The following is a 72089-nucleotide window of genomic DNA, read 5'->3' as shown; positions in this document are numbered from 1 at the left end:
AGCCACAAATATGCCAGACTTTCTATGTGATTCCAACAAGATTACAACAGATGGAAATTTTGTCAATTCTGGGGGAAATGAATGCTGGCATCTGAAGGTATTGTCTACTTGGGAGATCCAAGTTGTGTTACACCCAACATTAAGCAAACGGGAAAAATAACAGAGTTGGAAGGGACCTTGGAGGTCTTCTAGCCCAACCCACTGGCAGGAAACCCTACAGGCAGGAAACCCTGTACCATTTCAGATCAATCTCTTCTTAAAAACTCTCAGCGTTGGAGCACCAGGAGCACCAACAACTTCTGGAGGCTCACCAATTAATTATTCTAACTCTCAGGAAATTTCTTGATTAGCTTCCATCCTTTGCTTCTTCTCCTGCCTTCAGATGCTTTGGAGAATAGGTTGACCCCTTCTTCTTTCTAGATGTTGGGAAACTGCTATCATGTCATCCCTAGTCTTTCTTTTCATTAAACTAGACATACCCAATTCCTGAAACTGTTCTTTACATGTTTTAGCTTGTTATTTTCCCCTTGAAATCTTCCACAAATCCTCAAGAAACCAAAAAAAAAAAATACAGATCATGTGAAACAAACCAGGAAAGGTTTTTGTAAGCTAGTTCAAAAAATTTTCTTTGAATACTTATATAAAAATAGAAAGTTTTTTTTTTTACTGTAGTCAAAGTTTAGCAGTAGCAGAATGACCTCATTTTCAGCACAACTGAAGGCTGAGGCTCAAAAGAAGTTGTTCACCAAATATTTGGCCAGTTTCCCAAATGTGACAGATGACTAACAAGCTGTCTGCTTAGATCAGTGTTTTAGAGGCTAATTTTCTATCATTAAGAACCAGAAAAACCACACTGGGTATACTCCTAATTTATGAGCTATGCTACAATTTAACTGAAAAGAATCATATAGACATGAGGGCAAAATTATTGAGTTAACAAAATGGATTCAAAAGCAAAACAAAAGTTTTAAAAGTGGGATGCAGTTCAACGTTCTCTAATTTATTGCCATTCAGGTGTGTTCAGTTATGACTCTTGTCATTCCCAACAATGTCTAACTTTCTACTCATAAAACTAAGCAGACACCAGTGACTGTGCAAAGCCTTTAAAAGATGTGAAGTACCTACAGGCACAACCGCTTTGCTAGCCTTTGATATACAGAAGACACTTCTGCTGTCACTTTTGACTGGGAGAAGTACAAAGTCCCATTTAGATGCTCCCTGCTGAAAGATTTTTAAAAAAGAAACATCTCAACTTTTTGAGAGGAGACGCTGCCTCAGAAGAGATTGCTGTAGCAATGAATGACTAGAGAGCTTGGCACCGTAGTGCCTCTTCATATAAGTAGATGATTAACCTTTCTTTTGCCATCTTTATCATTTATTTATTACATTTATATGCCACCACTACCTGCTTTCTTCTTTTTGCTGTTTCCCATTAAGTTGTTGAAAGGTTGGGGAAAAGAGTCAAGGGTTATTAAAATATAATACAATAAAATATTATTTATTGGCCAAGTGTGATAGGACACACAAGGAATTTGTCTACTTGAAAAGAGCATCTTTGCATGAACATTTCATTTATTTATTCGCTTATTTACTAAATATCAAAACTGGGGACTTATTTTCAGGCTATGCATGTTGTTTTAAGCCATATCTTCAATGCCACTTCTGTTAAAATAGGATACATCCACATCTATATTGAACTGTGAAAGTCAGGTTATTTTTGGAAACAAACTGAAAAGCTTTATTCTCCCCTTACCCTCAGCATAAATTGCTTTGTCAGGATGAGACAGCCAACTGCCCATGACTTCACAGCCAGCTGCATAGTTAATGCAGCATTGCAACAAAATGCAAACCAGTGTAGAAACTTCTGTGGCCAAGAAAATGTGTTGTTTTTTTTAATGCAAAAGGGCCAAGATTCATAATGAAACTTGCCTTTAGGGCATTTGATCCCACACAACTGAGACTGGTCTAAAGGACAAAAATTAAATATGCCACCAACTGATATAACTTTGTCTCAGTTAATGAAACTGGATGCTCAGATAAAAACCCTCCTAGGTTTTATTTTATTTTAAAAAAGGTTTTCTTGAGGTGTTTCCTTGCCTGGCTTTTTTGACAGATAGCAATAGCATTTAGACTTATACACCGCTTCACAGTGTTTTACAGCCCTCTCTAAGTGATTTACAGAGTCAGCATATTACCCCCAACAATCTGGGTCCTCATTTTACTGACCTCAGAGGATGGAAGGCTGACTCAATCTTGAGCCTGGTGGGATTCCAAATTGCAAGATTTGAACTGCCAAATTGCAGGCAGCCAGCAGTCAGCAGAAGTAGCCTGCAGTACTGCATTCTAACCACTGCACCACCATCCCTTAAGCAGTACATAAAGACAATTACACCCTCCTGCTGGTTACCTCCTCCCTCCCCCAATCATTCACAAACTGGTATTTGCTGTTTCATAAAAGTACAGGAGACAAACACTTTTGTTTTTTTTGTGATCTTGTGATTTAAAGGCAGTCCTTGAAGTCTGTTTCTCTACAAATCTGAAGGAACTTGCTACGGTAACAGCAGAAAAATGGGAGAACTGGAACTATGCATAAATAATATATAATATGTAACATGACAAAATCTAGCGATATGAGTCCTACCCTTTTTTTACAGCAAAATGTTAGTAAAATTTTGGAAGACTAACTTACTTTTTTCCTCTGGGTAAGAAAGCCTCACCCTACATGTTCCAGTGACAACTTGCCAGTCAGTTGCCAGCTGGTAGAATGTTGTGATAGGTATTGATTCCACTACATGTAGAAGCAAAGTCTGTCTCTCCTTTGATAGACAGACAAACAGACAGACAGAAAGACAGACCGACAGACAGACAGACGATCTTTTTTTTTTTTATATAAATTTTTATTATTTTTTTAACATAAAAAACACAACAACAAAACATAAAAGTATCAGCTCCCCCATATTTTTGTACACACCGTAAGTCGGTTGGTCCATCGGTTTTGTGCATTCACCTCATAGTCACAATTACAGTTACTTTATATAATACTCTTATCAATACAAATTTATAAATCCTAGTATCTCTATTAAAGAAAAAAAAAAAAATTTGACTAAACTTTTATTCGGTCATGCCTTTATGAGATAACTATATTTTAAATATTTTATTCTAAAACAAATCTTATAATCATACCAATTCTATCCCAAATATGAAAAAAAAAGAAACAAAGAAAACTATTATATAAATATAGTATCAAAAACCAATAAAAGGAAAGGAAAATAAAGTCATTATTATTCCTTATTATCTAACTTTTATATTTTAATATTTCATCATTCAACCATTGATAGAAAAGATCCCAAACTAAATAAAATTGTTTATCTTCTTGCTCTCTAATTTCAAAAGTCAATCTACTCATCTCAGCACATTCCAAAATTTTCTTTACAACTTCTTCTTGCAATGGAATTTTCTCATTTTTCCAATTTTTGCAAATACAATCCTAGCAGCAGTCAATACATTTACAATCAAATATTTCAACTCTTTACTATAAGTATCTGGTAGTATTCCCAATAGAAAAAACTCCGGTTTCAAGTCTATATGCTTCTTTGTCATTTTTCCAGCCACATGTGGATTTTGGTCCAATATTTTCTAGCATCCTCACAAGTCCACCACATGTGATAGTATGAACCAGGTTTCTGATGACATTTCCAGCATTTTTCGGATTTGTTCTTAAACATTCTTGCTATCCTTGTCGGGGAAAATGCCACCTGTAAAACATCTTATACAAGTTTTCTTTATAGGCTGTAGACATTGTCATTTTATAATTTTCGACCATAATTTCTGCCATTTCTCTAAATCAATCCCATATCCAAAATTCCTCCCCACGCAATCATAGTTTCTTTAACTTGTTCTTCCTCAAGCTTAATTTGCAATAAATAACCATACAATTTTTTAATCACTTTTTCATCAGTACCCATCAAAATCTTATCCAAGTCAGTTTGCTTATCATAAAATCCCTCTGCTTTGGAATCCTCATAGTACTTTGAATATATTTGCAAATATGAAAACCAATTCATCCGTATACCTTGTTCTTCCAATTTTGCATCGATTTAAGTTCACCCTTTTCATCTAATAATTCCCCATAGTTAACTGTTTGTTCCTTTTTATAGATTATAGGATAAAGAAAACGCTTCTATCGTCGATAACCAAACTGGAATTTTCAAATAACACTGTTTTTATCTTCTCCCAATTCAACCACAGAGACTCCCGTATATAATGCCTTCTAAAATACCCCTGTGTTTTAGTTCCCTTGTACCATAAAAAAGCATGCCAGCCCAACAACAAATCATGACCTTCTAATGTCAACAATCTGGTTTTCCTTAATGTTATCCATTCTTTAACCCACGTCAAGTTTGCAGCTTGGTAGTACAACTCCCAATTAGGCAGTCCAAACCCTCCTCTAAATCTAGCATCCTGTAAAAGCTTTAACTTTATTCTTGCTTTCTTACCTTGCCATATATACTTCAAAACAATTTTATTTAAATCCTCAAAATATTCTTTTCCAAGCCTAATTGGTATTGTTTGAAACAAAAATAAGACTCTGGGTAAAATGTTCATCTTAATTGTTGAAATCCTTCCTATTAATGACAATTGTAAGTTCTCCCATTTTTTCAAGTCTTGAGCTATCTGTTGTTTAAGTTTAATATAATTATTCTCCTTCAATGTACTACATCTTGATGTCAAATATATCCCCAGATACTTAACCTTGTTTGTAACTTGAATTTTTAACATTTCTGCCAACTCTTCCCTTTGTTTCAGCAACATATTCTTTGACAAAATCTTTGTTTTATCTCTATTTATTTTCAAACCAGCCACCTCCCCATAGACCTCTATCTTTTCCAACAGTTTCGAGGCTGTTTCTATAGGGTCTTCAAGATAAAGACTAGGTCATCTGCAAAGGCTTGTAGTTTAAATTCTTCCTTTTTAATTTTCATTCCTTTTATAGTTTTATCTTCTCTGATATTTCTATTCAACACTTCCAAAGTCAATACAAATATCAAGGGAGAAAGAGGACAACCTTGTCTTGTGCCTTTTCTTATATTAATAGGATCTGTAAATTCTCCCTCCATCATTACCTTAGCTGTTTGTTCATTATAAATTGCTTCTATTGCCTGAATAAATCTTCTAGCAAAGCCCATCTGTTCCATTAAAAGTAACATAAATCTCCAATTCACGTTATCAAATGCCTTTTGAGCATCTAAAAATATCAAAGCCATTTGCTTTTCAGGATGTGCCTCATAGTATTCCAGGGTGTCCAGAATTACTCTCATATTGTCTCTGATTTGTCGCTTTGGCAAAAACCCATTTTGGTCTGGGTGGATAAAGTTATTCAAGTACTTTTAAGTCTTTCTGCTAATATTGAAGCAAAAATTTTATAATCTGCATTTAGTAAAGAAATCGGTCTATAATTCTTGATTTGCAGTAGGTCCGCCTCCTCTTTTGGAATAAGTGTAATGTAAGCCTCTGACCATGTTTTAGGTATCATCTTTTTAACATAACTTCATTCATAACTTCTAACAATGGAATACACAGTGATTCTTGAAAGATTTTATAAAATTCTACAGAAACCCGTCTGGACCTGGTGCCTTTCCATTATTTTGTTTCTTAAGTGCTTGACTTAACTCCATCATTGTTATATTACTTTCTAGCATTTCTTCAATCTCTTTAGGTATCTTAGGTAGATTTGCATTCTGTAGGTATTGTTTAACTTTCTCCTCGTCAATGTCTTCTTTCTTATACAAATGCTTATAAAAATCATAAATAATCTCTTTTTTTTTCTTTGCTGCCATAACAAATTTTACCTTGAGTCGTCTATTAACTGCGGTTATTTTCCTCGAGCTCTTTCTCCTTTCTCAATTTGTATGCTAGCCATCTACCTGGCTTATTTGCATCCTCAAAATAATTCTGTTTAGCATTCCTAATTTTCTGTGCCAGTTCTTCTTTCTCTATTAAATCCATTTTATGTTTAGTTATATCCAGTTTCATTTTAACATCTTTTTCTGTGTGGCATTTTCTGTAATTCTTTTTCAAGTCCCTTATATTCATCATCCAAGGCTTTAAGAGTTCGCCTTTTCCTGTTGTTCTTTTTCTTGTATAGTCTATTATCAAGCCTCTAACATAGGCCTTCATTGTGTCCCAAACATTCTGTATTGAGGTGTCTTCTTTTCTGTTCTCTTTAAAGAAGAAGGCCAATTCTTTCTCCATCCATTGTATAAATTCCTTATCCTTTAAAATAGAATTATTTAATGTCCATCTCGATCTTTTCCTTTGTCCCTTCCATTCAATTGTCAATGGGTTATGGTCAGCCCAAGTACTTGTTTCAATATTTACTTCTTGAATACTAGACATTAAATCTGTTGAGATCCAAATCATATCCAGTCTGGACCATGATAGATGCCTATTTGAATAGAACGTAAATTGCTTAGATTTATCATTTCTTTCTCTCCATATGTCTTTTAAAGTTAATTCATCTATCATTTTAAAAAGGATTTAGGAAGAGTTTTCCTGTTATGCTTTACTGTTGTTGCAATATAGTCAAGTCTATTATCCACAATTCCATTAAAGTCTCCCATCATAATTACATTAGCATAGTCAAGTTCGGCAGTCTTAGTATGTAATTTTCTATAAATTCTTCCTGTTTATCATTCGGTTGCATAAATTGCAATCAAAAGTATCTTTCTATTATTGTCCATTATTTCTACCATTAATATTCTCCCATCATCATCTGTATAAATCATTTTTGCTGGAATGGCCTCTTTAATATATAAAACCACCCCTCTTTTCTTGGATTGTGTCAAAGGGTAAGCAATTTCCCTAATTTTGGTTGTAATAACAATTGTTCATGTTGCTTTTTAATATGAACTTCTTGTAAACAAATTATGTCGAACCTTAATTTCATTAATTTATGGAAAATCTTCCTTCTCTTAGCAGCTGAGTTCAGTCCATTTATATTCATTGTAATCAATTTTTTTCTTCCATAATTATGTTTTATATTTAGATTTGGCCACTCTCGTGGGTCTTGCCTCACGTTGATCTTTAATATCCACTTGTCCACCTACTGCACCTTCTTCTTTTTCCAACCTCCATTTGTTCCTCTTGAGATTCAATTGATGGGACCTCCTTTCCTGCTCCTCCTTCTCTGCCTCCAAAAACCTCTGCGCAAAACAGTTCTGCTTTCTCAATTGAATCAATTCTATGTCTCTGTTCCTGCCACGTAAACATCAATCCTTCTGGAATCAACCACCTGTAAGACACCTCTTTTTCCAATAACCTTTTAGTCAGGAATCGGTATTCTCTTCTCATCTCTCTCACTCTTCTAGGTATTTGTTTTAAAACCAAAATTTCTTTACTTTTGTATTTCAGTGGCTTCTCTCTTGCTACTTGCAATATTTGTGTCTTCAAAGATTTTTTTAATAAATCTAATATGAACTTCTCTGGGTAGGTTATTTCTCATCGCATATCTTGTAAAAACTCGATATATCTCATCAATTCCATCCATCATCTTCTCTTCTGTTATCTCGAGCGCCTCCGCCAAGATTCCTACCATTATCGCAACCAAATCTTGTCCTTTTTCTTCTTCTATATTTTGGAATCTAAGATAAAATTCTGATCTATCCAACTCCCACTTCAACATCTCACTTTTTCTTGTTCAATCGCTGTTAATCTATTGTCGATATTTCCAATTTTCTCCTCTCTTTGTTTGCCTCCCTCTTCAACATTTTGGAGTCTCTCTTCATATTTTTCCATCATCTGTTCCATCCTACCTGTTCTTTGTTCAATAGTATCTATTTTTACCTTAAGATCTTGAATTCCTTGCATAATCATCTGGAAGGATACTCTTTCTTGTTCTTTTTCTTTCTCTTTATCTTGCTTTAACAATGTCTGAATTGAACGCTGTCAGATGGTGGGAGGCAGAAGCAGACATAGAGGCACCCGAAGATATAAATTTCTTACTCATTTTAAGTGGTTCCAACTCTTCAAGTTTTTCAAATTTTAATCCACAAAAAAGAGAAAAATATGAAATTTTAATCCAAGGTAAAAAGGCCAACAATAAAAAGCCAAAAGTGAGAGAAAAAAGAAAAAAATTCTTCAAATTCTTCCTGACCTTAGTCCAATAAAAAAAAAAAAAAACCATAAAAAAAAGTAACAGTAAAAATAAAAACCCAATAATAATAATAAACAAGACAAAGCCAAAAAGGAAGAAGGGAAGAAGAAAAAGAAAAAACAAAAACAAAACAAAAACCAAGAAAAATAAGTTTCTTCAGATTCCACACCTTAGTCCAGCCAGAAAAAAAAAGAAAAAAAAGAAAAACCTCAATTAAAAAAGGAAAAAGAAATAGTCCGCTAATGTACATTAAAAAAAAAAGGAAAAAGAGAAAACAGGATCCAAATAGGCAAAAGAAAAAAATAAAATCAGTTAAATCAAAATAAAATATAAGTAGAAAAAAGAAATTCAGAGGCTTCCTTTGCAAATAAATCAAGCTTAAAAGTCAGGACCTTGATGTTAGTGAAGGGGTTGGCAGAACTCAAAAAAAACAACAACACTGCACTCTATTTAATTATCCAAGGCTCTAATTATAACTCCTTCTCTTTCCCACAAGCTTCAAAGCTGAGCCATGTATATCCAGAAAGACACCTGTAATAATATTCCACAAAGTGCTTTCCTCTATCTTATCAGGGGATGTCCTTGAGAAGAAGAGTCTATTTTTCTTTTTTTTAAATATTTCCGAGCCTCTAGGTGGCAGTGTTACAAAGTATCATAGTTCTCACTTTCCCCCTCCTCTCTTAAGGGAAAGCCGCTTGCAATACACAAAACAAAAACCGAAAAATCAAACAAAATCAAGAGAAGCTTCTAGCCCAGAAAAAAAAAAAATAAAAAGTCCAGAAGAAGAATAAAACATATGAATATATAGAAAAAGAAAACAGTCCAGTTATCCAATAAGTAACAATAGAGTCCGGAAGCAAAGAAAAGAAAAAAATGGATTCTCTCTTTGACGTTTCCCTAAAAAACGCCGCTAAATCAATTTTGTCAAAAAACAAAACAAAAATCACACAGGTTTCTTCAGATAATTAGAGTAAACTTTCCAAATTCAAAAATTAAATAAAAAAAAGAAGTTCTCACCCAACCGACAAACTCTTTCTCAAACTCTTTCCGTCTGGAGTCGCCCCGGCCTCAGCAGCATGGGGGCTGCCTCTCCGCCGCTGGCAAGAAGAGCTTCACCCGGGCTCTCCAGGGATTTTGCGGTATCCCCGGAATCCTCAGGATATGCTCTTCACGATGGCTGTCCCTACGGGACAGCGTAGGTCCGTGGACCGGCCAGTGGCGGAGATATCGGCTGCAATCGAGGAACTCGATTGCAGACCGTATCGCCACGGCGCAAGCTCCTCCCATCTCCCCAGACAGACGATCTTATAGTAACAGCAAAAGTAAAATTACCACAGAACAAATTGCATCCAGTCCCACAGATGTTATCATGTGCCTCCCTTGATTTGTAGGCAATTAACAGGTAGCATAGTGGTTAGAGTGCAGTACTGCAGGCTATTTCTGCTGACTTCTGGCTGCCTGCAATTTGGCAGTTCAAATCTCACGAGGCTCAAGGTTGACTCAGCCTTCCATCCTTCCAAAGTGGATAAAATGAGCAGCCAGGTTGTTGGGGAAAATATGCTGACTCTGTAAACTGATTAGAGAGGGCTGTAACACATTGTAAAGGGTATATAAGTTTAAGTGCTATTGCTAATGTAATTCCCTGCCCAGTGGAACCATCAGAGTATCTTTTTATTAAAAGGCAAATAATTGAAATTGCTTACCATTGCTTTCTGTAGTTGCAAGATGTTTTCTACAAACCCAGTTTATCATTGTCACTTTGGAAGGGGAGGCAGGTGAGCATACTTCAAAACAATCCATTGAACTGCAACAGGTACATCATTTTCAAAAATGTCTGTGAAGCAGATCAGGGATTGCAAATAAAGATGGTGTTAGAAAATGAGTGATTACAGAATTTTCCAATTTATTTTTTGTTTTGATTAAACAAAAATAGTAGCATGTAGACTGAATCGAACAAAGGATATGGCTACCGCTTGTAAATTAATCTCTAGCTTATTAAAAAGTGCTGTATGAACATCTTAATTGATCAAAGCCTTATTGGATGGTGGAGATTACCATCTATGGACACATCTGCAGTGATCATGGTGTATAGAAGATGTGATGGAATTGGTTTTGGACTCCACAATATACCAACTTAAGTATAAGAAGAGTATAGGCTAGACCAGGGGTGTCCAACCTTTCACCTTCCCTGGGCCACATTAGAAGATGAAAATTTGGTTTGGGCCGCACATAAAATAAAATAACAGTAACAATACCTGATCATCCAAAAAAACCATAGAAAACATAGTTAACATATTAAATTTATTTGGAAATGAAGTTAGTGAGATGTTTTTATTATTAATTATTTATTAAAAATTATTTATTTTTTATCACGGTTTTTTTATCATGGTTTATTTTCCGGCCAAATTTTGCGGGGCGGGGGGGGAGAAAGCTCGCCCGCCTCGCACCTACCTCTCCTCCTGCAAATGGCCTGGCTGGATGAGGCAGGACTGGAAGGCAGAAGCAGCAGCAGCGGCGGGGGCAGAAGCAGCGGCGGGGGCAGAAGCAGCAGTGGTGGTGGGGGCAGAAGCAGAGGCGGAGGGGGCAGAAGCGGCAGCGACGGCAGGGGCAGAAGTGGCAGCGGGGGCAGAAGCGATGGGGACAGAAGCGGCAGCGATGGCGGTGGTGGCAACAGCAGGAGGTGGCGCTCTGACGGCGCCTGCTTTTTCTGTTGCTGCTTGGCCTGGTGCTCGCCTCGCCCTGCCTCACGCCTGCTTCTCCTCCTCCTCCTCACTGGCTCTGGCACAAAGGTTGGGGTGGGCACTGGGCCACATTACAAGGTGACCTGGGCCGCATGCGGCCCTTGGGCCGCAGGTTGGACAAACCTGGGCTAGACCATGAATTACGAATGAAAGAAAGTAGGTATGTTTCCCTAAAATTAACAAAAAGAATATGTACTATAAACAAAGGTGGAGCATTTAGTAGACATATGGAAGTAAAAAAAAGTTTAATTATGAATGATGAGAGAATTGATATTAAGCAATTATGGGTGCATATAAAAATAGGCATTCAGAAGTTAGTGGTATGTTTTGAACAGAGGAATACTGAATTGTTTAAATATAATGAATAAAAAATGGCCTACACAAAATAAGTACTTTGAGATTGTTTGATCATATAGAGAAAATTAGTAAGAACTAATTCTGAATTATAAAACAAATAGAGGAAGGCAGAATGAATGGGTCAAGAGAAAGGGGAAGACTGAGATGACAGTTGAACCTGATGAAATTCTTCAGAAAAAGGAACTGATTGGCAGGGAACAATATATTAAGGATGGCTTGAATGGTATAAAGCAGGGGTCTCCAACCTTGGCAACTTTAAGCCTGGAGGACTTCAACTCCCAGAATTTCCCAGCCAGCTTTGCTTTGCTGGCTGGGGAATTCTGGGAGTTGAAGTCCTCCAGGCTTAAAGTTGCCAAGGTTGGAGACCCCTGGTATAAAGCAAGGGTGTCAAACTCACGTTGTGATGGTGGTGTCACATAACATATTGGGACTTTCCCCCCTTTGCTAAACTGGGGGTCGGCGTGGCCAGCGTGTGGCGCATCCAGCCCGTGGGCCGGGAGTTGAGAGAGAAGTGCATATGATTACTCTTGGTGTTAGCAATATATATTTTCTTACTTTTTTGGCTGTTACTTTTTACTATGTTTCTAGTTTGTGTAATATTGCTCACCCCCAAAAGAATAGTATGATTAAGTTTGGAGGGAGAATGAAGACAAGTTGATGTCTGTGAACAAAATGGCCACTATGGAAACTGGACTCCTCACTTCTGCTCTTGGGTTTCATTTGGCACAAGGCTTTTTTTTTTTCACTCACAACTGTAATTCTGTAAAACCCCACAAAATCTGGCTTCTAAGTCTTAAATCACCTGGCTTGTATTCTTTTTTTCTCTTTTATAAAATATATTTTTATTTACTTATTGGCTTGTATTCTTAAGAACAGTCGCATTAAAAAAATTGTCCTGAAAATGAATTTTCACTTGCAAGTATATTGAACGTACATGCAAAACTATATGCAATAAACAGTCTGAATGACCTGTTAAATCTTGTTATGGCACTTGGAGAAAATTTTCAGGTGAGGAGCAGTTGTAGTAAGATGTAAAAAATTTCTGCTGCTTGGTCTTAACATATATCTATTATTATTAATGGTCTTTATGGTAAATTTCACTGCTATGTTCTTTTTATCTTGAAATCTCATATATAAGAACTTCCACCATTAATGTATTCCTTTCCAGAATTCTTAATGGCGATGGGTCCAATTTGCTCCAAAGGACCAACACAGCTAAGATTCAGATCTCTATGCACCAGGTATTCTAATAACCATTTATTTGATTGCCTTAAAGAGAAATGCTGACTTTAATTCACAAACCAAACATTGCATTCCTGTTACAGCTTTGAAATATGAAGAATAAAAAAGGAGTCAAGAGATAATACTGGAATACTATTTTATTTTTCCCCTCCTGTAAAATGGCTTGTACTTCCAAAACATACAAGTTAAATTATGTTAATATTCATTCACACTGTTGTACAAAAGGCCAATTTCACAAATATAATTCTGAACATTAACAGCTGATAAAACTCTGAAGTCAATATTGCCATTTCCATCTTTCAAGTGGGTTTGTCCAAAATAAGATCTCTAGGAATGGTTTTGATTGAGTTCCATATATGCGCCTTACAATTTAGTCTTCTTACTAGGCAATGAATTACCTAACATAGGAAAAAGGTGTTACATTAAAAAATTAAGTTAGATAATTATTTGAATAACTTTTATACCAGGATGAGTTTCTTGCATATTTGTTTTACCAAGCCTGATCAACAGCTAAGACAATATTTTCAATATGCTGCTACTATAAAGCTAAGAGTCTCCCCTACATGTATTAGAGAGGGGTTTTTTTTTAGTAAGATGCCAAATGATTGCTTGTTCATCATTACTGATATCCCCCCACCCACAACTTCTAAGTGGGAAATCTTGATTATATTTTATAGGTGTGGAAAATGTGGCTGAGCTACAACCTGCATTAGCCCTCTCTACTATAGATGTGGACTGATTAAAGCATGATCTAGTAACAGATAATAGTGACCTGAAAATACCATTTAAGAGAGGCCCAGATTCCTATCAAGATTCCAGGGAACACTGTTTTCATAGGACAGAATGCCCCAAAGCCTAGCTAACACCCAAACAAATCAATGCCCACTCTAGTGTGCAGATTGGTGACTTTTATTTCTAGGTGAAGAGGGTCATCAAGAAACTTGTAATCAGATAAATTCAACATTAAAATAGTGTATAAAAAGGGTCTCCAAATCTAAAGAATAACTAGACAGGTACCTACAGTAATATGTCGAACACAAATTTGTTTTTAATTTTATGGAATAAACCAATAATATACATTTTTCCTATTCCAAATCATTTAAAGATACAAGACAACTTAGAATCATTTAAGACTTTAAGGTTACTATAATGGTTGCCTGCATAGAATGGATTTTCTGTAGGAATGTGCAAACCGTTCCATGCACGGAACAACTGTATTGAGTAGCCAATATTCTAAGTGAACCATGCATGTTTTGTAATCTTTGGACTATATATGGAACAAAACAATGCTGTTCCACACAATAGTTTGTGGAAGAGGAGGGAGATTGGAGGCAGGCAGGTGGTTGGAGTATGATACCCAGAGCTACTAGAAGAGGGCCTTACCCTACTCATTCTGTAACACCACTCCTGTATTTTTATGGGTTCCTTCTAAAGTGTTGTTTCATCCAAAATCCAGAACAATGAAAACTTTCAAACAACATGTTTTCTGTTTTGCACATATTTGAAGTTTGATGAAGACCTGATTTTGGTATGATCAGTTACATGCCCATTTTCAGGTTCTTAAACTATTTTTAACTGATTAGTAAGCCATCATGTTGTAAGAGTACAAGCCCCAATTCAATTCATGATACTCCTACTCAAAAGTATTTTTAACACTGGGAGTTTGAAAAAAACATCCAGAAATGTATGTCAAAACTACCGCAAGAATGCATTTAAAATAAGTATTACCAACTATTGATATTCATATGGAAAGGAACTAGTGAAAAGTATTTCTTTTTCCTCTGAACAGCTTCTTGGTAATTATCCCAGCTGTTGATGCAATCTTTCAACAGTCATATTTTCACCTTTGACCCCAGCAGGAATTCATCCTGATCAATTACCAGCCATACTGATTGTTATTAAAATAACATAATGCCAACAACAATTACAATACTTTGATATCCAGATGTTCCATACTGCACTGCCTCCTTTTATGTTCTCTAGCTCTGCTTCTGTGCTTACTAGATGTACTCACTAAACTATAAGATGCCTCTCAGTGAAGCAAAGAGATTTTGTGTGTGTGTACGGTATCGCAACAATCTAGGTTGTTTTATTAAATATCAGCTTTCCAACTAATTAAAACATCACCTTAAGAAAAATTTAGGACTATTTAAGATTTTTTAATGAAAGGAAGCTACTATCCTATTTCAATGTTTCAGAGATATTTGACCATAGGATTAACTTAAGTCCTTTTTTAAAATAATTTTTGGAATGAATGCTAAATTACATTGAACAACTATCAATTTCTTCAATCAGATTCAGCTCTGTAAAAGCACATGTACTAGAGGGAATCATCTGAGTTTGCTTGAAGCAATCTCCATGAAACAGTCTGCCTTCTTAAATCCATCACAGTGAACTGAATGGCTTAACATTCATAATCTCTTTATAGAAATTATTAACTGTTCCTGTGCCATTGTCTGGAAACTATAAGAAGATATGAGCATAAACAAGAAAATGGATACACAGCACAAATATCTGAAGTCATTTAGACAGTAATGAATTAGTATAGTAAAAATGGATAATCGCATTGCTTTTAGTGCAAATAGCATAGGCAAATCCATCAACTGACAAACAATTATTGCTGTTATGGAACAATGAATCCTTTCAATAGCATAAAACAAATCTGAGGTTTTGCAGTTTCTAAACTGGCACTGTTTAATGACCCATGGGACTTATAACTATATATGCATATAATAAAATGTTCTTATTTACTTAACAAACAGGAGAGCAAAACATGTATCTTGACTTATTTGCACAGGTCAACCTGTTCAAATTTATTTTTGTATTTGCAATTTACTTGACAGAAAGGGATTCTTAAAAACCTCATGAAGTTTCAGAAAAATCTAGCATATTTTTTTCCTGAAATTCAAATTGTAGGGACAACTAAGACTTCAGAAGGTCTGGTGTTTCTAAGGAACCAAATACCCCAGCAATGAAATAAATAATTATTGAGTTCTAGAGCAGAGAAGCTAACACAAAAACACAGAAACATTGCCTCAGTGTCTAAGAAGAGAAATTGTCCAGAGAGAATTACAAGATTTCAGTTAATATTTTATATCAACCTTAGTGGATCTCCCAACACAGGTTAGCGTGACTTGCATTGATTTTTTAATAAATATTCTTCAAGATTTTTTTCAATTGGCTATTGGAAGGAGCAGGGAAGAAAAAGTTTGCACATGCTTCGAATTCATTTTATACGGCAGTTTTTCTTAACCTGGCATCCTTCAGATGTATCAGAACTACAATTTCCAAAAATCTTTGTAACCTCAAGGACTGAGAATCCCTGGGGGTTAGAGTCCCAACACATCTGGAAGCATCAGATTAAATAACCTTTCTTTAAAGGATAAAAGCTCCAATTTATTTCAAAATATATAAATTTTTAAGTTTTATTTTAGAGAAAACCCACTGGAAAGTGTCGCATAGATCAATTTAACATATCTCAAGCAATTTTGGCCAGTTCCTGTATATACTTTGAATCTATGTCCAACTGGGTGGGGTAGGGGTGTTGACATCATGCAAGTAGTATTAAAACAAAAGCATTTCAACTTCCCCAAACATATTTTAAAACAAAGATCAGACTCATGCTTATCTTTCTAGAAAAGTGCCAAAATATTTCTAAACTACTCCATGACCAAGGAATGAGTCAAGATTTCTCAATCTGACATTAAAAAATGACAGAAAAAGAAGATTGATGATAGTAAGCACCACTGCATACATTCAAAAGAAAATTTTAAGGAGCGTAATGCTGGTTGAGTTTGCATGACATTTGAAATTATAAAGTATTCAACCACATTTTAGTTTAGAGTTTTGTACAATTTAGTCTGTGTTACCACTTTTAGGTGAGCCCTATAAACCCATAGAGTCAGGTGAAGCATGTCACACAATTATGTCCATTTAAGTAAAATATAGACTGAAAATGACTGATTGAAAGAGTACACTAAGAAATTCATAGCTCTTTGGGGAAAAGTTCAACATGAAATGAGACAATCATTTAAAACATGCAAAAAAAGCCACTTAGTGGCTTGTTTTGCGTTAGAGTTGTCTTATTCTTAAAAATGCACACAATTTTCAATGCTCCCTTTCATCCCTTCAACCTGGAATCCAAAACAAATATCTTCTATTTGTGTCTGGCAAGCCTGAGGCACTGAAGAACCATAATTGGATAGTTTAGATTGGAAAGAACCGAGGGATTACTAAACAAGAATTACATTTCAAAGGAAGAACATGAACATGTAGATTACAGGCTTATTACAAGCAAAAAATGTTTTCCTATATGGGAAATGACAGAGTTGTATAATATGTGAGCCAATAAACAAAATTTAAAATAAGACACAAAGCACACTTTGAAGTAAGTTTGTATAACAAGTTTTAAATTCTATTCAGACAACACTGACAAAGACACTGCTTCAAAAATCTTAACTTGTAGAAAATATTATTGCTGACAGAATTCTGGAGAACAATATTCAAAATAGTTTTTAAAATTCCAAAAGCTTAAAAGAGGAAGAGACTGAGAATGCTCTTTCAATAAATCACACTGGCAAATTGAATAGGGAATGTTTCATATAGCCAATAGCTCTCTGAAACAGAAAGAGGAGCCAAATCAAATTCTGTAATGTATAAGGAAAAATGGGATTCAGACTCCCAGTTTGAGGAAATATGGGTTTTTTTTTCTATACATGCTGCTCAGGTTACAAAAGGATTCAGAACTGCAGAATGAGTGGGTTCATGTGACCCATTAAAAAGAAAAATATATATCTGGAACAACTTTCATTGCTGGAGCAATTAGTAGAGTATAGGATCTCCATATAACCTTGTATATAACATTGTCAAACATGGCAACCATGTTTCTTTTTTCACCTTTTAAAGTAACAAGGAGAATAGGTTTTAACTTTGATTTTACAGCATTTCACGAATTAACAGGAAGTTATATAAAGAACTAAAAGTACTTGTGTTAAAAGATAACAGCTAATCAAGATTTGAGTTGCATGTTTTATCATGAAATTAGAGCAAGGTGCTAACTCGTTTAGAAGGCACTAATACAAAATGTTTTGAAAATAACTGGCTCTCCCAATCTATCACATGGGCTAGATAAGCTAGAGCATGGTATTTGATGCAATATACTGCAGTAAGTAAAATCCTTTTAGACAAAGAGAAACTAATGTTTCTAATTAAAAATACTGAACTTTTTATACAGGAAAAGTGTATTAAACATCAGCAAATAAAAACATGTCAATGAGCATGGACATGTGAAGTGTTTAAAAGGTTAACTTACTATAAAGTATTATGTTTTAACTATGAACAGGCCAATTCAAGTGTATGTGTATGTATATATGTTTGTTAATATATTAAACTCATATAACTTATATACTTAAACAAAGGACAAAGTAAACCAATGGACTGTTCTGCATTTTAACAGGTAATCCAAAATGCAAGATTTACTTCAAGACGTGTAATTAATTTCTCTTTGGTAGGGACTAACTTTTTCATGGCAATATGAAAAATTGAATAAATTTGATAGCATGAGTATAAAACAAAAATAAAACAACAATGACATTTCTATCACAAAACAACAATGAAGTACATGTAAAATAATTCTCAAAATGAGCAGTAATTTGTCCCGTTTCCTATCCACCATTCCTCCTATACTAAATCAAGAATTTCAAGTTACTTAAGACATGAATTGATCCTAAACATATAAAAGGTTTTTTTTAGATGCAACTGCTAAATTAAATTAATAGAAGGAAGAAAAGAAAAATAGCAAACCAAACATTAACAAGTCAACCATATTATTAGAAAAGATTTGCACATTATGGGAAACATAAAAGAAGCAGGTGCTACAAAACCACCTATTTTAAATTATTATTTCAAAATGATTGCCAAGAATTTAAACATGTGAATTATGCAGAATTTTCTGCAATTGGTTAAGACTGAAGAGGGCATCAAACTGATTATAAGATCAAGGGCAGTTTGTGTATGTTCTACAAAAAATTATCCAAAACTTCCCACTACTGTAGAAAGTTAAACTACTGAAAAACTGGATTAATAAGTTGCTACATTTTCATTTGCTCACAGGTCCCAGACATGCAAGGGCAAGTTAATACAAGTAAATCCAAAAGGCAGAATTAGAAAGAGACGAAACTGTTAAGATGGTACAAATAGGTAGATATGCATGAACATTATAAACGACACCAGATGCAAAACTGAAAAAGACTTGTTATACATTGCGACTTATGACCGTTGAATTTATATGAGATACATTTAGCATCACTACACTGGTGGGAGAACCACTTTGCCCATGGTGCCGCAAGAGCACCATAAAAGAATCAGACGCAAGCAGGACCAACCAAGCTAGGAAGAACAAGCATGAAAAGATTATTAGCACATGGTAAGAGCCATGAGTACTATGGAAAAAGAAATATGGTTCTTACGTTACTGTGATAATTGGTCTAATGCTAATCCTTAACAGGACCGTTCTGTGCTGAGTTAATTTAGTAAAATACAGGGCAGAATGATAGTACTGTTCCTGCTACTGATAGATAACAGAGTTGGTTCAGAGGAGTCAGAAGCGAAGAAAAAAATGTTCATTTTGCATACACCACCTTAAACTTAGGTTGGAGTAACCTGTTCCTCAAACATCCCCTATTAGTTTTACGAGTATTGTTTAACATAGGAACTTTTATTTGAAGGAAAGAAAAATAACACAGAAAGCCAGAGATCCCCAACTTTCAAGTAACTATGTCTCTTGGACAGCTATATTAGACAACACTGCAGAATCTCATAATATTTTGTGCTATGCTGATAAAGCCAATCTTTTATGTTCACTCTATGTTCAATGTATTAAGTGAATACTCACCTAGTTTTACTCAAACATTTGATACATCCTCTTTGAGAATGAATTATTCAAGTTAACTATATTGCAAATTAAAAAGAGAGGACAAATTACATTCTGTTTGCTTCTTTTAGATTGAAAAAATATGTGTTTTAAAGGCTTGTCAAAGTGTAGAAGAAAACATTTCTGTTAAAAAATCCAATATTAAAAAAATCATTAAGACACTGGTATTTTTCTTCTAATCTTACAAATCTTACAAATATACTACAGCTTAACCCAAAAAGGTGTCATCATGAACATGCTGCTGTTCAGCATGCAATGCCACTGATAACTGTTTGGTTCCAGGTATCAAAATAACTTCACATCTCAGCTGCTAATCCCACCCCAAAGCCCTCATTAATAACAATCTTATTTTGTAAAAAAGGTAAAATCTAGAGTTAGTGGCAATTCTTTATCTTCACAGTAAATTGTTAACAAAGTGAGCTGTATAATGGACATCTGTAAAATGGCATTATCAGTCAATTGGACCCTGAAAAATAAGCTTGATGCAGTTCTGATCTCCAGACAGCTGGATAGCACAGAAAGGGCAGGCAGCATGGAATGCGTGAGTACCATGTGGCAATGGGATCTGAGACCAGTATTTGGCAGATTTTTCTGAGCATACATGCCCACAAGGGGTGAAAGCATAAGTTGGTGGACCAGCATCAACATAAAAGCCTGCCTCACACCCAAGCCAAAGAGGGACATATGGACCAACAGTTCTGCACATGGGACATTCCCGCTCATTGGCTTCGGTGTCACTGCGGTGTCCCCAGTTATGGTAACCGTGGACATGTCCACAGCTGAGGTAAGCCCATGGTTGTTTTTCTTCTACCACTTCTTTACGGTTAATGCTAGGAAAAGCCAGTGTATTCAGTCCCACGGGGCACTGGGGCCTTGCAGCATTGATTTCTTGTCGTAAAGCCTCTATGTGTTTCTGAGTTGGTGTGTGAAATAAGCCATCTGCTGTTCTCCACAAGAGTGTGGCTCCACATAGATCAATGAGAGAACCATCTTGTAGGATGTTGGTTTCATTTTCCACCTAAAACGCCAGGCAGAAAAAAAGAACAATTTGAAAATTATTCCTTTCGCAACATTCCCCCACACTTCTGGAAGCAATGAAACTTTCATTCTCTTCTTTGAATTCTTATATTATGATGAGCCATCCAGCCTTCTCTTTTTCTTGTGTAGAATACAATGGCATTTGTACAGTAAAAGCTAAAGCAATGGACAATTATGTTTTTATTATTTTAGCAGATTCTTTTCTAACTTCTGCATTCTTAAGAGCTGTAAGTTCATTCTACTAGAATTTCCTTGAAAACACACTTCCCAGTATCAATCCATCTGATTTATAAGCTGCCCCCATTAGCCGAGTCTAATAGTCCCAAAGGTGCTTTTTCATGACCTGGATAACTGAGAATCTCCATAGACACCTAATAATGAGTCACAAACATATTCAAATAATAAAACAAGTAGAAAAATGCTTGTCTGAGGGCCTATTGAGTGCAAGCCACATTCCAAGGCTTGTAGAAACAACAACAGTGTTGTGACTGTGCGGACTCTGGAAGAGTGAATAGGTGATACTATCTCACAGGACAGATAAAGCTACAGAAAAGAACCATCTCTGAGATCTGACAGCATTTTAACGATGGATCCTGAAGCATCCCACTATATTAGATTTTATAGGATGGGAAACATAAACATAAGAGGTGTTCCCTAGATCATCAGGCGTCAAGCCACAAAGAAGTTTTTATACCCACTTCTTGTTTAGCAACTTCAGTCACAACCATTTGCAATATGACAGTAATCAAAATCATTTTTTAGCCAATGAAGCATTTACTGTAAAATTTCATGCATCTTATAATGCATGGAGGAATGAGTAACTATACAACTTTATCTGATTGACAGGTCAGCAATCAGTGATCTTCAGTTTCTTTCTCTCTCATGTATTCACTTAGTGACCACTTGGTCATTGGAATGGAACTCTGTCACTTAAATGAGGAGTGGGTGTAAATGAGGACGAACACTTTTGAATTCCACCTATTTGCTGATTAGCAGCCAGTATAGCTTGTGGAGCAGAAGTGAACCTAGAATGTTTCAAGGTATACCCATATCCATTCACAACTCTACAATCTGGACGAAATGTGGTTACCAAATAGTCTTCAAGGGCAGCCCATGTATATAGCACACTGCAACAGTCCAAGCACATGAGTGACTTTATGTAGTACCTCCCAATTCAAGAACAAATCTGTGTATCTTTATGTAAGCTACACTGATTTCCAGTCTGCCTCTGTGTGCAAACCAAGGTGCTAGTTATCATCCTCAATGCCCAAGGTAATGTAATTTGCAGCATTCCTCGATTCTTATGGTCTCCATCCATTTCACCAGATCCAGTAGGTTAGGCATGCTTAAAGTCCCCTTTGCTAAACAGTGTGTCTATCTGGACTTCTTTTCCTGCAAATCCCTGAATGGCTTCTCGTTCAGGAGGTAAAATGGTTCTGTTGTAATGGTTTTCAGGTGGATTCGTGTTTTCTGCATTCTTATTTACCATTGCAAAGTATGTTGTCTCATTCGTTAAACTTCTTTTGAACAAACTTTACTGTTTGTTTAACTAAAAACCACTTTAATGTTCTTTAATGGCTAGAAATAATTTTAAATCATATTTTTCATCATTAATTAATTAATGTTTTTCATCATTTGCTAGACCAATACTCGAATACAGCTCATCAGTCTGGAACCCACATTACGTATCTGATATTAGCACAGTTGAGAAAACCCAGAAATATTTCACAAGAAGAGTTAGTTCTCCACTCCTCTACTCATTGTAGAACACCTTATGCCACCAGACTTGAAATTCTAGACCTAGAAAACCTTGAATTACGCCGTCTTCGGTCTGATCTAAGTATGGTATATAAAATCATACACTGCAATGACTTACCTATGAAGCTGACTTACCTTCAGCTTCAACCATAACCACACAATAGATAAAAACTCAAGATTAATCGTACCAAACTTGATTGCAGGAAATACGACTTCAGCAACAGACTGGTCAATGTCTGGAATACTCTACCTGATTCTGTGGTTTCTTTCCCAAACCCCAAAAACTTTAACCTTAGACTGACCTCACCCCTTTCCTAAGAGGTCTGTAGGGGGTGTGCATAAGCACACCAACGTTCCTACCATCCCTGTCCTATTGTTTCTTTTATGTTTCTTATATGTACCCATTTCATGTATTCATAACTATGTATATACATATACCTATTATCTTGTAAGCGATTGACAAATCAAAATAAATGAATAAATAAACAAACAAACTTACTAGCTTGCCTCTTTGTTGAGCAGATCTTGTTTCCCGTAGGGTATATACATCACCGCAGACTGAAATTTCTCGCCAAACACCGGGTTTTGATTCTTCAGTGAACCCTCCTTTAGGATGCATGACTAGAACGCCATTAGTTGTTAATCCATCCATGTGTCCATCTGGATTCTTCCATTTTGCTGCTTTTTCCTAGACAAAACGCCACAACAAGAAATAAAAAAAATAAATTATTCAGGCTTTCCATACTTAAATTACCAAGTGCCTAATAGAGCCAAGTATTAGAACCACATATAAAAGGATAAATAGAAGAAAAAGAATACAGCTTGGAATCAAAACAGATTATCAGTAACTTGGACTAAATGCTGTATAACTAGTACTATTTTGCTAACAAGTTTCCTTTATCTATTTCAAATAGAAAATACGGTTGTCTTAATTAGGGGCCTTACAACAGATCATATACAGCAGCCTTTTTTGGCTTCATCTGTAAACTGCTTTAACATTTATTATGAGATGCAGAAATAACACTAGTCAACAAATAATATGTAATTGGAACTAATTATCTGAGATTAATAGGGAATAGAAGATGAAGTCTATTTAGAGATATATAGCAATTAAAAAAAGAAACCAAATATTGTTTTCAGAGAAAGAATGGACAAATTCTGACCAAACTTTCAAAGAAAGCACTGTTTGTGTTAACGAGTCAAACTTAGCTCTCATTTCTTGCTTCATTTTTTTTTATAAAAATAAAAATGTTCCTCCTTTTTACCGATACCATTGGTAATTGATCTTATTATGATCTTATTATATTATTGACTGCTTTCTTTGGTCTCTAACTCTATATACAAACTAAACATATTTAAGGTGCTCTAAGTTGGCAATGATGGAAGCAACATAAACACAGCCAAAAACCAGAGAAAGCAAACAAGCAAGTCAGCCAACTCAGCAAACGATCTACTTCTATCTGAAGTTCTGGAGAATTGCTACTAGTCAAAGTCCATAATATTGGATAAGACGATTAAGCATTCTAGAACATTCTGCATGGGTTGCATTTAAAGACCACACAGAAGGTTCAACTGATGAAAAATGCAGTGACCTGGTGCTCATGGGTGCTTGCTGTTGGACATACATTGTATCTATTTTGGAAGCCTGCAATGGCTTCCTATCAGCTTCCAAGTGCAACTTAAATTACTGGTTTTAATCTATAAAGCTTTCTATGGCTTGGTGCTGGGTTATCTACATGTCCGTATCTCTCCAGGTTCAGCACAACCATTTTGATCATGCTGGGAGAAGCAACTGGTTGCCCCTCATTTTGGGGATTTCAAGGCCCAGTTGCACTGTTTTCATCACTGCCCAACTCTCTGGAAGTGCTTTTAGCCCAAGCTCTGGAAACTTCTTAAAACACAGTTTTTCTGGAGGTGTTTGGGGGCTGATGCCAGATGCCTTTTGGCGGGCAGGTTCCTCTATTTCCACTGTTGGTTTTATTTTATCTTGTGAGTCACCAAGAGTTAGTGGGTGAATCTAGTAAGATGATAATGTGGTATATAAATACTTATATAAAAGTATGGCTATTTTCAGAACTCTTTGTTCCTATTTTTATAAAATGGATGGATTTGCAAGAAACAGCCATTGCTTTGAAATAAGCTATTATCTGAAGCAGCCTTTCATCATCTGATATAGAGGTCATGTCCTGACTTATGTGAAAACTTGGCATGCTCACCCCAAGGAATATGTTTTTGGAAGAGTCAAATCCTGCAGCAAATATTCTGGCTGTATACGGTGCATTCCGGTCACAGACAATGCGGCATGCAAACCTGGAAATAGTACTTTGGGTGATCTGAGTTTCATCGCTGTTTTGGCTGCCAGAAATCGTATCTGTTACAACAAAATCTATGGGGCTCTCTGTTGATCTGCCAACCTGAAAGAATTAATAATATATATAAAATCCGTAAGTGAAGCCCTGTGAACAAAACAACTGAACAGTTTAACTGTACTTCACACAAGTCACCCTCCCCAATTAGAAATGGGCACAGCTTAAGTCAGTGTTTCTCAACCTTGGCAACTTTAAGATGTGCGGACTTCATCTCCCAGAATTCCCCAGCCAGCATAGGATGCAGATCATCTTATATTCAATCACAAGTTGGGAGGATCTGAGGTAACAGAATAGAAAAAAGACCTCTGCCTGAGGCTTGAAAATTACAGTTAATCCTTGACTTTCAACAGTTCATTTAGTGACTGTTCAAAGTTACAACGGCACCGGAAAAAAGGGACTTATGGCTGTTTTTCACACTTATGACCAGCGCATGCTCACAGTCATGTGATCAAAATTCAGATGCTTGGCAACTGGTTCATATTTATGATGGTTGCAATGTCCTGGGGTCATGTGATCACCTTTTGCAACCGTCTGATAAGCAAAGTCAATGGAGAAGTCAGGATTCACTTAATAGCCGTGTTACTAACTTAATAGCTGCTGTCATTCACTTAACAGCTGTAGCAAGAAAGCTTGTAAAATGGGGCAAAATTCACTTAACTGTCTCACTTTACAACATAAATTTTGGGCTCAATGGTGTCATAAGTCGAGGACTACCTGTATTACATTCAATTAAATAACACTGCACTAGATGTACTGTTAGGTGCACTTGGGAATGTCTTATGTTCACAATAAATATTGTTTACCAGAAGATAACTGCATACAGGTAGTCCTCAACTTATGACCATTTGTTTAATGTCAGTTTGAATTAATGATGGCCTTGGAAAGACTTTGCATGACACACACCCCAGTCACATGGTCACAATCTGGATGTTTGGCAACCTCTTATGACAAGTTGCCCCATAATCATGTGATCACCATTTGCAATCTCTGCTGGCTTCCCCCAAAAGTCAAGCTGGCTGAGAATGTTCAAGCTGCTGCCACTTGCTGAGAAGATTCCTTCTCGTCTCTGGAGGGTGGCTGAAAGAACTCCCTGACAAAAAATTCCAGCTCCATGCTGCTTGGATTTCAGCAGAGCTCTTTCAGGCAAACCCCAAGAGAGAAAGAACTCCCTGCTGAAAGGTTTGGGCTCTCTGCCTGCTTGGATTTTGGCCAGTTCTTTTAAGACAGCCCCCAGAAACGAGAGGCAGCCAAAATCCAGGCATGATTTTCACCCTCTGAGCACAGACGCAGAATGATAAGGTAAGGCATGCAGAGTGCCTTAGGGAGGTGAGGAAGTCTCTGGGAGGAACAGTGCAGGCCCCATGTGAGTATCTCTCCACTCAGGGGCTGAAAATCATGCTTGGATTTTAGCCAGAAAGGTTTTCTATGCCTGAGCAGAGAGGCAATCACATGCAGCCTGCACCAGACCTTCCAAGGTCTTCCCCAGCCCCCTAAAGCATCCTGCATGCCTTTCCTGCAGGGGTGGGATTCTGCAGGTTCGTACCTATTCGCTAGAACTGGTTGTTAACATTCTAAGCAGTCCGGAGAACTGGTTGTTAGAAGAAATTACTGGCCTAATCCTGTAAGGAAGGCAGGAAGGAAGCATTCTGGTGTTGCTTACAGAAACTGCCTCTCCGTTAACCCTTATTACACTCTTAGCAGGACTGGACTTCCTGTCTCTGGAACTTCTCTGGAGTTTTTTTTTCCTCCTTTGCTGGTATTTTGCTTGTGTGGTGTGACCATTCAAGTTACAATGGCACTGAAAAAAGTGACTTATAGCCCTTTTTCACACTTACGACTATTGCAGCATCCCCACAGTCATGACAGGCCAGGCAAGGAGATGCATGCCTTGATGTGAGTGATGTTGAGTTAGCCATGCCCAGCTAGTCACATGACCACCAAGCCATGCCCACTAACTAAGCCACGCCCACAGAACTGATTGTTAAAAGAATTGAATCCCACCCCTGCTTTCCTGGGACTCTACTTAACAGTCTGAGAGACTGCTTAAAACTAGGAATGCCTGGATTGTGATCATTGAGCAAAACAGTCATGTGACATTTCTCTTAACTGAGATTCTGATCCCAACTGTGCTCAAAAGTTGAGGACATTTGTTTTGCCTATGTGCAAACCCTCAAAAACGTTTGCCCCATTATGTTTTATTTAAGAATATGTTATCACAGTATATTTGTTTTTGATATCATGGACTCAAATCAATAAACTTGCTACAAAAAGTATGAAATATCTGAAGCCCACATACACTTTTTAAAATCTGTGCCTGAACGATGTTTTTTCATGTAATATTCATAGAATACTGTCACAGGTGCAGTTATTGTCTAGAAATTTTATGTGTTTGATTTCCCCCTCTCCCCTTTCTTTAATAGAAGACTCAAATTAACATATACAATGCTCCATACCACCACCCCCTCCCCAAACCACCATTCTGTAATACAATTTGGTCTGAAAAATTACTATATTAAGTATTACTTTCTAGATCCATTTTTAAAAATGTATCTAGGCAACTCTTTGGGTAAAATAGCTCATTAAGTTACAGGAAAACATATCAAAACTTAGTACTATTGCTGAAGAAAAAATTGAATTGTATTTTTATAAAATTCAATATTTGCCAGATGAGTTACTTGAAAAAACCACCACACTTCCAATTTCATGCATTGTTTGCCATTCAGACATGACACTACTTTATCTGATAGTCTTCATTCTAATAGGTGAAAAATGTGAAACATATTGCTGAACACAGTGTTTTTCTCCCATTTGAATATCCATCTGACTTACTTTGTCAACTAGGAGACCAGTGTTAGAAATACGCTCCAAACAACGAGGCTGCTAACAGACAGGAAGGAGGGACAATCCCCTCCTATCTGTAGCCCACATAGAAATTCAGGGTATCTTTTTAATGGCCTTCTGTCAAGCAAATTGGTGAAAAAGTGGAACAATCTGTCCCTCTCCATCAGCCCATCACATTTCCATGCTAATTATGGAGGAAGAGGCTTCCTGTCCTAGCATGGAAATAAAGTGCACTGGCAAAGAGGGGATGAAGCAATCCAATCTGTTCACTTGCCTCAAAGCAATTCCTGGTTGTCCAGGCTACCAGAGAAGACTTAAATACTAGGCTGTTTCAGATAGTTTCCGTAGTGAAAATATGTAGTTCAGGGCTGAGTTGCTGGGTTCTTGGCATTCTCTCAGCTTGCTTTTCTTCCTACAGACATTTCATTACCAAGCTAGATAACATTATCAAGATGAGTGCACAGGGGAGTAGAGATTAATGATTGTATAAGTCAGGTATCTTGTCCTACCAGGCTTGATTGAAGAGGCATCATTTCTTACTGGATTGTTTTTGAGTTAGATATTGTTTCTTCTACGACTGTTCTTGTTTATCTAGTGTAGTTCAGGTTTACATGAGTTTTGCACCAGATATTATCAAGCAGCTCAATACTATAACTTCAGCAAGCATTATCACTGGACTGCTTATTTTGTGGCATAACTATTTTTTTACATTCTATATTAGAGTCAATGTATAGGAAGCATTTAATTGCTGAACAATGGTGAAGACAAGGGGGATATGACATGATTAAGATGGGACACCTTGTGATATGAAGCCATTCTGAGCTTTTCAAAAAATAAATAAGGTATCAAATTAACAAACAGCACTATATGTTCTGAGCTTAAAAATCACTGAAGTAGAGAAAATCATTTTTAAAAAATCCAAAGAAAAAATTGAATTAATCGACTTCCAAACAAATCTTGAAAATTAATCAAGGCATTTCTAGATGGAGTGGGGAGTTGGGGTACTTCTGTGGATCTGTTATACTGGGCATGATGTACATGGTACACATGGACACACTTTCAAAATAATATTGAGAAGATCAAAGTGTAAACAACGCAGCTACCACTAGTCTTCATTGAGAGAGCTTTCAAAAATGCCCATCCAAGTTCAGGGACATTATTCTAAGGCACTGCTCATGCGTCAACCAACTAATTTTCAAAAGCATGATCCATTAAGTACATCACAGGAAAGTGTAACTAGGAAGATAACTACAAAATAGGTTTCTTTTGCAATTGTACATAAATTGGACAGAGCCATAAATTGGACAGAGAAGCAATTAACATTTTTCTTCAACCGTTGTAATATTTTAATACAGATGATTTCATATCAAATTTGTAAAATCTGAGAAAAGTCCAATACTAGGATCAATGTCTATTCGCCTTAAAGGCAGTGTGACTGTCTCTAAAGGCCATCTACTAGGAGGCCAGTAGCTTCCTTGTGTAGTTGGTTGGTCCTATGAGAACAGACTGTTAGATTAGATCAGGAGTGTCCAACCTTGGCAACTTTAAGACTTGTGGACTTCAACTCCCAGGATTCCTCAACCAGCTTTGGACATCCCTGGATTAGATGGTCCAGGGGTCAGATCAAGTATGGTAGTGCAAATGTTCTTAATATAAAAGACAGAGACAGGGCACAGCATAAAAGCTTTCTGAGAATTAGTTTTCATATGACAAATTTCCAATCCATAAGGCACATATGAAACATTAAAATCTCTAGGAAATCTATTTTATGATACTCAAAGCATGTAATGTTAGTACACTTACCTGAAACATATCAGTATCTTTATCGTGTGTATATTCTACTACAACGGTTTGATTTCGTGACAACGTGTAGGAGATACTGTGTTGGCCCTTACAACTGATGGCCTGTAGAATAAAACATTGTCTGCTTTATTTAAATAACATTTCTGCCAGGGAAAGAACAGTATAAAACACTTCTAAATACAATTACAAACATGACTATATTCTTCAAATTGAGTTTTTAATTTTATGTATAGTACAACATATACTGCAGTTATTAAGTGTAATCATAGCAAATAAAATAAAAATAAATTTCTTGGAAACGAAGAATCATCTCCAATGTAAGATATAAACATTTATGAGATTTTGAATGGGACAGGAAGTAGAAAATACTGAGATTTATACTTCAATTAAAAAAAGCATTATCTACTTCACAAAGTTAGGAAAAGGAAGTGTCTTCCTCTGATTTCAGTCCTACAGTATTATTTTTTTGTTTTGTATCTTGTATCTACATTGGAAATACTGCTTGATAAAGATTTTCTAAAGGAAATTCATATTTTATATATGAAAATTTATTTTTTACAGATGTATTCAACATTTTATTCCAGTTTTTAAACCTACAGAAACTTTATAGATCCATTTCTTCTTGTTACTCTGTGAAAAATGCTATGAAGACTACTGGTGTAACTAAAACAGTTGAGCACAACTGAGACAAATAAATCTTAAATGTAGTAATCCAAGCCTCTCTCACTGTCTGTCTCAGTATATACCTAATTTTAAAATATTGTGTTCTCAATCCAAAAAAAAGTTTATAAAGTATAAACCAGGATTTTAAAAATCAGGGTTAACTTCAGTGATAGTAACCTGTTTTATACATAGGCAAAACCAAACTATATTATGACATAACATTATGTATCAGGCCACAAATATTTGCCTCTAGAAAAAAAAAGATAATTTTTTTACCTACTCTTCAGATGGCTTTTAAGTATAAATAATTAGATAACTTAGTATGGATTTGGAAGCTAGGCAGGATTGGGCATGGTTAGTACTAAGGACTGGAAACCACTACAACATTCCAGAGAGATATACAAGACTAAAAAGTTTTTAAAAAAACAGTCTGGAATAAGACAACAGCAAATTTATTCTATAGTATTCCTAAGAAAACCACATGGATATGTCCTTGAAGTCACCAAGAGTTCTCCTTTACTTAAAAATGATTTCCTTAAAAAAGCCCCAGTCTTTACAAGGCATATGCCCATATAAAACAGAGGCAGCATTTTCTGATTAAAGAAAGATTCATAAATAGATCAAACATTAAATATTTTAAAGCACAAATAGATATCATTGAACACTGTCATTTATCTATTGGTAAAGAAAAAATTATTGTGAAATAATGATTTAAAAAGCTAATGTTGGATAAGATTTCTATGTGTAAACTACTGACTACAATTTTTCATCTTTGTTCTTTATCCATATGAACTAGCTCCTTCCATAATAAAGAAAATGCTAAAACTATTATGTAATTGACAGATGGGTTCAATGCCTGCAACGTAGTCCAATAAGGATCTTATTAGTTAGTAATGCATATTATAGACTATGCTATTTGTGCATGTATCTATGTTTGGATAAAGTAAAAGTAAAGGTTAAGGTTTCCCCAAGTCATATCTGAATCTAAGGGTTGATGCTCATCTCTATTTCTTAGTTGAGTGAGCCAGCACTATCCAAAGATATTTATGTGGTCATGTGGCCAGCCTGACTATACACCAAGGCACACAGAATGCTTTTACTGTCCACCAAAGTGGTGCCTATTTATCTATTTGCATTAGCATGCTTTCAAACTGCTACATGGGCAGGAGCTGGGGCAAGTAACAGACGCTCGCTCCATCACGCAGTACGCTGGCCTTGAATCCAGGCTGTAAATTTCCAGCTAACAAGCTCAACGCCTTTAATTACTGAGCCATCACACCCCCATGTTTGGGTATAATGATTATATGTATTATTATTTAAACACCACTTCTCAAATTAAACATTAATTTTACTGGAATTAACAATAATAAATCTGTGGATACTATTTTCAAATATTCCTATTTTGTTAAGATTCCATTTACTAGATCTAGATATACATGTTTGTATATGTATGTCCATGCACCCCTGCACCCACCCACACACTCATTTTATTTCAAGCAAGAAAAATCTGGGAAGATTCAATCTTCACAGAAAATGCACTGAGTAATTACCACATATTTTTAATGTCTCTATGATCTGTAAATTGAATTAACCTTTTTTATGAAAGGTGAAATACCACAAAACTAATTCACAGTTTATAGTTAGATTATCTCTCATTCTTTATAAGAGTGCGAGTTAACAATAAGAGATTTTTTTTATCAAAAAGACATTTTAACATATGGGGCATCTGCAACAGGCATAAAATAAAAGTCAAGATGGTAGCTGGAATCAATGGGACAGCTCTGCCCCATGTATCCCAATTGCCATAGGAACTTTTTGACACTGCCCCCCCCGCCCCATTATCCAGCTCTATGGGTGCCTCTGTCTCTATACTACTAAATATCCATACTACTAAAATCCTCATTATGAGCGAGATGGGTAGCATATATGTTGAATCCATAAAAATAAAATGATCTTTAACTGAATGAAACGGCACAACAGAGAGCAACATTTTTTGAACCAAGGGAAGTCAAACGGGTTAACTTACAGAATCTATCCAAAATCTGCTGCAGTCATGTGATCTTTATTTTCAACTTTCCATGATATCGTAGTTTCCCAGCAAGTTTTGCAATCCCTCACTTTTTCCTCCACCCAGCAAGAAGGAAACAAGGAAACTTGATGGGAAAGGCGGCAAGAAGTCAGAAGTTGGTCCTGCTCCCACTCCTTTTTTTGGCCACCTATGACATTCCTCGTCTCTCTTTAGGTAAGGAAAACATTTCTGAAATGATCACCCAACATGGGTTGTCTAGTATACTATATAACCAAAGCCCAAAGCTTGCATTTAATTGGCACTCTAAACAGAATAATTATCCAAGAAGCTTCTTCAGTTCTGGCTGAAGAAGCTTCTTGGATGAGAAACGAAACATCAATCTTCTTACTCAAGGGGAAAAATATAGCCCAATTGCCTTTTGAAAAAGCACCTTTGGGACTGCCTAGTCATATAGTTAAATCTATTTTAATTATTCTGCAAATACTGGGACTTATCAAAGCTTCAAGATATAATTTCCACTAAAATAAAGAAAAATGTCCATAATGTTCCTCTTACTCGGAATTCTATCCTTAAACACAAACTAAAACACCTGATTTCAAAAGGTGAGCCAAATACGCTTATACAAATCAATTACAGAACTGGCTGTGCATCTAAATGTTCCCAGACAGACCGTATCTGCATCTATTTTCAGGGGTGGGATACGACAGGGTTAACTACCAGTTCGGGATTTACGAGGTTTGGTGATTTATGATATGCTTTTCTGCACAGCTGCGAGTGTGCGCTTGTAATCGTCATCAGCATGATGCATGCAGAGAAGCAGCCTTTGAATCAGCCCTCTTTTCCTGCTTTTTTAACTGCAGCTGTGCCTCGTTTGGCAGCTGAATTTGAAAAATCAGGAAATAAAGATCAGAGCCCAGGTGGGCGGGTGGGCAAAAACATCAGCAGACATAGAACCGGTTCTATGTCTGCTGCTCTTCAGAGCTACCGGTTCTACAGAGGTGGACAGAACTGGTAGAAACCCACCCCTGACTATTTTCCTCATTCTAAATGGCAAAATCTCCTAAATATCTCTTAAATTCAATCTACCACATGCTTAGCCACTGATAGGTAACGTTTAACAAATATTTGTACTACAGATATGCTTAATAATCCAGATACAGCTGAAGAACATTCTGCCACTTCCAATCAAGTAATTAGAATTAAGGGTATGTTTGAATGGTTATTTGGAAATAGTTGATTACAGACTACAAGCCAACCCCAGCTTCATTGATTGGCATTCTGAAATATCCTTTAGCAATCCTGTTTTTTTAATTCTACAGTATTTTCTACTAGGTAAATTATACATATGTTCCTCCCACATAGATACAGGGTGTCCTTAGTTGATAATTACAGAAAATTAATGTCCTATGTTTCTAAAACAACTATTCATTTAGTACTACATGTACTTAATTTCACTGAAACCATTTATACAATTTAAAAACCACATTCATAGGAATTTGGTGCCTTTATTAGGTTTCTTTCAACATTTCTTTTTAAATACAAAACATTAAAGGGCCTTTGAGCTAGATAACCCATTATTCTTTATGATTAAGTTAACTTTCTTTAAAATGGAAGCTCAGTGGCTATTAAGAAGAAAACAAAAAAGAATTATTCATAGCTTTAAAAGGAGTTCCAGTTATCTTCTATAAATATAATAATATTCAAATATTACCAAGATAGGAGCAGAAACCAGAACCTAACAAATAGGCAAAGTTAACAAACTTCTTTTCTGTTGTTGTTATATGGACCGCTGGACCCCAGCCAACACCCAAAGTACAAGGACTCAAATTCCTGCTAGCTTACCTACATCCCAAACTGAAAACACAAATGCAAAAAACCTTGCACCACATACAAATTATACCTCTATCCTACACTACCTGGAAAATGTATATTGCTTCTTGCCAACTCCCACTCTGATCACAGAATGGAGAAAGGATGGACACTGCGCAGTTAGCGGGGATATTATCACCTCAATTATAGAAACAGTATTGTTTACTTTTTTCCCCCTCTCTCTCTCTGCTTTTGATCATTTATCTCTATGTATCAATAAAAAAGAAGAGCCAGTATAGTGTAGTGGTTAAAATATCAGACTACAAACCAGGAGACTGTGTGAATTGTAATCCTGCCTTAGGTACACAGTGAGCTGAATGACCTTAGGCCAGTTATTTTCTTTCAGTCCTGGAAAGAAGGCAATAGCAAACCACTTCTGAAATCTTGCCAGAAAAATTGCAGGGACTAATCTGGGCAGTTTCCAGGAGTCAGGAAAGACTGAAAGACACACACAAACACCCCAAAAAACTCTACCACGATTAAAAGAAGCATTGCTGTATTTCTTAGCAAAGCTGAATGTCTAGCAAAAGTTCAGGGTGCTAAAAAGATAGGAGTGTCACACTGTCTATTTATCCAATAATGAAAACCACAATGGCAGATAACGTTACATACAGTAATACAGAAAATACTACACTGATTTATGTTGGGGTTACATGTTGGTCCCTAATTCTCACTTCAACAAGGATAGAAACTACAAGGTAGTTTTAGGAAATGCATTATTTTCCTCATGGGATAATATACTATGCTTTAGACTTGTCTCATTCAATTACTATAAAGAACAATTGAGATAATATTCCAAAAGTGCCATGTTAATACTCTGTATCATATATAGTATTCTTCAAATTAGAAGTTCTTAAAATGCAAATATCCCCCTAAAAAGAGATAGTGGAAGGTTTATATAAATGCACAAATGACCACTCAAAAAGAAAATCCACAAGTATATTTTGGCAACTTGTTCTCTCCTTCACTATGGTTTCTCTGTGACATGCGAATGAGGAAAACAGCTAGGTGAAATTACAAGCAATGCAGAGGACAATGAAACATAAAAGTATATGTCATCCAAAAAAACAAACACCTGCTCTGATCTGTCTAGATAATAGATTTTTCAGACCAACTCAAGGTCTGCTGTCAATATTGCTGGTGCTGTAATGGAATGGAAAGGGACGCAGTGGCTCAGTGGCTAAGATGCTGAGCTTGTCCATCAGAAAGGTCGGCAGTCTGACAGTTTGAATCCCTAGTATCGCGTAACTTGCTCCCATTACTTGTCCCAGCTTCTGCCAACCTAGCAGTTCGAAAGCATGTAAAAATGCAAATAGAAAAATAGGGACCACTTTGGTGGGAAGGTAACAGCATTCCATGCGCCTTTGGCATTTAGTCATGCCGGCCACATGACCACGGAGATGTCTTCGGGCAGCACTGGCTCTTTGGCTTTGTAACGGAGATGAGCACTGCCCCCTAAAACAACGTATGTGCACGTAGCATGCATATGCGAGGGGATCTTTTACGTTTAGTGGAATGGACTCCTGCAGCATCCAGAATAGGGAGCTTTCTAATTGTTCCTGTGGCTGGTGTGAAGCCAGAAAGCCTTCCTTAGGCAATATGTATCAAAGAAGTAAACACTTTGCCTTAAAGGAATGCATCTAAGCTACATAGTGAATGCCCAGGAAGTACATGAATAATTCTAAAGGTATTATTGGAGCAGGAAAAAAAGATGTATAAAATAAAATATTCATTCAAATGAACAAAACTGAAAATCTTTAGGAAGGCAAATATATTAACATTATATTTGTGCAAAATAACATATATAACATTATGTTTGTGCAAAATATCGTACAGCATATCCAATTAGAATGTTCCTTAACTTGCCTGAAGCACCAAGATATTGCCAAGGGAAAACAGACATCCCTAGTGGACTATGGCACACCAGAAGCAGCTAAACACACAAAGGATCTATCCATTAAAACAGGGTGGAAAACAACTTATACTGGTAAATAAGACAGGCAGAATTTCTTGATACCTCATAAAACTGTTCCATTAAAAACAAAAACTGAGGGAATCTTATGTGATGTTGGCTATATTCTCATATTAATCCAAGTTGATCATAAATCACAAATGCCATTGAAGATTATGAATGCAGAGAAACAAATCACTAAATAGTCATAAAAGTGAAGTGACTGATATAGACTTTCCAGTAGAAGAAAAAATGATTTTGCAGGGAGTCCAATTTGTACGAAATAGTTTACATTAAAAACAAATGGGATATTTTGAGACCCAGAGTTGAAATGACTGAAGAATCAGTGTATTGTACACACTAAGAAGAAGTTAGTCTTACAAAGATACATCAGTAGCCAATTTATCAGAATACAGAAAAATCTGTCATTCTTGGATACACATATAAGCTGCACTGACTTTTTCCCCCTGAACAATATAAAATGGTTATTCTGTTCTCATCTGTTCCAGACAAACTCAAGATATTCTTTCAATTATGGAACTATGGTCTCACAATTACAGGATCAGAATTTATAGAACATATTATATTGCGGGACAAGAAAGGATGATAGCTAGACTAAAATATTATTGAAATTCACTGAAAGAAGTTGATAGAAATCAGTTACTGAAGGTGGGGAATGAAACATTGTCAGTGCAAATCAACTACATACTGATTTCTCATTATGGCAATATAAAGAACACTTCATGGGCTTCTTGTTGCTTTTTCTTGTAAAAATATACATGGTCAAAATTCATAAAGACCAGGACATTACAAAATGAACAAATATTGCAAACAAACAATTCTACAAGCCCATCTTTCTTCAAATAAACAAGTTAAATCAAACAGAAAGGGATTATAAATGGCAATTGGAGAGTAAGACACTTTTCAGGAAAGGCCATATGCAAGCAAGAGTACATTCCAGGATTAGGTAAAGGTAAAGGTTCCCCTTGCACATACATGCTAGTCGTTTCCGACTCTAGGGGTGGTACTCATTTCTGTTACAAAGCCGAGGAGTCAGCGCCGTTGGAAGATGTCTCCGTGGTCATGTGGCCGGCATGACTAAAATGCCGAAGGCGCATGGAACGCTGTTACCAAAGTGGTCCCTATTTTTCTACTTGCATTTTTACATGCTTTCGAACTGCTAGATTGGCAGAAGCTGGGACAAGTAACGGGAGCTCACTCTGTTTCGTGGTGCTAGGCTTTCGATCCACCGAACTTTCTGATAGACAAGCTCAGCGTCATAGCCCCTGAGCCACCGCATCCCTCTACATTCTAGGATTAACAAAATGTAAAATGTAGTTGCATATATTTATTACATACAGATTTAGCACCAACACAAACATATTCTTTGGGATAATGGGGGGGAAAGTTTCAGAAATACTGCTATTATCTATTAAGGAGTAGATTATAGATTGAAAATTGGAAGGTTTTCAAAAATAAGGCAACAGTAATTGGTAAGAATTAGCCATGCCTTTACCACCTCTAGAAAACTCTACTTAGGCCTGCCTTTAAAGGAAACTTCTACTAACAAAGAACAACAGCACCAATAATAAATTACACACTATTACCATGGCACAGCACCAAACAAAAACTAAACAAAAACCACAATACAATAATTATATATTGATTCAATAAAACTAGCTTAGAGCCCAGTAAACAAATATGTGTACTGTATACTAAAACAAACAATATATTTAAAGCAATGGCCTGGAGTAAGACAGAGTATGAATAGAATGGAAAGGAATAGGAATAGGAATAGGAATGGGATAGAATAGAATAGAATTCTTTATTGGCCAAGTGTGGTTGGACACACAAGGAATTTTTTTGCAAACATCTAGAATTATTTAAAGCAGATTCCAACATGCAATTGTCAGCTACATCAAAGTAGGGTAAAACAACTAAACCCTAGAATATCCCTATGATAATAATATGGCAGAGCCTGGAGACAGCAGAAGAGAAGAGAAAGTACTGGGGGGGGAACAAATCACAAAATACTAAGACATGCAAATAGAAGTAGAATGACTGTGGCAATAGAAAGCAAAGATGTAATAGTGGTAAGCTCCGTGAGTGCAACACAAAATATCTGGAATACCACCACCGCCTAACTGCCTGATGTAGGCCTCCCAAGGCCTCCCCAACCCAAGACATCCTATGCTCCGTTTGTTATCTTTGGGATCCCCACAGCCCTTGGGTTCCCCCCACAAGTCCCCATAGGCCTTTCCCCCCACTGGGTCCCTACAGGATTTCTCCCCCACACCAGGTCTCTGCAGGGCTTGGGCCTTCTCTCCACCTACTCATCACATACTTACTCTTTGTAGATCGTCAGGGCTCTAGAGCTTTCCTCAGCACTGTGCAGACCTTGTTAGGGAAACAGAACCGAGTGGGCCACAGGGCAGCCTGCTGGAATTTATGCCATCTTGGTGCAATTGCAAGGAATTGTGGGCATTCAGAAAATGGTAACTGTTTCTGGGAGGCAGCCACATGGTCCAGACATGTATGCACTGTCCTCCTTCCCCAATATAAGGTCCAGAAATCTTCAGAAGGTAAAGAGTGATGGGTGATGGAGAGATGGGATGCAGGCACAAAGCCTGCAAGTACCCACTGGTACAGGATCGAGGGCTACCTGTTCTACTACCAGTTCGGTGATTGCACACGCGTGCACTCACACCTATCACGTGCGCGCCTAACGTTCACGCGCAGCTTTCCCCACACCAGCTGAGGCCTGCAGCTGAGAGGAAAAAGAAGAGAAAAGCACAGTGGCAGGTGGGAGGGCTGATCCTGTGCTTTTCTCTTCTTTCTCTTGTGAGCTGATTGTCCAGGCCTTTTTTTCTTCCTCTCAGCTGATTGTGGGAGGCTTTTTTTAAAAAAAACTACTGGTTTGGCCCAACCCGGCAGCACTGATCAAGCGGGAAGAGAGACAGGGAGTGCTGCAGCAGTTGTAAGAGCCAATGGCCATGGTAACTTTGGGGAAGATCTGTTGTAACTTTGAACAGCTGCTAAATGACAGGACAACAAATGAGGATTACCTGTAAAGATATGAGTTTATGAAGACAGAGAAAAAGAAAGAAAACTAGATGTCAGAACAAACTGTGGAAATTGCCAAGATGAGAAAAGAAGCCAGAATAAGAAAGAAAGAAAAAACTAAGAAATGAACAAAAAGTTTTAGAGAGCTGTTCAAAAAGACACAAAACAGTATTGCATTGGCAAAAACACTGAAGATACAAACAGACATGAGAAAACAAGGACTCTTTCAGAAGGAGAATCTAACCTTGAATTGATATGCTAAAACAGACCAACAGACAGTTAGTAACAATTCAAAGGAGATCAAAGGAAGATGGAGGGAACATATTGAAACACTATATGGCTGTGATGTCAACATCCAAGATATTTTGAAGCTATTTCCTACTTACAGGAATCCCCAGTACTAGAAGACGAACTTAGATTAGCACTCCATTCATTACCAATTCAGCTATACCAACTGATGAAATACCCACTGAAGCAGCAGAATGATAATCAGTAAAGGTTCTAATTAAGCTATGCCAGCAAATCTGGAGAATAGCACAGTGGCCAACAAATCAAAAGAAGTCAATCTATCATACCAAAAAACAGACTAAATGTGTAAACCATCATACTATACCCTTAATTTCATATGCTAGCAAAATAAAGTTTTTCATATGCTAGCAAAATAACACTTAAGATAATTTAACACAGATTAGAGCCCGGCGTGGGAAAAGAGATGCCAAATGTTCAAGCTGGCTTTAGAAAAGGCTGAGGAATATGAGACATTATTGGTGATGAATGCTGGATTTGAGAAATCTCAGGAAAAAAAATGGAACCCCAGAACACCTCTTGTTCTCGTGAGAATACAGGCCAGGGAGCACAGTATAACAGCCCTCCTAACTTCTGATCTTAATAAGCAGGCTCCGTTACAGTCCTAACTCAAAGGACTACCTGTACTCCAATGGCCATTGTCATTCAAAGACAGGCATTCTCTTTTCCACGTAAACTTGATTGCTTCTTCAATTTCTTTCCCAGACTAAAGCACAATTGGCTGTTGGACACAACTATTTTGTTATTTTAAAAATAGAAATGCACAATGCCTTTTCAACTTACCACCAGATAAAAAGAAGAAACCAATAACAGCTTTTTCTTTCAATCCCAAACATTGTCGCCAGTGATTAATGAAATCTATTTTGCATTTTATTGTCTACATTTCTGTTCATTGCCTCAACCTCTTCCATTGTTCGCAGTCTGTTTCTGATGTTTGTATAAAACACAAGTTGTGATTTATTACTAATGGTTAGAGATTATTTTTCCATCCTGATATGAGAAGTTTCCTGCTGGTCTAATAAATCTGCACTATTATCCCTCTGATTTCTCAGTCTATTAATATATCTGTCTTTTTCTGGGACTGAACAATAGTTTAACTTCTTTATGGAGTTAGCAATAGCAATAACACTTAGACTTATATACCGCTCCCTGATGCTTTACAGCATTCTCTGAGCAATTTTACAGAGTCAGCATGTTGCCCCCAACAATCTGGGTCCTCATTTTACCAACTTTGGAAGGATGGAAGGTTAAGTCAACTTTGAGTCCCATCAGCAAATACAACATAGGCACCCATACAGACTCTGAATCACCCTTTCCCCTTGAATATAAATACCTACTATGGTAATACCTCTATTATGTTGCATTTTGGCAATCTCTCCTGAAAATTGTGTATGTATGTGTTTGAGTCAGAGAAAGAGAGAGAAATCTTAAAATGATTAGAATGATATTTAATTAAGAATTTTCTCAGCTCACATTTAACTGCTAAGAGTGCAAACATGGTCAGTCAGCTTTTCGCCTTCTGAAAGGGCCTGAAGAGCTGGTTTTGCCAACTAGTCTGGGGCCCCAATTGGGGCATGTCATTCTGGAGGTAGTTAATGGAGTAAGATAAGTCCCCTCCCCTCCCTCTGTATAACTTGCTCCCTTCCCTTCCATCTTCGTCAATTTTAACTCATTTCTAGTGTTACTATTCATTGTTTAAATGTTTTATATTGTTGTTTTTAATTGAATATAAACTGCCTAGAGTCACGTCCAGGCAAATTGGATGGTATATAAGCTTAATGAATACATAAATAAAAAGATACAATGAAAAGGAGGATTTGGGGAAAGCAGATGACGTTTTGGGAGTGCTTTTTAGTCACTTGCCATAAATATGCATTTCTGGTTCCAGAATAATTATATATTCAGAAAAGCAGTGTTATGCCTCTGTCTGTCTTCCAACTTATAAAGCGGGGAGTGATGCCTATTTATATCTCACTAACATTCTGCAGTATTTGGCTGTCAGTTTACAGTCTCTTACTGACAATCAATTTAAATACTTATTTTAAGTAAAGTATCTCTATAAAGGAATAGTGGTACTCTAGGTAGAAGAAGCATTTTAATGTGCAAAATAAAAACGAGCCAGAAACTCAGAACAGATAGACATTTTGTCAATTTCAATTCCTACTCTCTTTTCTTCCATGAAAGCAGCTTTAGCCAACGTGGACAATATCCACATTCTGTATGTGCACTTCCAACTTTTAGAATGCAATGGGCAAGCCGTGTAGAGGGCAGAGGCACGAGAAAAAGCTACTGTCAGCTTTGGAAACCGTATTAGCACCAGATGCTTCCACACTGCCACATTCTTGAGCCTGGGAAAATGGGGTGGGGGGGATTTCTTGGAGTGTATGTGGTTAGACATAATAGCATTCTTCTTCTAAGTCAAGGTCATGTTATTTCTGCACCTGGTTGAGAGAACATCTCAAGCTGGGATGGGTGGTGATTGGGGCATGTGATGCAATGAGGGGTGCAGGGGGTGGATTTGTAGTTTTTACTTATTGAAAGGAAACCCGGAACATTCAGATTTGGGATTTCCCAGATGTGCCACTCTAATAAAAAGAACTTTGGAGAGGATATCTGTCTCGGAGTTATTTGTTGGAGTGAGGTTTTCTGGAACGCTGATATCTACTGCCAAAGCAATGGATAGTTGAGCCTGTGCTTGGGCCAACAATGTGATGTGAGTAAAAGTCTAAGAGGTTCCACCCTAGTATGCCCAAAGATAAAGGGAGGGAAGGTAAAGTGAAAGCTTTGGTTATTGAAACTTTTCAATAAAAGTAGTACTGATCTGCATGATGTTAGTATCCTAAACTGATCTAATCTGAAGGGTTTAACAAGATCACTGGTATTTTGCCTGTGCATGTCTAATTTAAGAATGCCCTGATTGAGGAAGGCTGCCGTTAAAAATAGACATTTGGAAAGAAATTGTTGTGATAATTATATAATAGTCAGATTTCATTTTAAGCATAGTTTGTTGAACAAACCAAAGTTGCAGGCAAAGCATTTATAGCCTATTCCGGCTGCTCGTTTTCTTCTTTCATCCCCAGGGAGAAGGAAGAAAACACTGCATGTGCAGCCCCAGGACATCTGCCCTCCCGCCGCTGTGGCCGCTCACTTTCTTCCTTTCATCCCCCGGGGAAAAGGAAAAAAGTGAGCAGCGGCGGAGGTGCTTCGACCAGGAGGGTGGGCAGATGTCTCAGGGCTGCCTCCCAGAGCAGCACTATTGTCGCTTCTGCCGCTTGCCTTCTTCCTTCTTCCGCCACCTGCTGCTCTGGAGCTTGCTGGATGAGTTGGTCCCAGACCAGGTGTGTTTGTGAGAGAGAGGGGGGATGAGAGAGGGAGGGAGGGAAGGAAGGAAGGAAGGAAGGAAGGAAGGAAGGAAGGAAGGAAGGAAGGAAGGAAGGAAGGAAGAAAGAGGAAGGGAGAGAAAGACGGAAAAAGACAAAGAAAGGAGGAAGAAAGAAAAAAAAAGGAAGAAAGAAAGAAAGAAAGAAAGAGAGAGAGAAAGAATGATGATGATGATGATGATGATGATGATGATGATGATGATTATTATTATTTGTTCCATTATTTATCACGTGTTAATATTTTACACTGTCCCTACACCTAGAGTGATTTTACTGCCTTTCTTTTGCCCAAGGCTACCACATATTTTTCAGGGATTTACATGCATTCAATGTCTATAATCCAGAACATAAATATGCATTTGTTTAACAGAGTTGAAAGGGACTTTGGAGAAAAAGTGGTATTCAGCAGGTTCTGACCAGTTCTGGAGAACTGGTAGCGGAAATTTTGAGTAGTTCAGTGAATCAGCAAATACCACCTCTGACTGGCCCTGCCCCCATCTATTCTCTGCCTCCCGAGTCCGAGCTGATTGGCTGGGTCTTCTTTTGTTGCTCAGCACAGGAGAACAGAGCTGGAAATCTGGTTAGTGGGGTGGGGAGGGAATGGGATTCTGCAGTAACCTTCCCCTGCCACGCCCACCAAGCCACACCCATAGAACCAGTAGTAAAATTTTTTGAATCCCACCACTGTTTTGGAGGTCTTCTAGTTCAACCCCCTGCTCAGGCAGGAAAATTGAGGATGCCAAAATCTGAGCAGAGGTCCTGGGAATGGTATCAGAATAACAGAATAACACTTAGAAGGGACCTTGTGGGGAACCCTATACCACTTCAGAGAAATGGCTGTCCAGCCTTTTCTTAAAAACTTCCAGTGATTGAGCACCCAGAACTTCTGGAGACAGGCAGTTCCACTGGTTAATTGTTCTCACTGTCAGGAAGTTTCTCCTTAGTTTTAGGTTGCTTCTCTCTTTGTTCAGTTTCCATCCATTGCTTCTTGTTTGCCTCCTGGTGCTTTGGAAAATACATTCCCCCCCCACCTTCTTTCAGGCAGCCCCTTAAAAGCCTGTTGCCTATCACACTCTTGGGCAAAGCATGCAAACCATTTCCTCCTTTCAGTGGTCCATGAAAGTACATCTATAGTATGTAGAAGGCAAAAAAAAAAATAGCTGAACAACATTTTTACAGAACTATAGATACACTGAGGCTGGGTGTGACAAAGAATGGCTGGGAGGGGAGGGCCCAGACAAGGCACCCCTTGACGTGAGTGATATTGATTTGGCCATGCCCACCCAGTCACATGACCACCAGCCACTCTCTCCCAGTCACATGACCACCAAGCAACACCCACCAAGCAAGCCATGCCCACAGAATCAATAGTAAAAAAATATGAATCCCACCACTAGTCTGTTATTGAGATAAATCATAAAATCTATCCAAATCTGATAAAACTGTTGTCCTGCTTCTGATGTCACATTATTTTAACTATCTGTGATTTTTTTTTCAAATGTGGCAATTGAAGAGACTTTGTTAATTCAAATCTAAACTGTTACGTTATTTAGAGTTTTCCAATGTTGTGCAATTATTGTTTTGACTGATAAAATTACACAGGTAAGTTCTTTATGTTTAAGCCTTAAGGTTTCATCTTGTAAATAAATGCAATAAGCCAACTTGGGAACAACAGTTTTTTGTTTAGTGATGTTACTTATCCCCAAAAATTTTATAATGAAAGGGTGTAGCTTTATCACATGACCACTACAAGTGGGGAAAAAAAGAATTTTTCCAACATTGGGAAGAATTGTGTATGTGTGTGTGTGTATTTGTGTGTGTGTGTAAAGACTGTACGTGTAAAATTGTCTCCCAGCTTTATCCTATAACTCTGATTGTTGGATCTAAGTGCTGTTACCAGCACTTCTATAATACGATTGAATAATACAGGTGATTAGAGATAACTTTGCTTGGTACTTTTTAAAAACACAATAGAATCTGAATCAAACCTGTTATGTCTTATTCTGCACTTTAGTTGGTCCATATATATGTTCAATCATCTTGCAACAGCCAGCCCCAAATCTGAATTTTTTAAATATTTGTTTTAAAGATGCTATTTCCAGAGAATCAAACAAATATATCTAAAGAACACATTGCTAGTAAAGATTAATTAGTTTTATTAATATCTACAGTAATTCAATAATTTTCTGATTGGATAGTTATATTTTAAATTGGAATAAAATATTAATTAAATATAAGTTTACATTCATATATAAAATATATGAATTATGTCAAACTGGGCCGGATGTGTCAAGCGCAGGCAAAGCCCACCCCAGCTGCACAAATGGGAAAAACGTGATGAAACGTCACTTGGCGGCAACATGACATGGCAAGTTTGATACTTGTGATTTAGTGTACGGTTTATAATCTACATTGAGCAGTGAATTAGACCTATAAGATGACAATTTCTGCGAATTTGTATCCATTTTAAAGATCAAAATAATCCTAGACTGTTTTAAGACTCTGGAAAGGGTGCAAACTGTTATATAAAAATAAAAATGTAAATATTAAAATCTCTTTAAATTTTTTATAAAATTCCCCTGACCATCCATCAGGGTCAGGAAGTTTTCCATTTTGAATAGAACTAAAGACTTCAGAGATTTCTGAAACAGAGAAAAGAGATTTCATAAATTGTATACATTCTGGAATTAATTCTGGGAATGTTATCTTTGCTTGGCAAAAAATAATTTGCAGGAGATTTCATCTGTCTTCAAATAATCTCATTTTATTTTCCATCTGTTTGTATATATTAACTGACACAGTTCTGTTATGTATTTTGCTATATTGCTAACTTCTGAATAAAGTTTACTTGTTTTTTTTAAATTGTGGTCATCTCATGTATCCTTAATACTGCCTTCACAACATCCCGTCTCATTTTTACTAATGTTCCATTTATATTATTTTCTTGAAAAAAGTTTCTCAAAGTTTGAATTAGGTGTTGCTTTGCTAACGTATTGCGTAGCATTACAGGATTAAAACATGAATTCTAAGTAAATGAATAATCTCTTCTAATTTGAGCATAATAATCACTAGAGGGTGTATTGGTGCAGTTTCAACGTATTACAAAAAATTGGAAAAGGTATAGATATTCTTATGTAGTCTATCCTAGAGTGGGATTCATGTCTACTTGAATAAAATGAATGTGCTTTTATTGCAGGATCCATAATTGTCCATGCAGCTATGAATCCATGGCTATGAATTAAATTTTGAATAACATTCCAGCCTGAGGTTTTAAAGTTTCAAAAATGGGTTTTGTTGTCACTTTATAAAAAGTATTCCAGAATTGTTCTGACTCAAAACTCCTTTTAATAGGTATATGGGTGTGTGTGTGTGTGTGTGTGTGTGTGTGTTTTTGGGGGGGGGAGTATTTGGAAATACTACTTCTTTAAATATGGACAACTTCTGGAAAATTGGAATAGGACTGAATATTTCTAATAAGATCAAATAGCTAGTGTGAATTAGAAACAGAATATCAGAGCTTAAAGAACATACAACCTCAGAAATGGTAGATTTGACACATTTTGTCAAGATCTATTTATTAGCCCAGATGAAGGAGTTCTGAATGCAAACATCATTTACTCAGACCCAATAAAATATATTCAATGCAAAAAAATACCTTCTAGCACCATAAAGGGATAACCACTAAAGTATATATAGTTAACCAACACATTCAAACATTGCTGCTCTGCAAAACTTAGCATTGAGGCCCAAGCTCTGAGAATTAGTGACAGTACCTTAGATGCTTGAGGTGTTGAAATCACATGAACAGTGCTAGGTTTGACGCCATTTGCTTTAGGTCTTTTATAAAGGGCAAATCTGCTTTTCCTACGACCCCGGTCACCAGTAGGGAGGCAGCCATTGTACCTATGAAAAAGATATGTGTTTGTTATTTCAATTTGCTGAGCATGTCGTGAAATAAAAAATTTAAAGTCTTTGTAGACAGGTATACAGGGGAAGCAGCTCTCAGCCATCTCTGATAAATAAAAGTCCACCCGAATGTTCTACCAGCCAAATCTATAACACATTACCTAAAAGTTAACAAATTAAACAATTTCAGATAAATTATCTGACCATAAGCCGCATACTTCAGTTTCTAATGTCTCCCAAACTCCCCATAAGCATTCAACTTTATTTTAAAATGTTTAAATAGCTGCTTATATCATGAACCATAAACCTGAACGCTTCACAAAACAATAAAAAATATCAATATTCCCAACAATTACAATAACAATTCCTGGCACCCGAAGACAATACTTTCTCAGACATCAGCATTCCACCTTTTGTTCTCCAGCCTCATTCCTTCCTAACACTTGTAGGAAGAACACCTTCCAGAACACCAGGGGAATAGAGTTCTGCTGGATCTCCAAGAGGACGGGTATTCTAGTGGGCAATGAGAGGTATGGAGAAGGCACATTGCCAAATGACAACATTTAAAGGAAGGGACCTGGATTATGCCTATCATATCTAATCTGGGGGAATAGGTGGAATGGGATACCTTCAGGGAGATGTGGTCCTGCAAGTCATTTAGAGCTTTAAAGGTACTAATTGAATTGCACTGAGGGGAAAATGGAAGCCGTACTGCTTCCATTTGACCAATGGGCCCTACCCAAAAGATGATTAAAGGCCTGGAGATGAAAACTTATGAAGAACCATTGTAGAAACTGAGTATGACTAGTCTCGAGAAAAGAAGGACTAAGGATGAAATAATAACAGTGTTCCAGTATTCGTGCAGTTGCCACAAAGAAGAGGCGGTCAACTTATTTTCCAAAGTACCAGAAGGCAAGACAAGAAACCATGGATGGAAACTAATCTACAAGCAACCTGGAATTAAGGAGAAACTTCCTAACAGCGAGGACAATTAACCAGTGGAACCACTTGTCTTCAGAAGTTGTGGGTGCTTCATCACTGAAGGCTTTTAAGAAGAGACTGGATAGCCTCTTGTCTCACATTGTATAGGGCCGTGAGGGCGAACCTATCGCACGGATGCTACAGGTGGCATGCAGAGCCATTTGTATGGGCACACGAGCACCAGCCAAAGTTACCTGCACTGCGCATGCACGCGCTCCCAGCTGATTTCCCACTTCCAGTACTGGAAGTGCTGAAACGGATCCATTTTTCGGCCTCCCAAGGCTGCAGAGGCTTCCCTCAAGCCCCCAGGAGGGTGAAAAGGGCCTCAAACGGGCCGAAAATCAGCTGGGAGGCACGCACATGCACAGTGCAGGTAAGAGGGCAGTGGGGGGGGGGTGTTCCATGCGTAGGGGGGGCAGAGCACATTGCATTATGGGTACCTGAAGTGAGTGCACTGCAATATTTAGAACCAGTTGTAATTTCCAGATAGTCTTTAAGGACTGCCTCATATGGATATATTGTAATAATCCAATGAGGAAATGACCAAGGCATGAGTAAACATAAGCTGTAAGTTTTGTGAGAACTTTGAGTTCATACTGTAAACTTCAGCTAAAGTGTTGCTTAAGAACACTTTACTTAAAAAAGTAAAATAATCTACCACAATTGTACGTGCATGTTTCAATCATTTGTGATAGATATGCGATGCCTGTGGGAAAGCAGCTTACAGATATTCTGAACTCAGCACTAAGAAATGGTTCCTTCTTGGTGATGATCAATGAACATTTATTATTATTGAAGGATTTCAGATATGGATGTCTAGACACTATATATTTGATGCCTTGTGTTTTGCTTGATATTTTTGGAGATCTTGGCTCACAGTTCTATTTAATTTACATTCTGTGTATTGAAAGTCTGGCTGGTATAGTCTACTAGGAACAAAAGAGATTTGAATGTTTTATATATACTTGTGCCTTCATAAATAATTAAAATTAGGAGAGTATACTATATTCTTCATTTAATTAGATTTTAGGGAAATCCTCTGAGAAATAATTGAGTTGTATACTGCATATCCTTGCCATTTCTTTGAAATAGACAACATAAAGCTCTAGGAAGAAAATAATCCATGATGAAATTCTATCATATCTATTGTTGGTAACAAAGCATATGCAGCATAACAGCCTCAAAAGTACAAAACAGTATCTTCTCCTTTGTTTCTAGCATCAAATCCTTTGATAGAAATCTAAACAAGTATCAAGTCAGGACATTTATCCCGATTCTTAGAAGGTATAGCACAGAGTTTTTAAGTGACCAAAGCAGAGTGAATTAAAACATTTTTTATTTAAATTGGATTTTCAAATTTGTTACAGGTAGTCCTCACTTAATGACAGTAATTGGGACTGGATTTTCCATTGCTAAGTGATGTAAAGCACAATGGCAACATGACCAGGATCCTAGCGACAATAATCCAGCACTTCCAGTTGCTGTCACCATCTGTGACCTCGTGCTGGCTTCCCCATTGACTTTGCTTGTAGGAATCTGACAAAGAAGATTGTAAATGGCGATCATGTGATTGCGGGATGCTGCAATATCACAATTGTGAGTCATGTGATCACGGGAACATTGTGACCAACCTAAGTACAAAGACTCATCATGACAACCACTTATTCAGCACCACCATCAGTTCAAGGAATCCCTGAAGGAGTGATCATTAAGTGAAGACCTCCTGTAAAATATACAAAATTTATATAAGCTCAAAGGTATTAGAGCTAGGAAACACTTCAGATTTGAAGAGGGGGAAATAAGGAACTCTTTAAACCAAATGCATCTTTTTTTTCTGGGATCATTCTACAGCAATAAAGGTAAGCCACATAATTCATAAGGATCTTTTTTTTTAATTTGCTCAAGATATTATTATATAAATACAATGAAAGTGCCCTTTTGCCTTTAAATCTAAAGATCTGCATAACTCTAAATATAGCTTCTAATTATATTTTATTCTACAACCAAAACACAAATGAGGTTTTATAAGTTAAACAGGCTTTGTTACCAAACTCACTTTCAAAATAGTAAAATAAAGTTAATGAACAGATATACACAACATTGTTTGTAGAAAAAAAAAGATGCATAACTATAATAACAAGTATTCTTTGACAAAATAACAATCTCATGGCAAAAATAACCTCTCAGTAGCAACAACAATTAACTGAACTTGGGGTGGTTAACTGCCTATTGACTTTACAAGTATATACTGTATCTGCTTTGTGAAGTTCTTTTTTATTCTCTGAGCTTTGTTATTTGCTTGCAGACATTTCATTACCCAGTTATGTAACATCATCAGTGCTTGTATCAACATAGATCTGCTTCCTGATAATTATAATCATAATTCCATTTCTTCTTATACAACTAATCTGAAATGCTAATTACAGTTTTTCTTGGTGACAGTCTCAGAAGTATGCCACAGATCTGAAGCAATGTGCATAATAAACTGCCCATTTACTTTGCAACCCATCTCACAATAAGTAACTATTAATTGACTTAGTCAATTAATGACTTAATGAGTACCCATGGTGAGTCAATGAGTTAAAACATATTGCAAATATAAATGCAATAAATAAATAAATCTGGCAAATACTTACAGGTTTGTTAATAGGACCTAGTCAAACCTTTATTCAATTCAAAAATCAAAGGTGGATCCTTAGCAGAAAATCTCAGGGCTACAGACTCCATCCTGAAAGAAGACAATAGCCAACCATTTTCATTGCTGGGATTCTTCAGAGGAGAGGGGACTAAACTTACTGATGAATAATATTGAATAAATTCTTGTTGGGTTCTTCTTGTTCTTTGAGCTTGGTTGTTTCCTTGCAGACTAGGTAACTACTTCAGTATGAGTGAGAGTAAGGTTTCCTTATCCTGTTTTGGTGGAGGTATGGCTTCCTTCTTCTTGGTTCTTTGTTTAAGGTACTGTTTCCTCCCAAGGACTTAGCAGTTCAATTCTGAGCTGCGTGTATTCTTTTCTATCAAATAAATTCTGTTCTCTGTTTTAATATCCAGTAAAAGTTGGGATTTTTTTTTCCAAATTACTATTCCCCAAAGAGCAAAACCAACAGCAATTAAATATATTGCAATGGAAGATGAAAAGATACCTGGGGAACCAACAGAAGTTAAAACAAAAATAAAAGGACAGGTAAAGCTCAAAATCTAACCTACAATATATCAAGACAAGGTGGTGAAGTATTGGTGCTTATCTCTTATTGGAATAAGATGTAATGAATAATTTTGTATGTGCATGCTAAAGTTCAGGTCATCCTCTGGCTCAGGGATGTCAACCTCACAGCGTCACAGTGGCATTTTTCTCCTTCGCTAAACCGGCTATGGGTGCGGCCATTGCTTTACACATCCAGGCTGCAGGCCATGAGTTTGACAGCCCTGCTCTGTCTGGTGAGATTGATGGAGAACCTCTGATAGTAACCTTTGAGATTTGCTTTTCTCCATACTTAGAGAGAGCTTACTTCTTCACAAAGAACAGCTTTGATCTTTTTTATAGTACTGGACCTTTTCAAACAATAATGGTTTCACTATCCAAAGAACAGTTTGTCCTAATGGATTATAACAATTTATTCCAAGGTTAATAGTTACACTTAAAAGCCTACTATAATAACTAAATGTTAACCTAGCTGCAGAATAAAATTCCAATTTCAATCTTGAAAGAAATTTTGTATGCACACTTAAACACACATTATGCCCCACCCATATAAAGAAACAGTTATTCACAAAGGAAGAAACAGGATTGCTGGAATGACTAGTGGGAACAGCAATAGGACACAAGAAAGTGACTTACTGGTTTATTGACAATATCAAGACTTTTGGTTGTGAAGTTCATGCTAAAATATGGAAGAAACTAATGTATATGCCACAATATCATATTCCCGAGGAACCATACAATGAACAAAACAGTAACAACTTGAGATAAGCGGACAACACTATTGCATTATCTGAAAGTGAAAAAGATTCATTCTGAAAGTAAAATGGAAAGCAAAAAATCAAGGTTAGTGTTGAATATTACAAAGGCAATTGTAATTGACTTTTTAGGCCAAAACAGTTATTAATTCAATTTTCTTAGACTTAAGAATAGACAAAGGAGTCAGTGTGCTGAAGAAAGGAGGGTCATATCAAAGTGAGGCAAGATCATGAAGAATAATGTAAGGATATTTAATATCAGATTAAACTGCAGAGTAATAAAAATAATGCTCCTTCCTGTATAGAGAAAGAAAGATGTCTCAAAGTTAATGTGTACAAGTAAAGTATTATGGACAATAAATCAGTTTGGCTATTCCTCAAGCTGATAATCCACAGAATTTACATTATTTGGGGCATGTGAAATGAAAAGATGATAGACTAAGAAAAAAAAAAAACTTATTATTTGTGGCAGAGATAAAGGAAGCAGAAGGTGAACACAACCAAAAACTGAAGGATGGGGAAATCGTATTTTTCCACAAAAGCATCTTATCTAGGTTGATCAAGTATATACACATAAAAGTTCTGGTAGATACAGGGGTAATAACACTTATTAAAAAATGCTCAACATTTTTGATGGAATAAAAAGCAAGTGAATTTTTTTATTTGATTTATATTGCCGCACATCTCAACAAGTGACTCTGACAGTATACATCATAAAATATTACAATAATTGAAGCTGTCTCGCAAAAGGCCAACAGGGTCAGGATCATCCTGATATCTGAAGGGAGAATATATCAGAGGGCATGACCTACAGGACTTAGCATGCCCAACCTGCCTGACCAAATTGGATGAATAGAAATGATTGGGAAAAGACAGTTCTTAAGGTAACCCAATCCCAAACCATGAAAGGCTTTAAAGAAACCAGTACCTTGAATTGCACTCAAAAGCATACTGATAACCAATTCAGTTCACAAAGCAATGGTGTTACATGTGCCAAATATCTGACACCCTTTACTACATTTGCAGTCACATTCTGTATCAGCTGAAGCTTCTGAATGCTCTTTCAAGGGCTGCCCTACATAGACCTCATTGCAATAATCCAAATGAGAGTGGCTATGAGCAAAGCATCCCAAACCAGGAACAGCCTAAGGTATTCAAAAACCCACCTGGCCATTGCTGCCACCTGCTCTTCTAGCAGGAGCTATGAGTTCTCAGATTATACATGGAGCCTATCTGGGGCAATGTCACCCAATCAGGGACCAGTGGTAAAAAGAACTTGCCACCAGAAGGCCCAAATACCCAAAGCCACCCTGTTTGGCTTGGGTTGAGTCAAAGTCCCCTGCACCTCATCCAGATCCTTACAGCCTCCAGGCATTGAACACGACATCCATGGCAACACTCACTTAACAGTCTTAGTTTTAGCTTGGCTATGTATTGCAAAATTATGGCTGGAGATGTTAATCAAATTGTCAATCCTTTACTAAATCACAAAATTGCTCCATCTAAATCCAATTCTAGCATAGAATGAAAAATATTGCTTGAACATCAGAAGTTAATTAAGTAGTTATATAATAACTGATAAAAATTTTTAGGATAAAAATGTACTTTTGTATTCAATTCTACATTTCCTGGTAACTTAGTTGAACAGGTTACCGTAGTACGTAAGAACTCTAGCTATATCAGAATATGTCCGATGTAATTATCTCTGTCTGTTCAATACGATCAGACAATGCCAGCATGCCCCAGGTCCTGTCTCTCAAAAAATTGATCTTATGAAAGCCAGGAGATGAGTTTTCTCCACTGATGCCCCTTCCTATGGAATAGTATTACCCCTGAGATCCAGCTGGCCCTGATCCTGTCTGCCTTTCATAAGGCTTTGAAGACCTGTTTGTTTTCCCAGGCACTCAGTTATGAGGATTTGTGCATCTGTCTGGTTTGATTACTTTTATTATGCCTCTTGTGTAAAACAGAAAAAACTTCTATTCAAGATAGTTATCCCTTTGATGTTATAAGACATAAATTGAGTTATTTAGGCCAATGCTGTTAGGGATCTAGTAACACTGAAATAAGGTTCATTTCAAGAAGGCCTGTAATAAGATTTTTCCAAACTCCTTCAGTGAGGTTTATGTAACTATGAGTTTGAAGGTTGGTAAAGATTTTGCTAACTATGCAAGATCTTGCCTGACTTCCTCATGTAAAAAAATATTGATAGTGATCCTAGTGGTCAGGTGATAAATGACATTACCTTTTAATTATAATATCTGTTTAGAGAAGGTTATATAACATCTGATAATATTACTAATGCTGGCACAAATTATCCATTATGGCAACCAAAGCTATTTCAATAGCTTGGTTAAAAGCTGATAGATATGGCTTTAGAAAATCTGGATCAAACAGATACATCTGAAACTATATGGCTACAATATTCTCAGAAACTGAATATCTGAGGTTAATCATAATTGTGTACTATAAATCTCCCAGTCAAGATAGAAGGGAGGAACATATACCTCTTGCAAGGAAGAGAGCTCATTTCTTCATATATTCTGTCCTTGGTCTTGAGACTTAAAAGATTTTTAGGGAATAAATATCAAAGACAGCTCTATGAAAAGTGGAGCTGACTATGATGGAATAAAAGGCCAGCAAGCAGATTGATTCTGATAATTTCTCTCCTGATAAGACACCCTCCTGGCAAAAGTAATTGCCACGAGAAAAACCACCCTAAGAGTCAAGAACTGAAGTGACACCGACCTAAGGGGTTCAAATGGAGTCTCCGTCAGGGCCTGCAACACCTTAGGAAAGTCCCACGTGGGGAACCTGGAGGGGGGGAGGTTGGAAGCCCCTTTTAAAAACCTACAGACTGATGGATGGTGTGACAGGGAAGAATATTTTTCCCAGGACAGTACAGATGATAGGGCTGCTACCTGACAGCATAGGGTTTTAGGTGCGAGCCCTTTATCCAGCCTGTCTTGAAGGAATAGCAACACCTCTGCCACCCATTCCTCCAACATCTTCTGAATGATCCCCGGAATGATGGGAAGAGGGAGAAAGGTGTAGAGGAGACCCGGGGGCCATCTGCTCCGAAGCGCATTGGTCCCCTCTGCTCCCTGAGAAGGAAATCTAGTGAAAAACCGTTTACCTGAATGTTGAGGGGAGGGGAGAAAAGGTCTACTGCTGGAGCCCCAAATTTGAGAGAAAGATTTCTGAACAGAGTAGGGTGGAGGTTCTACTCTGCGTGGTTGACCTTGCTCCGACTCAGCCAGTCGGCCTGGACATTGTCAACCCCAGAGATGTGGTCTGCCCTGATGGACAACAGGTGCCTCTCCATCCACTGCCCCAGGCATTCGGCTTCCCTTATCAGAGCCCTGGATCTCATCCCCCCTTGTCGGTTGACATGCACATTTGTGGCCACATTGTCCGTCATCACCAACATGTGGGACCCTGCCACAGTGGTCCTGAAATGTTTCAGTGCCAGGAAGATGGCCCTGAGCTCCAGCCAATTTATGGGGCAGGCCCTGTCTATCTGAGACCAACTCCCTTGGGCTCTCTCGCCAGCTAGATGGGCTACCCAACCCTGGAGACTGGCATCTGTGCAAGATCCTGTCTGGTTCTTTGAACAGATGGTCCCTCCAAATAGCCAGAGATTGCCACCACTTGAATGAGTGACAGATATGTGGTGGAATCTATACCCTGGGGAATGTGTGGTTGGCTCCTGCCCATGGAAAAGGCAGCAGGAACCACTGAAGAGATCAAGAATGGAGTCGTGCCCACGGGACGATGCCAATGCAGGAGATCATCTTCCCCAGTAGTTTGGAAAGCTGAGACAAGGGGGACTGTGTGTTGAATCTGACAGATGATCTCATTGAGGCTTTCTCCACAATCTGGAGGGAGAAAGACCTGGCAGAGGGCCGTATCGATGACTGCGTCCAAATGAAGGAGTTGTGTCATGGGAGAGAGGTGGCTTTTCTTGAGGTTGATGGAAAACCCATGGTCCTGCAGGCACTGCAATGTGATTTGGAGGTCTCAATGTGAGGAGTGGATTGATGTTGACTGGATCAAGATGTCATTCAAGTAACATTGGATCCTCACCGTAACTGCACAAAGCGAAGCCACCAATGCCACCAGAACTTTGATGAAGACCCTTGGGGCCAACGAGAGCCTGAAGGGAAAGGCCCGGTTCTGGAAGTGTTCATTCTGGTAACAGAAACAAAGAAATTGGCAGTGATGGGGCCAAATGGGGATATGGAGGTAAGCCTCCGTGAGGTCAATGGAAGAGAGGAGGTCACCCTTCCAAATGTTCTCTAGGATCAAATGCAGTGTCTGCATTTTAAAAAGCCTGTATGGGATAAACTTGTTCAAAAACTTGAGGTCGTGGATGGCTCGTCATCCCCATCCCCCGATACCTTTGGGACTAGAAGAGCCAAGAGTAAAAGCCAAGCCCTCGCTGATCCACTGGAACCAATTGAATGGCCCTTATGTCCACTAGGTGTTAGATGGCCAATTCCATAAGGAGCCTGTTTCGAACTATCCCGAGAAACAAAAAAACTTGGGGGTGGCGAGAGGAACTCCAGCTGCAAACCCAACCTCACCATACTGAGTACCCAGGCGTCCAACATTGACTCCTCCCATCTGGAGGCAAGGAAGGCCAAATGACCTCCAATGTGGGGAGAACGGGAATTCACTTGAGGCGTCAGAATGAACGCCCCCTCCTCCACGAAAGGGCCATTTACCTGTATTTTGTTGCTGTCTGCCAGCTGCCTCTGGTTGTTGCTCTTGGAGTGGGGGCACGCCCTCTGGAGCTAGGCCCAGCCCGGAAGTAGGAGGGCCGGAAATATGGAGCTGGACGATAATCCACCCTCTTTCCTGTCAAAAACAGCACCTTTCTCTTGTCCCTGGCAGGTTTAAAGGTAGAGTTCCAGGGCATCACCAAAGAGCTTTTCACCTATGCAGGGAGCCGAAGCCAGCTTCCACTTTCAGTGAGAGTCAGACTGCCAATTTCCCAGCCACAGGAGCTGTTTTGCTGCCATCGAGGAGGCCATGGACCTTGAAGCGAACTTTGCTGAATTCAGAGTGGCATCCTCCATGAATTCCGCAGCTGCAATGATCTTATTCAGATCCTGGTGTGATCTGAAATCAGTGGGTGGTAATCGATCTTGTAGTTGATGCAGCCAGCAGAGTGAAGCTCTCGTGAAGAAAGACGCTGCAGTCGAGGCCCGGACTGGCCAAACTGCGATCTGGTGGTTGCGCTTGAGAGTCTGTTTAGACCTCTTGTCCTCAGCCTTGAGCATGTCCTCTGGTTCTGTGGGGGTGCCAGATGAGGAGAATGAGGCCACGACTGGAGCATCTACAGAGGGCACTACAAGATCATTGGACAAGGAAGAGCCAACACTGTAAAACCGCCTGTCGTGAGATGAAGGCTGAGGCCCTGGAGCAGGAGATGCACTCTGTTCTTTGACCAGATCAAGAAATAAGAGAGGAGAGGGGAGGACCTCTGTATAGACCACCGGCTTGGAGAAGTGGAGTCACCATGGCTAGATGAATCCCCTTGGGGTTCAGGGGCCACCTCCTCAGGAATTAACAGGGTGGTGACCAATGCCTTATGGAGGAGTGGCTTAAATAAGGCAGGTTTAAAGACAGCAGAAGAGAGGGGCTGTTCTGGACGAAATTTCTCATCTGATAATTTGGGGTCCCTGATCTCTCCCTCTTCTTGCTCAGACTCTGAAGAGTGACTGCGTTCAGAGGAGGTAGTATAATCCCTCTCATCATAATCTCCCCACTCAGATTGGGTAGAAGGACCGCTATACACCAGATGTCTGGAGTACCCCCTCTGTTGGAGCTGAGTCAAAGCTGGGGAGCTAGCTAGGGGCTGGCTTTTTATATAGAGGCAGACTCAGCTCTATGACATCACAGGGAGGAGTCTAACCCATCCTGGAATCTCAGCGCAGCGTGCATGAGAATTAAACATTCTCATTTCATATTCATCTCCTGGTAAAAGTATATCAACACAGAATACTGTTCAAAGAAAGTAAAGCAAAACGAATAAAAGCAAGTTAGGAACTGTCCACACTTCCAAACAACATACTGTATAAAAAACTACCTAGGAATAAGTCCCAATGAATTCAGGGGTTACTTTTTCAAAACAGATATGAATTGAACTACATCAATCTGAAATTTTATCTAGAAAGATTCCTGTTATTTCACATTTTAAAAAAGGAAATCGTGTGAAACACTTCCTTTGTTCTACAATGAAACAGACAATGGAACTGAGTAGAGCAGATGACAATAAGAAAAAAGAAAAATATTTTCTGAAAAATATACTGAAATATATTGAATGGCTGTCATCAGTCAAACTTTTCATAGACAATTAGATACAATTTTTAAAACCACCAACAATTTCAACCATGAACATTATTATGTACCAAATCATAAAATGTTTCCTCTGATCCCCATCTATTAGAAAAACAACAATCATTTTATGACTTTGAGTTACCCAACTATAGAAAGACAAAGCTACCAAAACTGCCTTCCACCACCCCATCCCAGACAAGAACTGCACCATGGAGAGAAGAGAGGCAACCTTTTTTCCAAAATGGCAAAAGGGAAAAAATGCTCATTATTAAACACACTTTCAAATCTAATTGCCTCATAAAAGCCAATCAAAGATGTCAAGTGGACATTTACAACTGTAGCATTGTAAGAGTTAAAAAGTAATGAGCCATAATGTTTATAACTGCTTTGCTGCAATTAAAAATTTAGATATAAGCAGAATAGATGATATTCTGAAATAATAACTGCAATGATCACTTCATAGTCAAAATGTATCACACACCTACATTTTATTCTTTTTATAGGGATTATCTGCCTCAAAATTCTTAGGTTGTTTTAGGTGGCACTGACCAGACATGTATTTATTACATTACCCAACACACCATGCTTATTTCTTTCACACTATAGATAGCCCCCCACATTTTCATGTTCTGTATTTCAGCAAGATAATAATCTAAATATACTTCCAAATCAACCATGATTATTTGAAAAAAGATAAAGGTTTTGGAACAGCCCTCAAAATCTCCACAATTGAATACTACATAAAATTTTGCTGAGAAAAAATGTGCAAGGAGAGGTGAGAAAAAATTTCAAAAGCAAGAATAGAAAATCTTGGCTGGCTACAGAAAATGTTTAAAAATAGTTATTTCTGTCACAATAGGAGCTATAAGGTATGGTCTAAAAGAATGTACAAATAGATTTTTTTTAATCCAGCCTTTATTGTTTTTATAAATAATAACTCAAGGTAGCAAACATATCCAATACTCCTGACATGAAGATCCTGGTACAAATAAAACATGGTCATTTCCTATGTGCTACAGAATACAGAAAGCAAATTTTACAAATTTTAAACTCTCTTGGAGTACATTGGCTTTACATCAAATGTTATGCCAGAGAACAAAGTCCATCCAAAGGATAAGCTTCTCAAGTACCCCTTTAATATACTGCATCTTCTGTGAAAAATCAATTATTTGAAGAGGGTAGAACATGGGTAATGGCTATTGAGTTGTTGAGCAGTCTGCAAAGTGTGCATTATCTAAATATTTAAATAGGCCCACAGGATGAGAACAATTTCAGGGCAAAAAGGTCATTGTGAGTACTTTAGCTGTTTTACAGAGGACCAAACGGGAATAGGGTCTATTTTAAATATTGATTTATACCAGAGATAATCCCCCCACCAAAAAATGCCAGTCCATATATGACTAGCATTTCATATGTTCTTCAGCATCAGCAAATTCTTTCACTACCGCAGGATGAAATTCATGTAATTCTGGACTTTACAGTCCAAGTAATTAGTATTCTTCGACTGTGTTCCCACTTCTCAAGTTTCAATCCTTTTCTTTTAGCCTGTTCTTTATCATTCCCTACAGAATAAATACCCAATCCTAAACAAAATAACATTTATGTGGTCATGACAATGTAGGTGATGTGACTGCCAGAACAGGAACGAGGTTTTTTTCTCATTGTCTCCTTACTGAAATTGTGAAAAAGTTTATATATTGTAGTTCCAGTTTAACTATTGTTTGTAGTATAAAACTACAAATGACTGGGCTGGCATAAAATGCTAAGTGAAAAACTATAATTTATAACTATAATTTATCACTCATATGTCAGGCACAAGAAATCAGGAGCCAAGGCTGTCCAAACGAATACCAGTTCAATGCATGCTAACGCTTTCTACAAGAATATGAACTACTAACAGTCAAAGCAAATTGGTGGTAGATAAGAATCAACAGAATTCAAGATGGGCCAAACTTGGATCTCTTGTGTGCACTAAGGGACTCAAGACTGGTGATGCGCTTGACTCATTCCTTCATCTAGTCACCTCCTACATCATAATTTATAACTCGCACAAGCTTGATTCACAAAATACCACAAATCACTTCATGGTAAGATGGGCAGTAAACAAATTTAACAAACAAAAAAATATTAAGCCAAAACCACACAAACCACATTTTATAAAATCAGTTAATGTTACCTTTAAATCATAAATTACTACTATCTTAATGATGACATAGTCAATCAATCATGGTTTTTAAAAAATCAAGATATAGCCACTATGTATTTCCAGAACTTACACATGTACAATCTAAAAGGTTTTAGAAACAGAGTGCCTTTCTAACCATGCACATTGCAAAGTACATTAATCCTTTCTAATCACACAAATCTTCCTTCTCAGACAATCTAACTTGTTTGTCCAAAAGCATACATATACATATTTTATTGCTACATCAATTACTATACAGTTTTTAAAGTATACCAGGTAATATCTGCAGACTTGAATAGGTGTATAATTTATCCTTACAAAAAATATTGCTAAATAATTTTATTACTAAAATGCATTAATACTTTACAAAATAAGCTAAACTGCAGACAAATCAGAAGAAAAAAATAATGGTTGCAGTAAGCACTTTCTAACATGTTTTTCCTTCAAGTTTACATTTGTACAGGTATTGCTATTTTGACACAGATAAGGATAAAATGCTAAGTATCTTACAAAACTGTATTTTATGTCACTATTTTAAACTTTTCTGTCACTGACAACTTTTTTACACCATATTTTCTTTGAAACAATTTTCTTATGGACTTTAAAAAACATTAACTGAAGCAAAAAAAGTTTATTTTTTAAAAAAAACTAAAAACAATACGTTAAAACAGAAAAAATTGTAAAGGTGCAATAATTTGTTACATTAATTTACTGATGTATTACAAGCCTTGCTGAAAAATGAATCTGGTTTGTGTATCTTTCTAAATGTAAAATAAAACAAATCTACGATTTTGTGGATAGGTCAAATAGCTTCAGCAGATTTGCTTCTTTTAGTCTTTTTAATCCATTACTTAATTATTCAAATCTCATGTCTGATATTTATCAGATTAACATGAGATATTACCACATTCTCTCTCATCCCAAAATACTGTATAAAATATTCTTGTCTCTAATATCTAATATTTTCCTGTGATAATGGTATACTTCCCCAAATTTGGAATAGCTGGCAGCCTACATTAAACACCCTTTACCACTTTTCTTAAAGTCTTCCTAACTAGCAAATCATGTATTACCCAACAGCACCTCCTTTATGGCCTTTTCAAGTTCCATTGCTGTGGTATTACTAGATCATTAGATAAGAGGGTCAGTTTTACAATAGGAAATATAAATGGTTTTCATCACATAATCTGAAATGACATCTTTTTTCTTAAAAAATCCTTCTTTTGTTTCATGGCATATAATCACTTCCTTTTTCTTGGAGATTTTCTTTATTCAATTAATTAATATCATCCAAGTTGTGCAGGTAGTGCTTCTTCTGTCACAGTCCAATTTTCTTTGATTTAGGAAATAATTATTTGATCCAGTTTTATTTCTTTCTTATTTAAACCATTTTCATCACAATCAATCTTTGACAGTGAAGAGAAATTCATAGAAGAAACTGAATACCTCATTTTTCTGCCAATAAATAGGTTTTTAATTGTCACAATATAATTAAAATGGTCACATATTTAACACATAAGCTATTCAACATCTCTAGCCCTTTATGAATGTGACTATCTGATTCACAACCTTGTTACCTAAAGTTCTTCATTCTCAAAGGCAACAAATAGCAGATGATTACACAATTACTTATTCTAGCCTTTTTTTAAAAAAAATGCTGAACAGATGTTCAAGCTGTTCTGTGATTATTTTCTACTAATGATCCAGCTCTGGGAAGAAGTAGCATTATGCTATTTACGGAATTACTGAGTGATTAAGCTTCTTGAAAAGGTGTCTTAGAAGAGATATAGATGTTTAGAGTAAAAACAACAAATAAAATCTAGTTTCTCTGCATTATTGTGAGCTGATTTTGTTCCAGTCTCAATTCTCATTCTTGGTGTTCCATGCTTTAAATATAATTTTAGCTTTATTAAATGTGTCATGCTACAATCCAGACAGAATAAGATTAAACATATCTTTTGCTCAAACTGAAATACTCATACATATTAAGTGCCTCTCTAATGACCCTTAATAACTAGCAAAAGTAGTCATTTAGCATTAAATATCTCAAGTGCTTCCACAGAGACATTGTAGGGTGGAGGAGGCAAGAGATATAAATATTCAGAACAAAAAGTAAGGATAAATTCAGCCCTACAAGATTTTGTGGGGGGAAGCTATTTGCCATTTCACAGTGCAATAATTTTTTTCCACAAGCCTTACAGCACATATAATTGGTTCATAGGAAATATTAATAATAATAATAATAATAATAATAATAATAATAATAATAATAATAATAATATATTAATTGGAAACAGTTCAAGCTGCATTCAATTATCCTGAACTTATATCTATAATATTTGTTCCAAGGCTTCCAATTGCATAAAGCAAATAACTACAGTTAAATTACCTGAATTAACAATTACATGCTTAACGGAGTTCCAGAAGTGGCAAGACTTTAATAGCACAGATGAGGTCCACGCTGTCAGCATACCTCTTCTCCAAGTAAACTGTTCTTCGTTGATAGCAACATAAACTAGATATTTCCAATTATTATTATTTAGATAAACAGCTTTTCTACAAATAGTTTTTTTGTGGAAAAGGTTTGATACTTTTCAAATATTTGAAATCATGTTATATTTTCATAATTTTCTGAAATCAACTATAGGAGGTAGCATCATCGTGCCTGATCTCTAAAAAAAGCTAAGCCAGTTTAAACCTGTTTAGTTCTTGGAGAAGAGATCACTAGGAAATTCAAGATCTTTATAAGCTTAAATCTTACAAAAAGGTTGCAATAGCAAACCACGTTCATGGTATTGCCAAGAAAACTAAATAAATGTTCCTGTATAGTCATCAGGAGTTGAATTCAATTTGATGAAGCCTTTATATTTACTTCACTTATATTCTCAGAAAAAATATTTAAAATAATCAACTTCTTTGGAATCAGATTTTGTCAAGTTTTCTGTCAAATTCAGTGCTATTAAAACAACCCTATTATAAGGATCTGCTTAGAAAAAATGCTAAGAAAAAGGTCTCTGCTACTGATGCTTCTGTCAAGTCCAATCCTTCCTTATTGTTTATGAAATAAGCAAACAGCTACTATAGTGCTATTTCATAGTAAAACCTCTACACAGTAAATTTCATTTGAAAGTCTTAATATTCTATTTATTTGATCATGCAAATGTTATGCACTTTTAGTTAACATTTCTAAACACAAGGTTTGCTGGGAGTGAATAAACAGATTTAAATGGCTTATATTCAATTTTTATGGCACTCAGACATAAACTCCACATTCAAACAATAAGGGATGGAGAAGAACACCAAACTAGTGACATGGATTCCAACACCTCCAACCTCCACTGCTGTTTCCACATGTTTCCACATGTTTACTATTTCATATATTCACCAACACTATTCAGTCTTCTCTATCACAAGGCATACCAGAGAAGTAAAACAATTATCACTATAATTAATACATTCTAGAATGGCATGAGATCAATTGTAAAAGCACCCCGGAGTCAAGACTACACACATCTCCAAACCAGATGGGTAATGTCAGTTTACCTTCTCCACTGTATGTTTTTTTTTTAAAGCATGCTAAGAAGTATCCAACTTACAAGCAATGCATAAAAAAAAAATACTGCAAATTGCTGCCCTCCCAACAGTACACATTTCAGAAGGCCCAGAGTATCTCTTTTACCATCCAGAATGCTCCTATAGAATGAGTCAAAGAATTACATTGGCCATCCAATAAGCAGACACAAAACTCCAAGGAAACAGTCTTACTGTTGGAACAGCTATTAATCCCAACAAATGCAGTATCCTGCAATACAGTTCAAACTATATCTAAGATCTAGAGAAAGTAAACCCAAAATAACAAGGTTGACAAAGAGCCAATCCCTTATCCCAATCTGGGACCCATATAGCCAATTAAGCAGGTTCCCAGCATTACACTTCTGTATCACCATATTTCACCCCTTTTGAGATCTTTCATCTCAAGGCAGAATATGGGAAAAAGATAAAGGTGAGTGAGAATGGCCACAGGCAGAGAGAAGATCTGCTCAGTCCCAATGAAACACCCCCCCACCCCATCAGTGGTTATAATAATCTCACTGCTAAGAATTCAGCATGGGACTACAGTACAAACATGCTAACACTTGCCTGCCCCTCCTTCCTCACTCATTAATTCCCTATTTCTCCCACCCCTCCATCACCATCACTCCTTTTGCCCATGCGGGGAGGCCTCCTAACCAGGCATGTTATGTTTCCTTTCCTCCTCCTCTCCCCATGACCTTCAAGACCCACCATTCCCACAACAAGCAGTTCCATGCCTCCCCGCAGGGTGCACTTTCTCTAACCAACCCCCCCCACCACCACCACCAGTGACGGATTAAGGCTCACTGGTGCTCTAAGCATTGACAAATCTTGGTGCCCCCTCTCCGTATATACAAGATTTTTTTTTTACAAATCTTCATTGGGTTTTTTTCTTTCTTTCTTTCTCAACTTGGTGGTGCCCGCTTTGGACCTGGTGCCCTAGGGACGTGCTTAGTCTGCTTAATGGTTAATACACAACTGCCCCCCCACCCCCTCCCCGTCAACACTTCCCCAAAAAGTGGAAGGCGAGAGACTTCCCTCTTCCTCCCCGCCACCCATGTCCGAAGTGCATCTCGGAATACTTTGAGCGTCTAGCCCAGGTGTCAACCTGGCAACTTTAAGCCTGGAGACTTAACTCCCAGATTCCCAGCCAGCAAAGCTGGCTGGGGAATTCTGGGAGTTGAAGTCCTCCAAGCTTAAAGTTGCCAAGGTTGGACACTCCTGGCTAGCCCATCATCCGCGCCTTCTCTCACCTCCACGAACTTTTCGTGTTCTTTTTGGGGGTGGGAGAAGAGGCCATTAATTAAAATGTTCCCGCACCTCCTTTCATCGTCCAACACATGCCCAGAGGCCCTGAGAGAGAGAGAGAGAGAGACCCCGACTCCCCAGCTGGTTCTCGCTTCGAAATATTTTCCCGAGGGGGACATAATTCTTGCCCCGCTTCTCCTCCGCTCGCCAGGCAGAGGGGCCGACTTTCCACGCATTTAGGCGCGCACCTTCTTCCCCGGCTTTAGCCCCCTCGGCGACCTGAGCCTTCTCGCTTCCCCCGGCCCTCCTCCCCTGTAATAAGGCTTATTACACCTCCGCTCCGCTCCCACCCCGTCGCCCGCCTGCTCCCCGACCGTGGGCCCGAGGCCTCGGGGGTCACCCGCACCACGCAACTCTCTCCACGGAGCAGCTCCCAGCCTCGCCTCCCTCTCGGGGGGTGGGGTGGGGGGGCTCTCCCCAGCCGCCCACCCCGAAAGAGCGCCGGCAGAGCCCGCTCGTAACTAGCGCCCCTCGGGCTGCGGAGTTGTGCCCTCCAGAGGCAAAAGGGGTGGGTGGCGGTGGCGGAGGGGGGGGGGGATATCCTGCCCACCCGCGCTTCTCCCGCGACGCCACTCCGCCGCCGGCTTCCCCTCAGCCTCAAAGCGGAGGTGGCGGGGGGGTGCCCCGCCGGAGCCCCGACACCACCGCAGCGCAGCGCCCCAGCCTTGGCCGCCGCCTTACCCGAGAACCATGAGTTCTCCATATTTGACGGGCTCCTTGTTGGGCGCGCAGTGCTCCTCCTGGCTAGGAGAAAACATGGGGCCACCGCCACGGCTGTCGTCGTCGCTATAATCCCATGCGGGGCAAAAACGGCGTTCGCCAAAAGAGCAGCAATAACAGTCATCAAACAGGACGTTTGGCTGGAGACCTTTCCTTCATAGTCGCGGAGCCAGCCAGCCAGCGGTCGGTCGGTCGGTCGGTCGGTCGGTCGAAATATCCGGGTTGCCTTTGCTTGGTGAGCCCGCCGACGCGGACCCTCGGCTTCCCCTCTCTGCGCTCAAGCCAACAGAGACAGACGCGACTGCCTGAGGGGGGATGAGGAGAGACCAACTAGAGCGCCTACCCAGAAAGGAGGCGTGGAACGGCCCCTCCTCTCGGCTTTCTCCGGTCCTTCCACGCTCCCCTCGTCTTCCGTCAAAAACCGTGATGGTATCTTCCAGTCTGTTATGTAAACATAGAGTACGAAAAGGGAAAGGGGGAAGTTCTTAAAGGGCTGCTGCCCTGTTAAATCAATGTTTCCTTCATAAGAAAAGACAGGCGTTGTCTAGCGCCGTCTAGCGGAGGCTTTGTCCGTCTCTCTCTCTCTCTCTCTCTCTCTCTCTCTCTGCCAAAAGCTTTTTCTATAATAAGTGGACTACTGTACTGTATGTAGTTAATTATCAAATAGGGGTCGGGACGGAATTACGGAATTTACGATAGTACTTAGTGAATATGAGCTTAAGTTTAAGAGTAGACAAAGAAAATAGTAGGTAAGTTAATTTAGGGAACTCACTGCCACAAGGTATGGTTGTGACCATTATTCTATCTAATATGAAGGAGAAGATGGAGATATACCTCTAGAATTTGAGTAGTAACCAAGTTACTCTAGCTGAAAAAAAGACAATTCTTTCAGGTCAACAAATGTATAACGCCAAAATATTTTCTGGACTGTGTACAACAGTAGCATGAAGTAGCATTGTGGGATAAATGCAGATAGTGGAAACAATGAAGATAAAGAGAAATTAAACAGAGAAGGTAAAAACAGTAGGTGGCTGTATAAAAATGTATTTTTTAGATTTGATCCTGCCTTTATAAGTAACTCAAGCCAGTGAGCATACCTTATGCTCTTTCCATTTCCTATTTCCCCCTACAATAACAACCCTGTGAAGTGGATTGGGCTGCGAGTGGCTAGCCCAAAGTCACCCAGCCACTTTTCATATTAAAGCAGGATTAGAACTCACAATCTCCTGGTTTCTAGGCCAGCACCTTAAATCAGTACACCAAACCACGTATGGTTGGTGCATATAATTTCACTGATGCAAAAACTGTATATTGTGGCTCAACCCCACCCAGCCACATTTCTATGTTTAAGCCAATGTGAGATATAGAATTCATTCAAGAATTAGCTACTTCATCTTGACATTGGTCTTTGAAGTTCAGAAATGCCCACATTAAAGTCAATGACAGACTATCCAGAGAATTTCGTCAGTTGCTTTTTAATCTTGTCATTTCTTGTGTCAGATATGTGGCCATTCAGAACTGCAATGAGGTATTCCATCAGTACTAGAAGATAAAATAATGCAAAAATTTCATATAGGGAATGACATCATGTCCAATGAATCTATTTTAGTGAGCCTTAGAGCAAGTAATTTTCTGTAAATAATTAGAACTTCTGGAACAGAGATTGTATAAAGTAGTGTTTCTAAAAGGTTAATAAACTCTGCTATATAGTGTTAGTTCTTGAAGAAGCATAGAGGGAAAGAGATCTGGTCTTCATGCCATAAATGTGAGCTTTTCTGGAATATTAAGTTGGCATCCCTGTAGAATGTGGCAACTTCAGTCAGAACTTTACTAATATTTGCACATAAAATAGATATGCAGCACTTACACATGTGCACCTTCCTTTCACAGTCCTTCACAAGCAATTTCACCCTGAGGTCTGCTTCACTGCTACCAACCATAAACACTGAGAATGCCTTCAGCCAATTCATTCTTCCAGCAGTCCAACAGCAGAGCCAGAAGAATATCACTCAGTCCATAGCCACCTCACATCTTTCATTTGTATTTTCATTTTCTTTTCCTTATCTTATCTTATGATTATTTGTCTCTTTAGCTCTCTGTATTTCTTGCTCTATCTGTACTCTGCATAACTGTAGCTTAACCACATGGAAATGATGTGCTGGGCATGGATGCATGGATGCATTTGTATCCACAGAACTACACTGTGTCTTCTTTTGCAGGATGAGCAACTTCTTGGTTGACAAAATGCGTGAAATTCCCACCCATCCTTCCACACCTACTTTTTTGCAATTCATTGTTTAGAACTCTGTGTTAAATTTCAACAACAAATTGATAAGGCATGGTGGTGCCATTTCCTATCATTTTTCTGTAGAAAACAGCTGAAAACAAATGTTAATTTTAGTTTTAAAACAATCCTCTCCCTGCAGAAACAAGCAACAAATAAACGAAAGCAACTCTAAATATCTCAACACCCCCTAAAATAGGGCCATCTCCCACATAATGCAACCAGAGCAACCACATATACAGCATCTTTTTTTCTGCAGGATCTTTAGTTTAGTTTAGTTTATTGTCACTGCACCTCATACAATGAAATTAAATACCATCTTCAGTGTACATTATGATTATGAAAATAAACACAAACACACATCCTTCACATTCTAAACATTGAATTGAATACCCCTGATACTGCATTAATATTGCACTATACAGTAGAATTCAATAGAGTTACTGCCCTGGGATAGAAGCTGTTTTTCAGCCTATTTGTCTTTATGTTGTTGCCTTTATCACATCCCCAGTCTATGATTGAAACAGGCTTAAGTCACCATATTAGTGTTAGAGGATTATTTTCTCTCTTAGTCCATAACAGTCTAAGGGGAATGCCAAGACACATAGCATTAGTTAGGCTTTATCACCTTGGAGGCAAAATTAGCAGAAAGTTGAAAGAGGGAAGTTAAGGTAGCATAAGGGAAGAGCAGTTGTCAAGTTAGGAAGTTTTCCACTGACTCAAGCAAGAAAGGAGGGTCCTTTGGTTCAGCAATGGCCCATTGCATCCCCTCTCCAAAGTGCTACTCCCAGACGCCCAAAAGTTGTCCTTACCTTCTCTATGTCATCTGAAATCTACAGCCTAGTTTTGGGGAGTAGGTCACTTAACATGACACACAAGAACTATTTGCCATCTGAGTCAATTGTTTTAATTGGCTTAATGGTAGGTCTACTTTTAGCCTACTCAAAATTCCAGTCCCCTAAGCAATATCCTAAACCTGGCAAATATAAGATTTAAATGGATCTTCTCCTGGCATCCATCTTCTCATGATAGCTGTCTGCAAGGCTTCTTTTAAAGATATAGCAGTATCTGGAAGAAGAAACCTACAGTTGGCAGATCCTATGGTTTTCAAAGCCAGTGCCCATTTAAATTCACCCCAGCTTATCTGGGGATCACTCTGTTGAACATGCAGCTAAAGTAAAATACATGTTCTCTGGATTGTAATTTATCAGCAATTGGAAATAACATTATGAAGTCTCACCCAGCTATTCAATTTCATCTTCTGAGACTAAAATAAGACAATTACTGCTAGTTTCTTTCTTGAGAGAATTTTTAAAAGAACATTCTATTTTTATTAACACTCTAAAAATGTTTTAAATCCATGTTTCCACTTTGGAGTCATTTATATGCTGTTTAATCTTTTTATTTTAGCTCTTTAAGGATTTGTCTGTGTGAATGCCCATTTTCTCTTTAAAGGGAACACTTTCTCTTCATCTTTCCATTTTGCACACTACTGGATGAAAGGAATCAATTAATGTCTAGCTGAAACATGTTTAAGCACCTATCTTTAGCCTATTTTACTTTACTTTTCAGAAACGATTCTCTAAGATAGGAAGTTTTGTCATTGTCTTGCATTGTTTATTTCTTAAAAACCTGAAGTGCTGAATGTATTTGAACATTGGCTACTTAACTGGCATATAAAATCCATAACCTCCCTCTGTGCCATTAGGATCCAGTGTTTATGATTCAATGGTGCACAGTCATCTCTGTTGCTTGTCAGATTTAGTGCCCCTTGTTCATAGGTCTGGGACAACATTTCCCCCAGCCCTACCTCTTCATACATTTCTATTTATTAACAATTTGCTTCTTCCTCTACTTCTTTTTTCACTCTCTGCTTCTTCCCTTAGAATCATAGAATAACAGAGTTGGAAGGAACCTTGGAGGTCATCTAGTCCAACCCCCTGCTCAAGCAGGAGAGTCTATTCCAAAGATTAGCCTCTGCCTAGGATCGAACTCACAGCCTCTCAATTGTGAGGCAAGAGCTCTACCTCTAGGCCAAGAACTCCTCTTCTCTCCTCTCCTCTCCTCTTCTTTTCTTTTCTCTTCAGCTTTCCAGTTTATTTCCCAGTGTCTTATTTTCATTTAACCCATTGAAATCACTACCCTGTTCTTGTTTTGCTTGCTTTCAGGTTAAATGCCTTCATATTTAGGCATTGTATTATAGAGCTCTGTCCTCACATTCTACAGAAATTGATTGCATATTTTAGATAATTAGAAGATTCCTGAACTTTCTGTGCAACTCAAAGTAGCCCTACTAGGCATTATTCGGGGGGGCGGGGGCAGGCATATGTATTATGTAAAACACTGGTACTGCATGTGTGCTAAGCTTATTTCTGAGATTCCTGAATGCAGGAATTGGGTATTCTAATTGCATGAAAAGAAGGACTAGGAATGACATAATAGCAATGTTCCAATATCTAAGGGGCTGCCACAAAGAAGAGGGGGGTCAAGTTATTCTCCAAAGCACCTGAAGGCAGAACAAGAAGCAATGGATGGAAACTAATCAAGGAGAGAAGCAAATTTGGAAATTTCCTGACCCTGAGAACAATTAATCAGTGGAATGACTTACCTCCAGAAGTTGTGGGTGCTTTTAAGAAAAAAATGGACAGCCATTTGACTGGGGTGGTATATGGTCTCCTGCTTAAGCAGGGACCTCCAAGATCCCTTCCAACTCTGTTTTATGTTATGCTTCACTCATGCTCTAAACATGTTTTAACATACAGGGAACCATACCAGTGAAGGAAGAGCTGGGTGGACCTTCATTATCTAAAAACCTACCAGTACATCTTCAGCATAGCAGTCTGAAACTTGCTTATTCTGAACTAATCTTATGCATACTTACAAAGAAATGAGATAAATTATGGGGGCAGTTGGAAGATGAATAGGCATGTGCTGTTAAACATATGTGATCGATTTTGCTCCCATTCACAAAAAATATGAAGGCTATATTCCACCAACGGTCCAGTTGGGACCATTTTGGCCAATGAACTCAGGGGACATTTCTTTATTGTTCTACACCTGCAGACAGAATCTTGCCTAACTAAAGCAGTCTATACTTCCTATATGAAGCATGTACTCTGGGAACTATTAGGGAAGGGGTTTTTTCACTTTCTTTCTCTTACACACACTATCTGAATTAACCTGTCTCTTAGACTTCTGAAATTTATTTGTTTATTTATTAAATTTCCCATCCGACTCATTTCGAAGTGACTCTGGGGGGCTTACAGCATTAAATGCACCCTCTCCCTCCTGGGAATCCAGGCCAATATAGTCCATCATACATTGTAGGAGAAGAGTGGCATTAGTCTAGGCTATCAACAAATCAGAAGTCTGGTAGCACTTTTTGTGTTATTCAACAATGTTATTAAAAGGCAGAAATCATTTGTTAGAAAAAGTTACTTCTAATGACGGTTTGTACAGTGCTCTGCAGTGGTGTTCTGCTGACATCTATTCCATTTTCTCCCAGGAAGGAATGACAAACATTCTTTCTGCTAAGGGATGAAGTCCCTCAGAGGCAGTTTGTTAAAGGGTAGATAGGGAATTGAAGAATCAAGCAGTAATAAGAAGGTAAAGCATTCCTTCTCTCTTGAGAATAAAATTCCTTAGAATCTGCTCTACTCTTATCACTATTATCAATTATAAGACAGAAGCAAACATCTCAGCCTCTATTTATGCACCAAAACTTATTCCATTAATGTTTGTAGAACAGATTGGGGTGGGGAGATAAGCTGACTAAATTTGATAGGAGTATAACTTTTAAAATGATTGTCCAGCTTTTCTCCAATAATTTAGCCTCTATCTCCATCTCATTTTCCCTTACCAATATTTGTGGGTTCTTGATTTTTATCGTGTTCCTTTTTTCCTTTTGCATAATCTTTTACTTTATTCTTTGCATGTTTTAAAAATAAAATTATGAACAAAAATTTTTGTGGATTCCAAGAGAAAATACCACAATTCACCAACAGAACTTACCTAACACATACACTGGTCCATCAGGAAAATGCAGGCAGTAGGTTTCAGATTCTTCCAGACCAGTGTGAGAAGTTCTGTATCCAAATATATTGTATTATTTATATGGTTTCCATCTTCCCTTAAAATATGAATATAATCCATAATGGTCTGAGAATCAGTGTCTCCAAGTTAATCAAATTAGTAAACTTCCTCAAAACCCAAAATAAGTAGACCTTATTCACATATCAAAAGATAAAGTCTGCAATCACAGAGTTAATTAAATTAAGTCTCCCAGCAGAACTATATCTTCACAAGAATACATAGATATACACACTCACTCACTCACA

At 37.7% G+C, this 72089-nt stretch overlaps 1 protein-coding gene across 1 annotated transcript; it reads right to left on the bottom strand.

Moving 5' to 3' along the window:
* Positions 1-16880: 16880 nt before the first annotated feature.
* PELI2 (pellino E3 ubiquitin protein ligase family member 2) lies at positions 16881-65834 on the bottom strand. The gene is made up of 6 exons (XM_026698686.2): positions 65430-65834; positions 46267-46396; positions 29233-29334; positions 24436-24633; positions 22719-22907; positions 16881-20441 (listed from the first exon to the last, which is right to left on the bottom strand). Exons 1-6 carry the CDS (start codon positions 65504-65506, stop codon positions 19875-19877), a joined length of 1263 nt encoding a protein of 420 aa, XP_026554471.1. The 5' UTR covers positions 65507-65834; the 3' UTR covers positions 16881-19874.
* Positions 65835-72089: the final 6255 nt, after the last annotated feature.

Source organism: Pseudonaja textilis, chromosome 1, assembly GCF_049901715.1.
Source record: "Pseudonaja textilis isolate UNSWEBS1 chromosome 1, rPseTex1.2, whole genome shotgun sequence".
NCBI lineage: Eukaryota > Metazoa > Chordata > Lepidosauria > Squamata > Elapidae > Pseudonaja > Pseudonaja textilis.
Note: the sequence above shows the minus strand (reverse complement) of the source record. Positions and strands in the feature narration are given on the sequence as shown.

Coding starts and splice junctions, on each gene's coding strand:
- PELI2 (XM_026698686.2), bottom strand. CDS start 65,506: ATGTTTTCTCCTAGCCAGGAGGAGCACTGCGCGCCCAACAAGGAGCCC. Junction 46,397..65,429: donor GGAGAACTCATGGTTCTCGG/GTAAGGCGGCGG, acceptor TCTTTTTCATAG/GTACAATGGCTGCCTCCCTA. Junction 22,908..24,435: donor CCAAAAACATATTCCTTGGG/GTGAGCATGCCA, acceptor CGTTTTGTCTAG/GAAAAAGCAGCAAAATGGAA.